This window comes from Pleurodeles waltl, chromosome 10 (genome assembly GCF_031143425.1).
Source record: "Pleurodeles waltl isolate 20211129_DDA chromosome 10, aPleWal1.hap1.20221129, whole genome shotgun sequence".
Taxonomy (NCBI): Eukaryota; Metazoa; Chordata; class Amphibia; order Caudata; family Salamandridae; genus Pleurodeles; species Pleurodeles waltl.
In genome coordinates, this window is record NC_090449.1 from 324689870 (window position 1) to 324761958 (window position 72089).

General features: G+C 44.1%; 1 protein-coding gene across 1 annotated transcript; it reads left to right on the forward strand.

The window, feature by feature from the left end:
- The first annotated feature begins 24056 nt into the window (after positions 1–24056).
- ATP6V0C (ATPase H+ transporting V0 subunit c) lies at positions 24057–57398 on the forward strand. Its single transcript, XM_069210514.1, has 3 exons — positions 24057–24740; positions 47415–47598; positions 56472–57398. Exons 1-3 carry the CDS (start codon positions 24674–24676, stop codon positions 56674–56676), a joined length of 456 nt encoding a protein of 151 aa, XP_069066615.1. The 5' UTR covers positions 24057–24673; the 3' UTR covers positions 56677–57398.
- Positions 57399–72089: the final 14691 nt, after the last annotated feature.

Sequence of the window (72089 nt, forward strand, 5' to 3'; positions counted from 1 at the left end):
CAGAAACAGGTACGTACACAGTAGGAAAATAGTGCCAATAGTGAAAAACACCATAGGTTGCAATGGGCCGATGGGGAAACACAAACCATCTACTAAAATAGTGGAATGCGAAAGTCGGTTTCCCTCCTAGGCAAGTGTAGTGTGTAAAGGGGCACTGGGAGTGTGAGAAAACACCAAAGGTAAGTAAAATACCCCACTCCAGACCCAGGAAAGCAGGAGTGAAACAGCAAGTTTCCTAAAACACACTAGTAGTTGTGATAGAAGATAATGCAAGAACCAGAAGAGAGTGCAAGACACCAATGATTGATTCCTGGACCTGAAGACCTGTGGAAGAAGGGGACTAAGTCCAAGAAGCACTGAAGAGTCTAGGGAGAACAGGAGCCCCTGCTAATCCGGATGAAGGTTCAAAAGTGGAACCACCGGTGAGACAGAATTGTACCCAAGAAGACAGATGCAGGTTCCTGGTTGGTGCAGAAGATGTCCCACGCTGGATGGATGAATGCAGTCTGGTTTGCGTCGCTGGATTCCACCAACAAGCCTTAGCACCTGCAAAGCTCGCGGTTAGCAGTAAATGGCACTGCCCGGGACCAGGATGGACCTGGTGACTTCTACCTATTTTAGGGAGGCAGAGGGGGCTCTCAGCAACTCAGAGAGCCCTCAGAAGACCAGGCAGCATGCACAAGAGTCCCACAGCATGGGGACAAAGGAGGTGCAAATGGAGGCCCACGGAGCCGACACAAAGGATTCCCACGCCGCCGGAGAACCACTCAGGAAGCTATGCGTCGCAGGAGAGGGTGATGGGGGCCTAAGCTGTGCTGTGCACGAAGAATTTAGTGGAGGTCTCACACAAGCCTTAACACCTGCAAGTCACGCGGTGCATGGGGGTACTGTCTTGCATGGGGAGGCAAGCTCTTACCTCCACCAAAGTTGGACAGCTGGACAGTGGGACTGCCGGAGTCACTTTAGTCCACCACCAGTGTTGTTGGATCCACACTTGTCATCTGGAGAGGGGGTCCAAGCCACCGGTCGTCACTGCATTGAGGTGCCTGCTGAAGTAGGAAAGTGACTCCGTCACCCCACAGGAGATTTCTTCAGTTCCCCTGGTGCAGGCAGTCCTCCGAGGATACACAACCTGGAAACTGTTGCAGTTGTTGGCAGGAGCTGAAGTTACAAGATTGCAGAAGTCGTCTTTGCTTCTTTGTTGCAGTTTTGTAGAGTTCCTGAAGCAGACAGCGGTTGATCCATGGTAGAAGATGAAGTGAAGGATGAAGAGGATTCCTGCTGGAGTCTTGCAATCCCAATCTGAAGAAACACCCAGAGCAAAGACCCTAAATAACCCTGAGAGAGGGATTGGTCATGTAACCAGGTAAGCACCTATCAGGAGGTGTCTCTGATGTCACATGCTGGCACTGGCCACTCAGATGCCCCCAAAGTTCCCTGCCCATCCTGAAAACAAGATGACAGAACCAAGGGACACTCTGAAGGAGCTCTGGGCACCATCCCTGGGGTGGTGATGGACCGGGGACTGGTCACTCCCCTTTCCTTTGTCCAGTTTCGAGCCAGAGCAGTGTCCGGGGGTCCCTGAACCCCTGTAGACTGGACTATGCAAGGAGGGCACCATCTTTGCCCTTCAAAGCATTTACAGACGCGTTGGAAGGATACCCCTCCTATGCTTGTAACACCTCTTTCCAAATTGAGAGGGTGTAACACCCCCCTCCTAATGGAAATGCATTGTTCTGCCTTCCTGGGACTGAGCTGCTCAAGCCCCAGGAGGGCAGAAGCCTATCTGTGAGGTGGCAGCAGCTGGGGCTGCAGTGAAAACCTCAGTAGGCTAGTTTGGCAGTACTGGGGGTCCATGGTGGAGCCCCCAGAGTGCATGGGATTGTTAAACCAATACTGGAATAAGTATTGGGGTACAATTTCCAGTTGTTAGACACCTTACATCGCCATATTTGGAGTTACCATTGTGAAGGTACATATACGTTTTGACCTGTATGTAGTGCACGCATAAAATGGCGTCACAGCACTCACAAAGTTCGGGGAAATGGGCCTGGACAACGTGGGGGCACCTCTGCTAGTGCCGGGGTGCCCTCACACAAAGGTACTATGCACCTAGCCTTCAGGGTCTGAAGGTTAGACATATAGGTGACTTATAAGTGACCTGGTGCAGTGAAAATGGTTGCGAAATAGTGCTTACACTACTTCACGCAGGCTGTAATGACTGTCCTGAAGAAGTGTTTGTATGAGTGGTAAAAGAAATGCTGCAGCCCATAAGGGAACCCTAATGCCCTGGGTACCTAGGTACCATATACTAGGGATTTATAAGGGGGGGTCCAGTATACCAATTTGGAGTGGAATACTGGGTCACCAGTATGTAAGTACAAATTTGGAATCAGAGAGAGCATAAACACTGGAGTTCTGGGACTCCAGTGACACAGTTAAGCGTACTTAAAAAATCAGTAAAACAGACTGACAAGTAGGCTAGAAACTATGAGCACTGGGGTCCTGACTAGCAGGATCCGAGTGACACAGTAAAAACACACTGACAAACAGGCCAGAAATGGGGGTAACCATGCTAGAAAGAGGCTACTTTCTCACACACCTCTCCTGTCTCCCTATGAAATGCTGAGTCTCCTCTCTTCCTACATTCGAGAGATGAAGGCATGAACCAAAAGTGCCTTCAATGAAAAGCATGCCATGTATTTTTTATTGCAAATAAGAGAAATCCGTCTACCATATTTTCAGCTAAAATGACGGTATATATTAACTTTCTTGAGACATGGCTTGCGGAATATTATTACAATACAATACCATTCTCAAAATGAAACATGGTGGCAGACCGTAAAGGCGAAGATCAGCATGCCAGCTTCTAACTGAAGATGGCACAATTAATATTTTGCCTGCAGATTTTTGCAAAGTGTACCCACTTTGAACTTCTTGGAGGGGGTAAAGTTGTCGAAGGGAAAAAAAACTTTGCCACCATTACGTCCAAAAAAAGTTTTTGTGTGAGAAGGTTCTTTACATTAAAAAATAAACGTTTGTAGGCTATTTCATATATGTTTTTTTTACAGGATTTAAAAATATAACCTTTGTAAATGTTGAGAATATTGCAGAGTATGTGAAAAAAGTTCACTTATGTTGTAAAATAAATGCTTTTCAGCTCCGCAAACTACTAATCTCCACTGACAACCTTGCTCTAAATCTACAGTTCTGGGCCTGAGTAAGAATGGAAAAATTTGTGAAAGCAACATTCTGTCCTTTATTTGTCTTGAACCGGTAATCATGAATGGAGAGACACAAATGGACACACCGGCTTTCAGCTCAATATAAGGTCCTGAATAGGCGCTGCGGCAGGTGGGCCACCAGGCTGATTTCACGTTACCTTCAGAAAGATGTTGCCAGGTATCTATCAAATGAAAACATACCAAATGCTGCACTCCAATCATGTGAAAATTTGCAAATGAAAGATGATTTTTTAAACCTGGTTAATTCATGTTCAGAAACTTGTAGAACTATTTCGGAACATGTGAACTCTTAGCAGAAAGATGTCCCAAAATCTGCCAAATCTGTTCACAAGGTCTCCCAAACTGTATTCCTCGCCTAGTCTGCCTTGTCAATCCCTGGCGAATGACAGGCAAAGGCCAAGTCAAGTGACCTGAAAGGCGAAAAAGCCTTGCACCTATCCATGCTTGTGTGCTCCTCCCTGCCCAAACAATTGGCCACATGTGTGTGTGTAGAAGGTAATAAGATGTGACAAAGTCCTTAATCGTAATCGCCAGGCCATTGACCACTAATGCCCACGACCACCCTATTCACCAAGGAGAGGGTACCAACACATCATTGTTCTGCTTGCCACTTGCCACTACTGAATGTGTTCGACAAATATTTACTACCAGTACTTTCCAAAAGTACTCAAGTGCTTTATTTTGAGCAAGGCACGGAGGCCAGTATTATGTAGGTCTCCTTTATCGCCCTCATACACAGTAGTAACAGAAGTAGCACTCTGATATGTAAAACATCCTAACATTCTAGAATATGCATAAACATTTTGTTGTGCTCCTGCACAGATAAATTCTATGCTAGATGGTTCTGTGGTTGTATGGATGTTTACTGATGGTGGGAAGCAAAACTCATCTTTTGGGATAGGAAATTTATTTTCTTCTTAAGACTTTGACCCAGAGCCACAAACAGAAAGGCAAAAAACGGAGAAAAAAGAAGGAAAAGAAAGATAAATAACAGTGACAGGGTAAATAGAGATTTAAAATAACCTGGAAGAGTCAGATAACGAGAATGGATGTTGGGGTGCTGGAAAAAAGACAGATGAGATGGACTCAAGACTAGACAGTCTTAGTATTCTGCAAACCTGCTATTCGAAAGCACAGGCACCAAGCTAGTAAGAAAGAACTTTGGATGTTTGCACTAAAGGTTGGCTTTTTCATTTTTTAAATGTATTTATATACATATTTTTTTTTAAATAATTGAACAATGCAATACGTTGATTCTGGAAAACAGAAGGGATACTACTTGTGAATTATGAAGAGCAAAATTGTAATCTTCAAAATGGTTGTCTTATAAATTTAAGGGCCCGATGTACTAAGAACATTAGCAGTTACAGACAACATTTCATTAAATCATAGGATCTGCGACTGCAAAAATGGCAAGCCACAATGTACATAGGATGTACCAAATACAAAATGAGCTACCAATTCACAAAAATGCCCTCTGCGACAGATTTCAATTCGATTAAAGAAGGGGCTTGACACTGGATCCCCCAGCTCCAACCCAATCACAATAGAATGTATCCGTGGTTTGCGACGTCAACTCCAGTAGCACACCACTGATTTGACACAGATTTACTGAAAGGCTTGTAAGTGTAAGCACTCATTCGCAACTATTTGAGTGGTGTTTTGAATGCCTACTGCCTCATTAATACTCAGGCAGTATATTTTGTCATCCACCGGTGATTATATATTTTGCAACAAAACATTTCGCACTTTCTGAATTGTGAACAGGACTTTGTACATCAGACCCACCAAGCTGTCAAAAAGTGTTAGATTGGGAGTTTAGATATACTGATGAAAAATGAACAGGGAGGTAAGACGCATATATAGCATCAATGCTTGAACTAAAAGGAAATTGCAGAATAACAATGGAGCTGGATTGCTGACCAAGTACCAATATGAAAGTGGGCAATTAATTAACGTATTAATAGAAAAACATGTTGATAGGTAATGGGACCGAAGATTATGGAGAAGGGATCAGAAACATGACGTGGGTGTTTGTAATGTCATCTGCATTTATGGACAAGCCTGAAGAAGGTAATAGGAATGTTGAAGTTTTCAAGGCAGATTGGCTGGTACTGGTATCGGTATCGATAAGGGACAAAGTGGGTTTCCCATAAATAATGCATTCCACGTAGGGTCCATTTTGGTTTGGTGGGATTAGGGCGTTTAAGGAGCAGTCAGCTCGTCCTGGGCAGTCTAGAAGGTGGGGTAACAGCTCTGGGAGAGTTGTGTAATATCAGGTTGTATGGGCTGGAGGGGTGCATTAGAGGTTCGATTGGGACAATCCATTTTCCAGTGACCGCAGCTGCCAACAAAATTAGGAAAACATTAGTAACCTTCTGGAGTGTCTGAATTGCTCCATCCTGGGTTTGTTTCTCCCTCTTCCTCCTCTCTGTCTGCCCCATTCATTTGATCGTCACATACTCCCCCCCTACATTTCCCTTTTATGAGTTAACATTTTTGCATTTCTGAGGGCACCAGTTTTGACTCGTAATCCGCTTTCCTTTCTTGCACTGCCAGATGGCGACTTGCAATTGATTCCAACTGGTACCACATACCCCTAGCTCCTTGGTTTGCCACCCAAATTAGATGTTCCTGATCTCTTTCTGGGCATTGTCTAACAAGCCTTGAACAAAAGTAATGCCCACAGCTTCTTATATATTCTCAGCAGGTTGAGCAATAGCAAAATATTGTTCAAAACACACCTTTTAAATGATCTAGAAAGCTGCAAGAGATACACCGTGATTCCGTTTACAGTGGGATATCTTAGTCCATTTGTTCTTAACTGGACACACCTCCATTATAGTGTTTAGAATTGTTTCCTTTGTGGCGTAAAGCTGGCCACATTCCTAGCAGTCTGACATTGCCAATTACACTTTTCTTCCTATCACTTACCTCACTTGGCATGACAAGAACACAATTGATTAAGATCCGCTCAGTTTGACTTATAAAACACAAAACGCCTGAAGCTCTTCAAGGAATTTCATGGAATTTCCACAGATATTAGGAAACTGTTTCTCAACGTTGAGTACATTAGCAGGGAACAAAGGTACATTAATGGTACCTTGGCCTCCTGCTCCTGTGCATTCCCATAAATAAACATTACATCAAAGGCTTAAATGGGACATTTTACGGAGTATCACTACCTATGTCACTGGATGAGAAAGTGTGTTAGTCATTCCATGGATTTCTTTAAAGTTCTCACACTCTCCTTCCAGCAGTGTGCCATAGACTATCCCAGTTTATAGTCTTCCTGCACACCCTAACGACCCCATGTATCGCATCAGTTTGGTGAAGTGCAGATGGAGAACAGGCCATGGAAAAATGGTATGATGTTGTGGAGTCAGATACAGATTTTGTGTGTGTTGTACCATCCTCTTGCACGTTGCTGTCACTCCCTGAAGTTGCAACGCTTGCTGTGTTCACTTTGCTGTCATGCAAATTGTTTGCAGATACACCTCTAGAAAGCTGGTCTGCTAGCACTGCTCTGTTTCTAGGCATTGCAGCTGATGCACCTCCAGTGTCTCCTACTGGCATAAGGATACAGAAGACATATGGAAAGCCCCCCTCCCACGTCACCGACTGGGTCTGACGTTTTGGATGTAATTTATGGAAACAAATAAGGAGGAGGCCAAGCAGAGAGGGTACTTGACCAACCATGACCCTCAAATGGGCTCTTCATAGACTTCATACCTCATAATTACTACTTGGCCTTGTGTTTAGCTTTATTGTATCGATTTAAGAAGACTGGCCACTGATCAGGTTGTTCTTTATTCTTATGTTCTTTTAATCTTTTTCCAAGCTTATTCAGGCATTCTAGATCAAATATTTCTTCCCCTGGAAACAGCTTCTATCTGTATTAATGAACCCAACCCATTATTTATCTGCATGTGGTTTTGCCATACTGGTGATGCATGCGCAGGAGTCCTATTTGGTTGGGCTTGCTCTTGCTTCAACTTCTTTACCTACATTTCCCCTACTTAATTTTTTATTTACAACCAGGAAAATGCGGAGGTATCTGCTCGCCTTCTGCCAGAGCTCACCCAGAGCAGGGGTGTGGTAAAATGGGGAGGAGGGTCCATTTGGAACTAACAGCTGTTTTTCTGTCTGATCTTGTGAAGGGAAGTAAGGAAGGTACTTTCACTCTTGCCCGCTGACCACCATTACTTTCAAAATTCTATGGTCACAGCCTACCAAGTTCAGGGGTAATGAATCACGGTCCCTCCTTCATTCATAAGTGCACCTGCTCGGGACTGTGCTGTGGTCTTGGCTTTCCTACATTTCATGCCCACTCTTCACTCTTTCTAGAGCTTTCTGCGCTGTAATGTGGATTGCTTTCTTACTTACTCCTCATACTCTGTGACGCCTCTGTAAATACCCAAACCAGTTTGCCCTGTCGTCACCTACCTAGATGCCAAACTCTGAGTTTAAAGGAATTTCAATTGTTAAATATAGTTAGACTTCAGATTTCTTAAAGTTTTAAATGCACTAATAGTATGTGACGTCAGCAATGGGTAAAACACCGGGCCGTGCTCCACCTAAGTCCCCCTGTAGACTCTCCTTACCTCTGTCACCTGGGGTCATCATATGGAACCTGATCCAGACTCTGTCTTCGACTTCAGCAGAATGAAGGTGCCCTGGCTGAAGAAAACTATTGAGGAAATCTGTTCACACACCTCTGTGAAGTATGAAGATCTTTATTATCAAAAAACACTCTGTGAATCACAGGAAGCAGTGACAAGGGGATCCTGAAGCACAGTGAGTATAAATATTAAAATATACGCAATGAGTTAAAGTTTTCATTCACAGAGGTTGTATGACGCTCACATGGCTAAACTGAAACAAACACGGCGTTAGCAAGTGTCGGGACAGAATGTGGTATAGTATTATTTGGAAAGATAAAAGAGTCTAAACTTTCAGAGCTGAGCAAGTGACTTTACAATTTCTTTCTTATCATGCCAGACATGAGATTGAGGGTGTACATATCAGAAGGAGTGCAGTCGAATATCATCAATCAATAAATCAATAATCCAATCAGGATTTTTAAAGCACAACTAATCACCCAATAGGGTATCCAGGCGCTTGCAGGTCCCAGAGGCTTGGTCGAACAGCCAGGTTTTGAGGGCCATTCGGAATTCCAGCTGTGAGGTGATGGCCTCGAGGTGCTGGGTAGGCTGTTCCATTGAGAGTAGAAGCATCCTCCACTTCTAGCTAATCATGGTCTATCCTGGTTAACTTTAGCAAGTAAATGGTAGCAGGTACTACAGCTAGAACGAGCGAAATCATACAAACATCACCTAGGCACATATGTAGGATATGAATCATGGATCTGTGTCAAAGCATTGCATAAAATGATTCATAAGTTACTGGCTCTTTCACACGAAGAGAGGACAGCTGAGACAAGACCTCAGCTCTGCCAATGGCATATAATGACAATTTCCACCTGTAGCTGTGCAAGACCCCTGCGCCGTTCACACCTTTAGATGAAGCAATGCCATTCCAACTGCCCATGAATTCACACACTGTAACAGGGGGTGTATGGTACTCTGGTGTTACCAGGTACCTGTGGTAGAAGGTAGGAGCTGTGAATCTGCAAGTGGGTAAATGAGCATGAGTGGTCTGGGTCATGTGACTCCTCCTTAGTCAGTCCCAAGCTAGACTCTTGAAGAACCTGCCCTTCCCTGCTGTAGCAGTGCCCATGTGCTGACATGCTAAGAGAGAGGGTTGGGAGGGATCAAATAATAAATGGAGTGCGCCACACTAAGATGTCATAGATTTCTGGTATCCCTCTAATAGCAGAAGAGTGTCAGTGTTAGAAGAGGACATGCGAGCTATATCTATGACAATGCAGAGATAAAACCTTTCATCTCCTGTGTCATCAAGAACCCTGAAGTAAGTTGCTTTTGGAGGATGAACTCACTCAAGTCAATCAATCTGAAAAAAATGTTGAGCGATTCAAGAAAGCTTTTGGTCCAGACAACTCCATAGTATGCTGGAAGTATGTGATCATTTGGGAGAGTGAACATGGTTCCATGGATCGTAGCTGCCATAAATGAGGCTGAGAGGAAGACCCGAGATAGCAGAGCTAGGTTTCAGATGACACAAATGCACAATCCCACTTCTTGATCAAGTCAAGCAACATGTCCCTGCCTTGTTCAGCTGGATACCAATATTTCTAATCAGCGCCAAAACTCCTGTAACACAGCAAGAAAGGCCCACCGGAGCTGTCACGGTGCAGCATGGAAAAAGCGTCATCAAGGAGGAGGATGGAGAAGGGCAGCCTATCAGACACCAATTGGATGGCCCTGGTTTATTAGAGCCCTTTGTATCAACAGAACTCCAAGGCAGGAGGGGCTGAAATGCACCACAGAACTGCAGCAGGAGATCAAGCACATTTTGGGGGAAATTCGCCCAGGTGTGTCAGACTGCAAAGCTCTTGCGGCACACTAGGTCATGTGGAGTGGCAGGTAGAGCAAGAAGATGAAGGGTAGTATTCACAAAATGAGTCTGCCTGCAGTCACCTTAGTCTATCAAAAAGTCAAGCTTGTAGGTTGAAATGGAAAAATCTCTATCCTCTGTGTCAGCTGCAGAAAGTGCAAGCTTCCAAAAGGTAGATTCTGAAGAAGAGCATGAGTTCTTTGGGGTAACCATGAGGATGATTTCTTCAGATTTCTCTTAGAATTGCAGGAACACTCAAATGGCACAACTGTTGTAACTATGTACATTGCAGCAGACCTCTCTCCTGCATACCACGCCACACTCAAATATTAGTGGTGTGTCAATAGAAATATGTTGTTTATTTACTAAATTAATCAAAATTATTACATATTTTCTTTCACTTAAAAAGTAATTTCCCATGTTCATCTCTGGTCATAACCTCCACATTTGTGCAACACTCAGAACACACTTTTTGGATGTTCATGTGTATTCTTGTAATTGTAACAAGTAGACCCAACCTCCTGTAACACAAGCACTTTGGCAGCCAGTTTACAGTACCACATTATGAAGCATCAAATGGAATTTTCTACAATTGAGGTAACATTTGTGCCTGCATGTTACTGCTGTTCAAACTTGTATATATGGTTCATTAATGCAAAGCCTTTATTATTAGTGTGAGTGCTGTAAATAGATGTTGTAAGCGCAGACTGCACTACTGACAGTGGTTCCAATAAAAAAAAATGTGTACACACTTTTGAAAACTTTATCAATATGAGGATGCGTAAAATGCACCTAGAACGCACTCTGATTGGATGCAGATATTTGCGGAAGCTTGAAAGCAAGATTGATGATTTTTTTGCATTCAAAGTAAAATGTTTGCAAAAAATGCAACTAGGAAAAAAATGCTTTACTCAATTACTGTGAAGATTTTAGGTACCATTTCCTTAAAGCATCATTTAGTAAAATGTATTGTTGCATGCTAGTATTTACACTCATTTTCCATTATTAATATTTTTTTAATCAGTTTCAACAAGATTATAGGAAACATGAAAATAAACAAGCATTGACGAAGCCAATAGGTCCAACATTGGTTGTCAGTCTTTTGGTTTTGTCAATTGGTGTCTTGTTTTGACATGGCTTTTGTAAAACCTTATTGATATAGGAGTTGCTTGGCTCTTACCACTGTAACAAACATTGGCAAAAAGCAAAAACAGTTCCTGGTCTCTAAAAGCACACACTGCCACTGTAGTTCCCGGCACTGAACAAAACTACTTTGTCTGCTGATATGCTCCTTGTGAAAGCGCAGATTGCTATCACTCACAGTGAAGCCAGCTGGCAGATGTATAGAGAGAACTTTAATAAAAACAAAAGGTCTTGGTTAACCCAGACCTAATTATGGGCCCAGTTCTTAAAGGAAGTCACAAAAGTGCACCCACTGTCTTTGCATTCAATCTATCAATCAATCAGTGGATTTGTTGGGCATGCTTATCACCTTTGAGGGTATCCAGGCATTTCAGCTGCATGGGATTCAGCCGAGAGACTCAGTTAAAAAAAAAAGTTGAGCTGTCTCCTGAACTACCGGATGGATGGGGAAGACCTCAGGTAAATGGGGAGATCGATGCAAGCTTTTGCTGACAGGGAAGGCTCGTCCACCATAATTGCTCCTGCTGAGGAGTGGTGTGTGGGCGAGATAGAGGGTGGCGGATCGAAGGTGTGTGGTGGGGTGGTGAAAGTTCTTGTGGTGATTTAGGCAAGCGGGTTCTGGGTTGTGTATGGCTTTACACATGATGATCAGCAGCTTGAATTGCCATTGTTTGTATACGGGAAGCCAGTGGAGGTTCCTGAGGTGTGGGGATGTGTGTATATGTCTATATGTCTGGGAAAGTCGAGTGAGCCTTGTGCTTTGTTCTGAATGTCTTGGAATTTCTTTGTGAGGTGTGTTGTGAGTCTGGCGTAAAGAGCATTACCATAGTCCAGACCGCAGTAGTGCAGATTTACGTATTTCATGATTTACAAAAAATATACACAAGTAGACCAGGAAATTGTACTCCTAGAAAATATGTGTGAACTGTATTTTAGCACAAGCAAATATGCATGTGTAGATTTGCTCATGAGAAAATCTGTTGAGCGTTTACAAGTTCACTTCCCTCCAACTACTTTTTTTCCCAACCCTGGGAGAAGTTTTACTTCTTCTCTTGTCAGAAGTAAATTTTCAACCTTTCACGGTATGGGAAAATATTGGCGAAGGGCTGGTCAAAAAACCCTTAAAATATGCAAGTTAGTAGGTCTGCACAGACTCAAAAGGGCATTTCAACCTTTGAACTATTGCTTACTGCTACCCACAGCCCTAGAATGTGGATCTGTGGAGAGGTGGCAAAATAAGGAAATTGCTAGAATTCAAGCCCTTCTATAGTACTAGCTCTGGCATAACGAGAGAGGCTATTATCAGAGCTTTTATATACTGAGATTGCTGCCAAAATTTTTCGCAACACTACATGGCATCAAAGGGACAAGTAGATTTTCTTTACAGGAAAGTAGATTTATGAAGCAACATGCCACATAGACAAATAGATATTTTATTACAATCTACACCCCTATGAATAGATTTGCAAATTGAACACAGCCTGTTCTAAATGTTTAAATGAGAGATTGATTTTAGTGTCCTTTATGGATATTGAAGTGAATTTTAATTTATCAAGGTTTATGCAGAGATTCAAATATAAAGATAGAAAACAAACTTGGGAGGATAATCGTAATCCGCAGAGGGCAGACGAGTGTGACTTAGATCATCTTGAATGCTCTGAATCCAGTGCCATCTGTTACTGTTTTTGGTTTCTAAGAATGTGAACAAATTACTTTGCCTGAGTAAGCATTGTGGTGGTTTCTTTATATATAATTAAGTTGCACTTTGATCTGGAATAACTGGTTGTATCTTCTGTTACAGCATATTTAGCACTTGATAAAGAGTGGTTAACTTGAAATGCAGTGATGGAAGAAGTCATGTTTACTGGACAGATTTTTGGGTTCTGATCGAAGATGTACATGTTGAATTTTCGGATGAAGAAAGATTTATGGAAATAATCAGAAGAAATTTGAAAATAAACAACATACTTTTTTTGATTTAACTGAAATGTCACTAATATTGAGTGTGTCACGTCGGCGTCAGGAAGACGCTTATTTTCCAGCTGCAACTGTTGGTCATTTTACAAACAGAGCATGTGATATTACAATTTTGTTGGGAATGCTTTGTGAAGGTGATACACTTCACAGATTCCTGTGGTGTTTAATGCCCTTGCTGTCACTCTCCATGCAGGTCATGCTCACGCAAGTTATAATTAAATTTATCTGATTTGTTCCTTCTTTCATTAATACATTATTTCATTCCCCACTTTCATATTGGTACTTGGTCAGCAATCCAGCTCCATTGTTATTCTGCAATTTCAGCACGTCTCCTGTAATCCTGCTGGGGAGAGTTTTTTTTGGTAAAGATTAAAGTTTTAGCTGCTTTATGTGAAGTTACTGACTGCAGTGATGATAAAGAATGAAATGTTGATGTACTCAAACCTATTTATGATATAATTTGATCAACAGTTTCTCCATTTCACAGTCTGAACATGCAGATCCCAGGATGCTTGTTTTTCGGTCCAGGGAGAACCTGGCCTGGCAGTTCGGGCTGGACTGTTCCCATGAGGAACAGGGTCAAGACTGATTTGCATATGGCTGGGTTCAAACTGGGGTGGCATGGTGAGCAAAATAATGGATGGATTAAACCCAGATCTGTGACTGGGGGTGAATGTTTGATTGGTTCCGCATTCCGTCCATCCAGTTACGCTCTCCCACAGCGTTTATATTTTGCTTTGCTTTTGCCGCCCTAAGTGCGCCGGGTATGCCCAGACGTGGGTCCCGGGCTCACTGTGCCACTGGATTCAAGCTAGCCTGGCTGATGAGGGGTGAAACCCCGAAACCGGTCCCAGGATGCTTGTTTTTCGGTCCAGGGAGAACCTGGCCTGGCAGTTCGGGCTGGACTGTTCCCATGAGGAACAGGGTCAAGACTGATTTGCATATGGCTGGGTTCAAACTGGGGTGGCATGGTGAGCAAAATAATGGATGGATTAAACCCAGATCTGTGACTGGGGGTGAATGTTTGATTGGTTCCGCATTCTAAGTGCGCCGGGTATGCCCAGACGTGGGTCCCGGGCTCACTGTGCCACTGGATTCAAGCTAGCCTGGCTGATGAGGGGTGAAACCCCGAAACCGGTCCCAGGATGCTTGTTTTTCGGTCCAGGGAGAACCTGGCCTGGCAGTTCGGGCTGGACTGTTCCCATGAGGAACAGGGTCAAGACTGATTTGCATATGGCTGGGTTCAAACTGGGGTGGCATGGTGAGAAAAATAATGGATGGATTAAACCCAGATCTGTGACTGGGGGTGAATGTTTAATTGGTTCTGCATTCCGTCCATCCAGTTACGCTCTCCCACAGCGTTTATATTTTGCTTTGCTTTTGCCGCCCTAAGTGCGCCGGGTATGCCCAGACGTGGGTCCCGGGCTCACTGTGCCACTGGATTCAAGCTAGCCTGGCTGATGAGGGGTGAAACCCCGAAACCGGTCCCAGGATGCTTGTTTTTCGGTCCAGGGAGAACCTGGCCTGGCAGTTCGGGCTGGACTGTTCCCATGAGGAACAGGGTCAAGACTGATTTGCACATGGCTGGGTTCAAACTGGGGTGGCATGGTGAGCAAAATAATGGATGGATTAAACCCAGATCTGTGACTGGGGGTGAATGTTTGATTGGTTCCGCATTCCGTCCATCCAGTTACGCTCTCCCACAGCGTTTATATTTTGCTTTGCTTTTGCCGCCCTAAGTGCGCCGGGTATGCCCAGACGTGGGTCCCGGGCTCACTGTGCCACTGGATTCAAGCTAGCCTGGCTGATGAGGGGTGAAACCCCGAAACCGGTCCCAGGATGCTTGTTTTTCGGTCCAGGGAGAACCTGGCCTGGCAGTTCGGGCTGGACTGTTCCCATGAGGAACAGGGTCAAGACTGATTTGCATATGGCTGGGTTCAAACTGGGGTGGCATGGTGAGCAAAATAATGGATGGATTAAACCCAGATCTGTGACTGGGGGTGAATGTTTGATTGGTTCCGCATTCCGTCCATCCAGTTACGCTCTCCCACAGCGTTTATATTTTGCTTTGCTTTTGCCACCGTAAGTGCGCCGGGTATGCCCAGACGTGGGTCCCGGTCTCACTGTGCCACTGGATTCAAGCTAGCCTGGCTGATGAGGGGTGAAACCCCGAAACCGGTCCCAGGATGCTTGTTTTTCGGTCCAGGGAGAACCTGGCCTGGCAGTTCGGGCTGGACTGTTCCCATGAGGAACAGGGTCAAGACTGATTTGCATATGGCTGGGTTCAAACTGGGGTGGCATGGTGAGCAAAATAATGGATGGATTAAACCCAGATCTGTGACTGGGGGTGAATGTTTGATTGGTTCCGCATTCCGTCCATCCAGTTAAGCTCTCCCACAGCGTTTATATTTTGCTTTGCTCATGCAGATGATGTAGGCTGTGTTTTGTTGGTGGAACTTGTAAAGCTTGTGGTAAATCCCACAAGGAAACTACTGCTAAGCTGTAATGTGGACGCAGGAATTTGACAGGCTATATCTGCTCTCATAAAACAAGGGGGTCTTAGTGTGGGGGGTGCATGTGTGTAATACTCCTACTTTGCCAATAAAAAATAGCCTCTCTAAAAAAAGACGTACGGATTTATGCAAGACCTATCAGTTGTATAGGAAAGTGCCCTGTTTCTAGGCATGGTTAACCCCATTTTATGCCCATTGTCAGTATGTTTGACTGTGTCTACTGGGTTCTTGTTAACCAGGACCCCAGTAGTTTTGCTCTCTCCTCTAAATTGTACCTTTTTCTTCCCACAACTGGCATATTGGTCCCCCCATGTAAGTCCCTAGTATATGGTACCTAGGTACCCAGGGCATTGGGGTTCCAGGGGATCCCTATGGGCTGCAGCAGTTATTCTGCCACCCATAGGGAGCCCATGCAAAGGGTTCTGCAGGCCTGCCATTGCAGACCTAGTGAACCAGGTGCACGCACCCAGTTTTACTAAAGGTCACTACACCAGGTCACTGTAAGTCACCCCTATGGTAGGCCTTCTCAGCCCAGAGAGCAGGGTGCAGGTACCTGTGTGTGAAGTCATCCCTGCACTAGCAGAGGTACGCCCACAAACTCCAACCCCATTTTACTGGACTTCATGAGTGCGGGATGTCATTTTATATGTCTACTAGACATAGGTCACAACCTATGCCCAGCTAAATAAGGGTAACTCCGAACCTGGACATGTTTGGTATCAAACATGTTGGATTCATACCCCAATACTAATGCAAGTATTGGAAGAATGATTCCATGCACTCTGGGGGCTCCTTGGAGGACCCCCAGCATTGCTACCACCAGTCTTACAGGGTTTTCCGGGCAGCCCAGCTGCTGCCACCCCTCAGACAGGTTTCTGCTCTCCTGCTTCTTGATCGGATCAAGCCTAGGAAGGCAGAACACAGGATTTCCTTTGGGAGAGGGAGTTAACACCCTCTCCCTATGGAAATAAGTGTGACTGGCTTGGGAGGGATAGCCTCCCCAAGCCACTGGTTTGCTTTGAAGGGCACATTTGGTGCCCTCCGTGCATAAACCAGTCCACACCGGTTCAGGGACCCCCAGTCCTTGCTCTGGCGAGAATCTTGACAATGGAAAGGGGAGTGACCACTCCTCTGTCCATCACCACCCCCGGGGTGGTGCCCAGAGCTTCTCCAGAGGATCCCTAGGTTCTGCCATCTTGATTCTAAGGTTGGCAGGGAACTCTGGGAGCATCTGAGTGGCCATGCCAGCCAGGTGACGTCAGAGTCCCCTCCTGATAGATGCTTACCTGGTTTGGTGACCAATCCCCCTTTCAGGGCTATTTAGGGTCTCTCTCTCTTGGCTGGGTCCTCTGATTCGGCTTGCAAGATTCCAGCAGGACTCGTCTGCAACCTTTACTTTGACTTCTGGCCTCCGGAACTGCGACTGGACCCTCCAGGAACCCGCAAGCTGCAGATCCACGAGGAAAACTCTTCTGCAACATTGTATCCAGAGTTCCTGCCAGCTTTGCAACATTTTTCTCACCATGCATCCTCAGAAGACTGCAACTCTTCATCCTGCACAAGAAGAAGGAGGAATCTCCCTTGGAGTGAAGGAGTCACTTCCCAGCAACCGCAGGCACCTACAACAAGCGACGACCGGCTGCGCGTATCCTCTCTCCTGCTGAGCTGCGTGGATCCTGCATCACGGGTGATGGTCCGGAGAAGTCCTCTTGGTCCTCTCAGCCAGCTGTCCAACTTTGGTGGAGGAAAGCCTTTGCCTTTCCACGCAGGACAGTACCCCTGTTCACCGTGTTTCTTGCAGCTGCCAAGGCTTGTTTGCATGTCCTCCAAGGGATCTTCAGGCGACGTGCACTCCATCCCAGAAAGCACAGCCTCCGGCGTGGTTCTCCTGCGGCATGGGATCCACTTTTGTAAAGCTGCAAGGGTTCCTTCTGTGTCCCCAACTAGTGGGACTCCTGTGAGTGCTGCCTCTGCTCCTGTGGACTCTCGGCGACACTGAGGGTCCCCTGTGACTCCCCCTCCTGGGTTGAGTCCTCCTGGACCTTGCTGGTCCCCAGCAGCACTTTTTTTCCACTAACCGTGAGTCTGCCTTTGCCAAGACTTGTTGGTGGAAATCCTGCTCCGACACCCATCTACAATCTTCCTTCGGCGTGGGACATCTCCTGCATCCATCTGGAACTCTACTCCGGCTCCTGGGCTGCAGTGCTGACCCGTTCTTCAGAACGGTCAACCAACTCCTGCATCCACAGCTGGGTGGGTATTACCTCCTACTCCTCCTTGACTCCACTGTGACTCTTGGACTTGGTCCCCTCTATCCACAGGTCTTCTTTCTTCAGGAATCCAACGCTGGTTTTCTTGCAGTCTTCTCTGGGTGTCTTCTTTTTCTTTGTTTCCTCTTTTTGGGAGGTTTGGGGAAAATCCGCTGTTTTACTTCTGCATTCCGGGTCGCTGGGGGGTACTGTGTTACTTACCTTTGTGGTTCTCTAGTACTCCCAGCTCACCTCTACACATTTTACTTACCTGAGTGGGGATACCTTCTTCGCTTTCCATTTCTTTAGTATATGATTTGCGATCCCCCTGGGGTTACTATTGGTTATTACTGTTTGAACTGTTTGCTAACCTTTTCTATGCCTATTTCTGATTGCTAGTGTATATATTTAGTATATTACTTACCGTCTAACTGTGGGTCACCTGTCTAGTAATTTGTGGTGATTTGTTCCAAAAATAAAGTACCTTTATTTTTGTACAACTGAGTGTTTTCATTCATGTGTGTAAGTGCTGTGTGACTACAGTGGTATTGCATGAGTTTTGCATGGTTCCTAGATAAGCCTTGGCTGCTTATCCAGAGCTGCCTCTAGAGAGCCTGGCTTCTAGACACTGCCTGCACTTCACTAAGAGGGGATACCTGGACCTGGTATAAGGTGTAAGTACCTTGGGTGCCCACCACACATCAGGCCAGCTTCCTATACGCTATTACTGCTATTGTAAGGATCTTGGAGATCAACAGAAGCCTGTAGATGACAATTCATGCATATGCCATGCAGGGCCGGAAGGATACCACCCTGCTTCTCAGCTGAGAAACCAAGATACCACTCTGGTCCCCAAGCAATCAAGGCCACAGAGGGAGGTGGCAAAATAGTCTCTTTCCAAGCCCTTTTGTGATGGAGAAATCATTCTTCTGGCAATCTTTCTTGCCCATCACTTCCCTTCAGCAAACACCTAAACATCCACCTCTTTTTTAAACACCCATACAATTACCTCACCCACACCTGTAGGCTCCTGCAGTGAATTCATTTAACATTCCATCCCTTACATCATCCTAACTCGCCCAAACAGAAAGAAGAAAAATAGATTATAATAGGAAGTTCTGCTTCAGTAACTAATGCAGTGTCTTTCACTACCTCAGCACTGAAGTAAGATTTGAGGCCATTTCTAGGCAGCACCCAGTAATGATTCACAATTTTCTTACTATATTTACCTATGGCAGGTAGGTTAGTGATAGAAGCCCTGCTATAGTCTTAGGTAGAAAAAGATGACATTGTGATGGCATTGATTTAATAAACAGGAATAAGGTCAGAATCAAAACTAACCTACCTGTTAATCAGGGATGTGGTAAGCCTCAAGGACCTCTGATTTGGCTACATTTTGTTTAGGGTTTTTCGGACTGATGCTGTTTTAATTTGCACTGGAATTCTGCTAATCACGCCCAAGTGCATGTGCTCTGACCTCTAAAAACATATTGAAATGTACTAAACTCCTAATTGGCATATTTAACTTACCTATAAGACACTAGTATACGGTACCAAGTGTACCCAGGGCCTGTTAGTTTAATTGTCACTAGAGAACCGCAGCATCCATTGTGTCACCCAATACAATGACAGTCAAACATCACTGCAGACTTACCACTGTAGCTTGTCTGTGCAGTTTTAAGACTGAGAATTCAACTTGTGAAAATAACCACTTTTGACAGGCCTAACCCATCATTTTAAATATTAATAAGTCACCCGTAGATAAATCTTAATGTGCATAAGGTGGGAGGTGCATTACATTTAAAAGTAGGTCAAGTAAAGGTTGAATGTTAAACATGTCCTTGCAGTGCACTGCCCCAAAAGCTATTTTCCCTGTAGCAGAGATATTGGTACCAGGGGAAAGAATGACTATCGAGATTAACTTTTAAAGAATAAATTAAACTGTAGCATATAGAATCATAAGGCACCAATAGGATCTATCTGGTCGCGCTGGACTTGGCAAAGTCATGAGTTCAGTTCAACCGTGTTGGAGCGTGGGTCGGATACAGGGACCAACCTTGTCCTGCTGTAAAAAGTACCTTGTGGATGAAGGATACGTCGACGTTGAAGATCTGATGAGAGGAGCAGAGAAGGCAATGCATCAGTTCCGACACACGCAGTCAAGGATGCGTCATCAGCAAACCCTTGGCGAGGAAAGTGATGTGTCATCACTGAGCCACACAACCGGTGATGCAAAGGCAATGCGTCAGGCTGAGGGCGATGTGGCAACCTTGAGGCATGCAGTTGGTGCTGAGGGTGATGCGGTGATCCTGAGGCTCACAGTCAGTGCTGCAATGTCCTCATTCTCAGCTGCATCAACGATGCATCAGCATCTGGGAGAGATGCGGCAGTTCCGATCGGCGCAGTGATGCATGAGTTTTTGTAGAAACAGCTTCAGAACCCACTTCCAAGAGTCCATGACTGGACTGGCACCACTTTACAGGGCAGGACGCATAGCTGGTAGAGTCCAGAGGCTGTAGCAAGGGTGAGTAAAGTTGTTGATGTCCCTGAGACTTCAGAACAGGAGGCAAGCTAGCAAGGCCTTGGAGTCACTCTTGGTTCAAGTGAGATGGGCCCAGTCCTTCCTCAGTCTGGCAGGAGGGCAGAACAGCAGAAAAGCAGCTCTTCCAGAGCAGCAGTCCAGAGTGGCAGTCCTTGAAGCAGCACAGTAATTTTTCTTCCTAACAGACGTCTTTACAGGTTCAGAAGTGTAGATATGGTAGAGTCAGAAGTCTAGTACTTACACCCAGTTGTGCCCTTGAAGCGGGGGTGACTTCAAAAAAGGGTCTTTAGAGTGCATAGAGGTATTTTCTTCCTGTTCTGGCTTCAGAATCACTACACGGGTTACACATTTCTCTGTATAGGAGCAGGACACCGGCTATTCAGGTGCACGTCTCGTCTCCTCCCTATCATCCTGCCCAGGATGGCCCATCAACATGCAGATGACCACTCAGTCATACCTACACTTCCTTTGTGTGAGGCTGTCTAGAGGGAATGAAGGAAACCAGCTAACCTCACCCTAGATGTGTACTTAAGACAGGCTCCAGGCACATAGTGCTAAGAGCAGGTAAATGCCAACTTTCTAAAAGTGGCATTTTCAAAAACGAATAATAACCCTTTTATTATCATTAAAGAGGGTTTCCCATTACAATTCCATAGGTACTAAACATGACATAACTACTACTTCTCAATTAGGATGTACAGCCTATTAAATGTTTTAAGGAATCCCCAATATTAACCTATGAGAGGGGCAGGTCTTACAGTGCTGAAAAACGAATCCTGTCGTTTTTCACTACCACGGCATTTACAACTTAAATGTACATGTCCTGGGTGTGTTCTAGGAGGCGTTGGAGAAGAAGCTTTCTTCTGGAGCTCTGCTGTGCTCCTTCACCCATGAGTGGCCCGGGAGACTTTGCTGCTGAAATATGCAGTTTGGCGAGCAAGGGAGTTGCTGGTGATCACGGTTGGCCCGCCAGACCCACATCCCAGCAGGGAACGACTCCCTTTTGGTTGTAGCGAGTCGCCGCCCAACAGCTACACCATCTTAAATGGCGACAGATGTCTATGGGATCGTCAGCGTCCCCCAGTGACAGAGAAGGCCAGAGAAGCCTGATGACCAGTAGCAGATGCGCAACAGCTCCTGGGGACCCTGCTAACTTCCTGCGCCAGTACGTGACTGGGCCAGACCACCCACCTCCACCCCTGGGAGACTGCTGTCAGTCTAGCAGTGCTGGGGGCAGAGCAGGTCAGGCCAAGAGGTCCAATCTCTGCAACTCTGTACGGGAGCTGGAACGAGCGTGTCCACTGAGGGTGCACAGTGGCACTTCCCCAACCCAGAGGGAGGCTGAACTTTCACCAGGCAGAGTAAGCAGGAGCCAAAACAGACACACTTTAGAGACATGGGGGGGGGGGCAGCGCTGGCACTTTCCCCTCTGCGTGCTGAGTTGCACCCCCTTTCCCCATTGTGCACCATATGCTCCACCAGTTCTGAAGTAAGTGGCAAAATGGCAGTCCCAGGGCAGCACCCCCACTGAACCAGGGAAGCAAGGCCTGACAGTCAGCAACTTGAAGTGGGCCCTAACTCTATCCACTCCAGGTGTGATCTTTTCCAGCCAGAGCACAACAGATGTGTGAACAGTGGGACTGACACTTTGCATAAGCTGTACAAGAGGTACAAGCCATGCCACCCAGGATGCCCACAGCAGTTTTCCCTGCCATGAGTGAGGTCTGGTATGATTGCACAAGGCAGAGTGATGTCAGGACTTCCTGCAGAGTGATTGCTATGACTGCACCAATCAGCACCGGAGTGGCATTTCCAGTGGACTGTGAAAGAGATATGGTTGCAGTGATCTCTACTAAGTCCTGGCACAACACTGACCAGCTGACCCTGACCCAATTAAGGAGCCTCGCTGCTGGTGTAACCCTTGTGACGTGGGTGTGGTGCTCTCTACAGCCATGTGTGTACATCTGCCCTTTTGCTGGGTGAGTTCGAGAACTGACTCCCAAAGTTCCTATCCCCTCTGGACTCGGACACCCAGAGTTGCATGGGGGGGCTGTACCATTCTGTATCTTTCTTGGCGAATGCCCCAGCATTGCGTATGGTTTGCCATACTGCCAAGGCGACCCATCAGGGCAAGAGAGATATCACCATTAAAGACATGTTAAGTCTGCCACGAGACATATGGAGCAGACCTAAGACCCTACGTCTCCTATGTGATCCATTTCTACAGCCTTGCAGGATGGCCATACGGATGATGACGCCCCAGTTAAACTTGGATGTATGGAAACCCTTTTCCTCACTGTGCGGCGACATAGCGGCCCTTAAACAGGAAGTAGCCTGAGATATCAAGGAGCTCTAATGTGAGATGGGTGATATGGGTCAACAAGTTGATGCTATGGAACAGAGCAATGATGCCATGGAGGAGGAAGCAGATAAGCTGGAAGATTATGTCCTCCACCTGGAACTCACTGACAAGGAAATAATTTTCGACCGTACTCAGAGCAGGCCACCCCTCCAATGCCCCTGGGGCCCAGCAGGACACACCAACCTGTTTACTACTGTCAGAAGGAACATATCACGTAAGCTATTAGAGACCAAGGGACGGTCATCTATGAGGGATCAAAAGTTTGGATCTACCAAGACCTCTGTCACATCACTCCCCAACAGCGTAGAGCATTGATCCCGGCCACCACCTTCCTCAAACAGAAAGAAGTCAAATATAAATGGAGGCATCTGTTCCGCCTTAATTTTGTTTGGAATCAAGAGATGCATGTTGGGGTGCAACCTGGAAGGAGCTCCACCGATCTTGGGGTTGGAACGGTAGGGGTGGCTCTCCAACCTCCCAACAGCAACGATCCCAGTCCTCCACTCCCAAGCCGTTGGGGGGACCCAGCAGCCCCAGTGCAGAAGAAGGCCAGCATGCCTTCAGCTGCCGAGAGTTGTACAGAACGGTCGGCCTTGTTGCAACAACTTCATCAACAAGACCTCTCTGTGGATCATGCTTCTGACTGATGATGTCCAATAACAAGGCGTCTGTCTTGGCTCCTGGAGAGCTGGCGAGTGTCTGCCCTGCCTGTAGGGGACCATCTCTCTGCTCGATAATCCAGATGAAACAATAAGTACTCCATACATGCTCAACACGAAGAAAGAAGGGTGAAGCTGGTACACACTGGCCAATTAGGAGGCTGCAAATAAGAGTGACAATGAAACCAACGGATCGTAAGCAATCAGTGGACTCCGAGCCCCTTGTGGTATACAATATCTCTTGCACAGCACTGTGCATGTGGACTGGGCCTCATAAAGGAACGGCTCATTAGGAAGTTCGTATTTGATTGACCCTGTAGAAGGCTTGTTACCATGGCAGCTAAAAAGCGTCCTCAGGGGACAATTCATGTATACACATATAATAAGCCTATGTGACAAAACATGCAGTTTTTCACAAAGGCTCTGTGAAATACGCAGGTTGGGAAACATTTTGTAAAAGAAGTGTGAATGTAGAAACAGAATAAACCCCATATAGTGTGAAAAAGAACTTGGGTATGTCATGCCAACATTTAGGAACAGACAATAGGAAGATTTTGAATTTAAAAAACCTGAAGGAATTCACCTTTTACAGTTGACTTGCAAGAAGCAGAAACAATCTTAATCCTTTAAGAAGCCTTTATAGTTTCAAAAGTGGGGACCCCCCCTAAAAAGGGGGCACTGGCATGTATAATCACTGCGAAACATCTCAGTGACAGAAAAAAACGAGTCAGTAAACCTGAGCTTCGTTTAACGCCACTAAAAGTCGATGCAAACGGTGTTTCCAGGTATGGCACAGTAATGGGAGGTGTCTTCTGTCTGAACACCACATGCCCCACGGCGCTGCCCCAAATGGGAGGAGCACGGCTCTAGGCTCTGCTCTGAGGAAGTAAAACCAATGCGCTCCCGTATTTACCGAGAACGATACTAATATTTAACCTGTGTTATATGCCAAAGAAACCGACACTCAACCCTTTAACCCCTAAGATGTTAAGAAACAGGTCAGTGGTGTATCTATAGAGGGCATCGACTGAGATGCTAATTAACTCGTTGTTGCCTCGCCTACTATGCTAATACCGCTACACGTCACTCCATGCTGTCACGGCACTTAGTGCAATGACAGGTGGTATGATCCGAAGGAGGGTACAATAAAGGGGGTCTAACTGCTCATTGAACGTTCGGTGTTACCTCGCCCTCCAGTGTTGTCTCTCCCCAGAGTACAGTAAGCCTCACATCCAAGAGTCATTGCTGGCACTCAAAATTCATCTCCCTTTCCTTAACCCAGTGGTAAGGTCCAGGAAGAAGCAGTGAGACGAAGGGAGGAGGTGACGTCGCTGCGTCAGGGGGAGCCGGCGCGTGACGCTGCCGTGGTCGCCATTTTACGGACGGACGCCCTATTAAGAGCGACTGTGCGGGGCGGAGGCTGCAGTCTGACAGGCAGAGAGAAGCTGTAAGAGCGGCAGAGACGTTGTATCAGGGCCGCAGCACATCCAGTTCGAGCCTGCCGCCATGGCCGAGCCAGAATATGCCTCTTTCTTCGCTGTCATGGGTGCTTCTTCTGCCATGGTGTTTAGCGGTAAGCTGATTGTCCCTGCTTGGTGACTGTATAACACATCCTTTTGTACTGTTCCTCTGCCAATCAAATTTTTTCCTATTCCCCAGGGTTAAGAAATGTTTGGTCGCCACTGGGGTCCTTATTGACTCCACATCTCTCGTAATTGCGATTTCGGATTAATCCGGATAGATTCGACTCTGCGGTTCCCGAGTGCGGAGCTCCGCCTCTTTGTCAACAACCGTCCAATTCCGTCTTTTTTTCTGCGGGTGTTCCTTGTTCTCCGAGCGCCTCCGGGCGTGCTGACGTCAGTGGTTCTCCGAACTCGGTCATATGACTGCGGGTGGCCCGTCACGAAGGCTGACGGGCAAGGTGTGGTTGTTGTCCCGCAGTATAGGTTAAGGGACCTCTTCTATGGAGGCTGATTTGTGATAAGTAATACATAAGGGCTTTTGTCGTGCCATCCCTTTCCTTGTTCCCGTTCGCGTTTACTTCACTGACCATCACAGCGCTTCTGGAACTTCGTCTGTCCTTAGTCTAGGCTCTAATACTGTCCAGCGCTTAGATCACTAATTGGGTTGCCTACGGGAGTAGTGGGCAGGGGAGGCTAGAAGTGCCTCTCTATAATCCTGTATGTCGGAGATTGAACTACGGTTGTGGATGATAAATGGTAAAAGCGGGATATGTGCCATTGCCTTTCCAAGTGAATGAATAATGGTCCGCGATTCTGTAGATCGTCAAGTGAGCAGCCCGGACTGGCAATTGGGTTCCATCCCTTTCTTTTAGAATATTGACTAATTGATCTCTTAAGTGAGAACTGTTCACGCCGTTCATGACTCACTTCTATAAGTAGACTAAGTTAACGGTTTGTATAGCGAATATATTACAATGGTTGTTTTATTGTACGTGGCATGGTTGTGGCCCTTCAACAAATTAATACGCCGTAGAGTGTATTTGATGATGGGCTGTGGATATAATGAACGTTACCTCATTTGGACCCCGTCTGTTGTGCTCCCATTGAATGACGCCCCCGCGATATGAACATTAACTAGTGTTTAGTGTGGACTGTGACTGTTAATGTGGATGGCCAGCTTAGTGTTTTGTTGGGGGATGGTTTACGTTCTATGTGTAAGTAGTAACCTTCTTTTTCACCATTTTGTTCTGAGCAATTACGGTAGTGTAGTGGTTGCAGTATGTCTCGTACTCATTTTAGTCTCGATGTGAAAAGCTAGCTGCACTGGTAAAAAAAAGTGTAATGGAATGATCCTCTTCCTACACGCAATGCCCTGTCATGGTGCCAGTACACCATCTCCACCGCTTCACCTTAACCCGAAGAACCTTCCACTTATGAAGATTACGCCCTTGATCTAGTTACTCTGGTAATGGCTTTGGAAGTTCTAGGTTTTGTTGGTTGCATTTGAATATGCCACCTCAAATGAAGGCAAGCTCATCTTGAGTACTGGGTGACAACGCTCTTGCCTAGTATTTTCAGTACGCGTTCAGGAGTTTTCTTGGTCTTCGTGGGGAAAATCTTGGGCCTAACTTATATTTAGGATTGGTATGGGAGCTGAAGTGAGGCTTGTCTGTTCTAGCCAGCATCTGCCGCAGTTAACCTCGTTAGGATGACGCATTGTGTCTAAGTAATACAGTAGCTTTAGACTGCCTTGTTTTATTTACTTCTTATCTGATCTTGAGAATCTGTTAATAACGATTTCGGGTCTTGAGCGGGAATCAGTATCGAGAAGCATCCTCCATAGCTGTCAAAGTTGCCGTATCTTCCGACTGTAAGCATGGTCTTTGAACTGTTGCTCTTCTCCGTGTTTGGGTTATTTAATGTTACCATTGCTTATCGTGACTAGCCTTGCGGGTCTTGACCGTTTCACTGGGGCGTATATTTTGACAGTGCTTTATTTGGAATAAAGAGTTCTGGTGCCCATATCGCTGCACATAAGCCAGTGTCGGCGCTTTTAAATGTCGGCTTGTAAATAGCCAATGCTGCGTAGTCCGGAATCCACCACCACACTCCCTGTCCCTTAACCTAACTCTCATAGGTTACTGCTTTCTCCCCTTTATGCTCGTTTTCCCCGACTTACATTAGGGAAATGTCTGATCAAGACAAATTGCCCAACCCCATAAGAGTGCTGGTGGTCCCCACCGGATCAAATTACAAACGGAGTTTTGACATTGAGACGTCCTTCTTTGTATTTTTATACAGCATCATCGTTCTTGGTTTTGACTGTGGCAAGTCACCTTTAGCATATATGTTTGCAAAATGTTTGAAAATTGCCATTGTTTGTTCGAACATTTTGCAAACTTTATTTCAAAAGAAGTAAAAGACCCAGTTCTCTTGAGCTGCCTGCATCCGTTGATTGTTGCACTAACTGCTTTTTAGTCGTTTCCTACGCAATGTATCCGCTATTACTAAAATTGGAACCAGTTTAACTTTCGTAGTAAGGTTTCTTTTAACGTGTTACACCTAAATAGTGTTGTAAACTTCAAAGAAACACTTTATTTTAGTGTGCTGTAATATTCTCCTTAGAACATTGCTAGCATAATTCTTCGAGGCAGATATCCTGCCCCACACTTCTGCATAGAAGAGTGATTCAGAAGCAGACAAATGGAAAGCAACGGGCGGACTCAAGCTTTTTTGGATACAAGAGTGGCATACATGGAAGACTCATGCACTCGCAGGCTCGACCATAAAAATTACTTCCACTGTGCCAGTTACAGTATATTGTCGTGAGTGTCCACGTGTGCCATGTGACCCTGAAGTACAAAAAATGTGAAATATGCCACTGACATATTTTTTCCCCAATAGTTGCATCCATAATTGTTGGATGATCTGAACATAAAACAATTATCTCCAGTATGTCTGCACCAGCACTTTGTCATAATTGCCCTCCTCCCGTATACCATTCCCCATCTATGTGCCATGGTTATCCGCCTTTATGCTAAAAAAAAAAATTCCTCAGTGTGCCAGCATCTTGACACACTTGGTCAACAAACATGCCAAGTAATTCTTTGGTGTGCCAGAAATTTTCCAAAGTTGGCACTATGCCTCCTCTCATTACATCCAGTATGCAGATTCCAGCACTTTGGCATTGGTCACCTAAACAAGGAGGTTTGGCTGTCAGCATGGAGGGATCAAACCTCAGGTGAGTTCTGCAAGGCCTCTTCTGCTGAGTTAGGTGGCCAAATGTTATGTTTCAGTGGGCTTGGCCCTCCTGCTAGAAACTGCGCTTGTTAAAAGCTTAGATCCTCAGTTACTTACTAGCTAGATTAGGTGGGTGGTCGTTTTTTCAGACACCGCTGACAAATGCTTTTTTTTCTTTCTGAACAATCTACAACCCCACCCCCACCCCACAACGTCACTCTAATAAACCTTATGGCTAAGAAGTAGTTTCTTGATGGAACAAGAATATACGAGTACAAAGGTACTAAAAGCTTGCATGATTTTAGTATTTTAACCCACCAGATAGCTTTTGTGTTTTTTTTTTCTTTTTTTCTCCAAAGTCGGTAATTGAAACACTAGCAGGCTAGTGTGTGTGTGTGTGTGTGTGTGTGTTTTTTTGTTTTTTGTTTTTTTTTGTTAAGGACTAGCGTTTAACCTTGTCACTACTGCCCTGCAATTTTGTATTACAAAGGACTGACTCCACAGGAAGTGGAACCATTTTATGGTTGGATTTTGGTTGAGCAGAAAAATGTTAATTTAAGAAACGGTGTTTCCCTTGAAACTATACAGCCTCACTATGCTTCAGGAAGTTACTGGTGACACTACTATTCATTGCTTTCTGGTAGTGGTTGCAATGTGGAATGTGCCATTATGAAGTAGGTCGTTTACTTGTTTGCTGGGATCTGGAACTCTATCAGTTGACCGGTCCAACTAGAAAGTTTAATGTGCTTCTACAGTGTAATGTTCTGTTAGAAACCTTGTTTCTTGCATGCCAACTACTATAAATTAGTTTCCTTTACGCTTGGCTCTAAGGTTCAGAACTGAAATTGTTAAAGTAGGCTTTTTTTTGATTGTGTGTTCCTTTTTGGGTTGTACTGTACATATTTTACCAGTGTCTTAAACAATGACTTGATATAGTTTTTTACATCTATCTTGCCTGATGCCCAGTGGCAGTATTAGGTGCGGCCTCTTCAGTAGGGTGTTGCTGCTTGTATGCTGTAGAGAGATAAGCATAACTGCCTTATGTGCATTCATGTACACTGTACAGTGTCAGAGTGGACTCTCTGCACAGCCACAATTCATTCTTTACGCCTGGAATTTGAAAGTGTGCTACCAAACAATCTATTGCTAATGGACTACAAAGTGGGCTTTGGGTCTACCACTAAAGCTTTCTTTGAACATAGACTGAATTGACTCAATCATATCTCGGCCCAGGACTGTAGTCTTCGTATCTCACCCAATTCTACATGCTGCATCAGTGTAGCTTCCTCGTGTTTGATTTGACCTACTTTACAACTAGATCCTTCTCTGTCCACTCTCCTTCCTGCCTCAGTTTCCATCCAGTGTACCTATGCTACATTTGTTAATACATTGAGCTCATACCAGTTGGCTTTGCAAGTGCTTGTTGATGCATTCGTAGCCTTTTAATAAAAGTGAAATAAATGCTGTGTGCAACTACTCTAAAGTGATTTGTACTCTGTGGTGGTGGGGGAGCTTGTTGTAGTTTTAGGGCAGTGCGGGTAGGTTTTAGAATCGGGGTGGGGGGGGAAGTCGGGTAGTTTTTAGGACAGGGTGGTGTAGGATTTGGGATTGGGGTAGTTTTTAGGACCTGGCCCGGGGGGGAGGAGGGGTGTAATTTTTGAGGTCAGTACAGGGTTACTTGTTTGGTACAGGGTAGGGTGGTGGAAGGAGCAGTTTTTAAGGGCTTGTGTGGGGTGAAATATGGTATCTGGTGTAAGGGGGGGCAGGGAGGGGGAGAATTTACCATGCATGTTCTTCTACCAAACATGCTTTTACAACGAAATTAGTTGTAAAGGAAAGCTCGGTAAAGACGCAGTCATTGAGACCACGTTAAAGGATGCATGAAACGCACGTGTTTCATCATACATCTGGGTTCGCTTGTATAATGCTAAAGTATCTCTTACGGAGGTGGTAATTTCGTGAAAGAATATTTTGCTTGGTGGTTTTCCTTTCAAGTACTCTTTCACAACCTCTTGTGTTTTCAGTAAACAAGTTGAATACTTGGATCGTTTGGTATGGCAGTACTTGTGTATGGTTTAGGATGTTGTCACAACAAACATGTTGGTGGTAAATAACTTCCAGAAGTATTAGTGAATGGTATGGTAAATGCAGACGAGGTTCCTGTTCTGTAATTTCTTTGTATTTAAAAAAAAAAAAAAAAAAAAAGAGAAACTGGTAGTCTCGCATGAAGCAACATGTACGTCATGACAGCTACTATATGCTCAATCATAGCATTGTTTTTTTCAGGTGTTCAGAATTCTCGAGTGTATGTGCATGGTTCTGTGCAGAGTTGTATAATGGAGAAAAGTGGTAATCAAAATAAAACTCGACCCTGAAATAATTACAACAAACGTAACAGTAATTTGGTAATAGAATATAGTTGGAAAGAGGTGCATGGGATACTAAGATGTGGAGTGCTTATGGGGGCTATTTATCTGTTTTCTGTGTTCAGATGGGCTGAAACCCTCCCAGTGTGTAATGACCTTTTTAATGTGCATCATCTTTGAACATTTGAATGGCAGTTTAATTGTAAAAAAAATTCTGAGGTGTTTTTTTTTTTTTCTTTCTCCCCCTGTTGTATGTTTCGGAATTGTCAGTGGATTCACTTGGCTTGTTTATGAAACTGGCCAATATAGTATTGGCTACGAAGGGATAGTGTCGGAATATGCTCATACCTTTGCCCACTAATTTAAGTTTAGAAGACTGAATACACAAGCATGTCGGAGATACATTTATAGTACTCATTTTAGCTACAAAAGGAAAATTGCTAAAGAACATGTGGGCGTCTTGGCAGTGACTGTAAATGCCTTTTGTTTTGCAGTTTGGGGTTTTAGTTAGCAACTTTACAATCTGGGAATTAAGCTTTTATAAAATTGATTAAATCCACTATGACTGATCCTTCTCTAATTTTTAACTTTTCACTTCAAATTTGGTTAACTTAATTGAAAGGAAGTGAATTAGTTTAGTCCCAATTGTTTGGGGATGTGGTAGTCCATTCAATTTGAGTTGATGTACATCCCACTAACTATATTCTGTAGCTATGAGGGAGAATGACATCGACATTATTGAAAGAATGTCATCAACATACTGGGTGTAATTGAAATCAGACAAGTATTGATTAGTTGTGTTTAAAAAGCTTATTCTGGAAATAAGGCTCTTTAAAGTTGTCAATGTATTGATATTGACAGCAACTGCCGAAGAGGGCAATACTTTAAACTGTCACTTCACTTTGCTTTAGTACTTGATTTTTGTTTTGTGGCACTCGAATGATGTACCTGGAACCTCGCTGTCTAAGAAGTATCCTGGTGACTGGGCAGAAACATTTGTAAAGTAATGGCAAGCAATTTTCCAATCTGGAGCTGGTCTGATCTTTCAATTCACATTTAGAGGAGGAAATGAATGTTCATGTGAGAAGGGATGAAAAATGCCTGCATGTTGCTAAGCAGTAGTTGATTCAACTTCCATTCTCTATTTTGCGTTTACAGAAACCTGGATCTGTGAAATCGCAACTGTAGCACTTTCAACTTCTCCCCTGCCCCCACAATTATATTGAATAATTTCTGTTATTATTGAATTGTTTTCTTTAACTGCTTTAATGTGAAGCACCAGCATTTGCAGGCTCCATGTTTCCTCCCTATTGCAGAGGATAGGAGCATCTATCTCCTTCACCCGGAAATCCTTCCTCTGCAAGTACCAGCAGGGGTTTCAAGTTTAAAAATTCTCAGAGCTTCCTTTAGTCGAGGTTTTTTTTTTTTTTTTTTAAACCTTCAAACATTGCTTATGTGTTCATTTATCTGGGCAGAAAGCGCTTTAATTGTTAGATATTTATTTACCTTAAGGCGAGTAAGAAAACAGTTTTACTGGCCTAGAATACCCCTTCACCTTGGAAACTTGTAAAGACTGCATGTTCACCCAAAAGTGAGCATCTTGCAGCTAAAACCCAATCAGCCCATCTTGAAACCGCATTTAAAACGTGAATTTTGATTACTAAATAGTTTTTTTTTTTCCATTTCATGCTTTCCTATATGATCAATAAGGACTAAGTGATTATATTTATTTCCTAACCGAGGTCCAAACTAGGGCAAAGGTCTACCCCTGAACCCAGACTACCTAATGGTTGGCACTGATAACAAAAGGTGACAGTTGGAGAGAAGGTACCCTGATGATGCCAACTGAAACTATTAACTAGCAACTTTTTCTGGCAGTTATCCCTTAAGCAAAGGGGTTTGAAGGCCACCCTTTCTTTACAGGCAACCACTTCAAAGCAGTCCTGTTATGTGAAAGTCACATTTCCACAACCCACTCGCAACAGTACTAGATTTTGAATTCTATGTAAAAGGTTATGTTGAGGATTGAGATACACCTAATATAGTAAATTAAGTTCTGTGTAACATAATTGTAGCAACTACATCAGCATGAACATATTTAGTGAGAAATGGGGGAGGGGGGTGGGTTTCTTAATAGCTTGAAGTTGAAATAAAGTGGTTGATTAAGGCAGTTTAATCTGGTGTTTGATGGAAAGTTGATTAGAGTAGTAACCTAATAACTTGAGAGTATAAGGAGTGGGAGCAGTGGAAATGGGGTTACAAGATTGTTTAACAGAAGTAACTTGCACATCTACATTAAATTCAAGACAATTAAGACTTCCACAACTATAAAACTGCAAGACAAAATATTTTGACCTTGGGGAATGTTCTAAAGTATTAGCATGTGATATTATGGTATACTTAAATGATCTAAACCTTTCAGACTTAGTGTTTGCTATGAGCCATATAGTACACCTCACTGGCTCTCCTGTGAAGCTGAACAAAATGATACAAGCATTACTAGCCCGACTGTTAGTACTGCAGCGCCAGGCTTAAGTTGACAAGATGCCTGGCATGTATGTGGTGATCAGACTTTTATAATGTTGCTAAATTCATGCAAAGAATCTGAACTCCTCAATAAACCTTCAATATTTCATTTCCTTCAATCGCACTCTAGGGCTGTTGCCAGGGTACCAGGACAACTTTTTTCAATCTGTACTATCTAGATCAACAGGAGACTTAATTTGACCCATGTGAGTAGGAGAAAATGTTTTGCTGTAGGCTATCCAAATTCATAACTTAAACAGATGTTTTTGGGGCTGTTCACATCATTCATAGGAGCATTAATCTGAGGATTAAAAGGTTTTCCATAACAAGGATAACTGACTGGCCCTTTGGTAAAATTCATTCACCAATTCCCCTTCTAGTTTAGGAGGGAGATATGCTAATAAAACGTACAGGGAACTTGGTGGCTACTTGAAAAAAAAAACCTCCAGCTTTGTTGGAGCCAAGTAAAATCTAGTCCTTCCCTAAATATCGAAGGACACTTCTTCCCCTATGTGAAGGCTGGTCACTGGCAATCTTATAACCCTCAGGAATAGCTAAATTCGGTGTCGGTCGATAGCTGAAACACCCAGGTTATAGTTAAATAGAGGAACCCGATGGCTCTCACAAATTATATCTAGCAGTGAAACTGAGTACACAGGTAAATAGTGAACCTTGGGTATTCCTGCCTTAATACAACTAACATTTACCCATTGGATTGATGATTACGGAAATACCTTCTTATATGCTTGTTAATCGGGTAAACAAGTGTCTAGCTGCTTTAAGGTAATTACTTCATTCTTGTTCAATTAAGTGAATCACACCATTAATACAGATAATTACCTTCAAGGGTCTATGAAACGGCAGACAAGCATGCATTAAGCACACCTCGACTGACTGACTTAGGGCCACATGTACGAACACTTTTTCCCATAGACAGAGTGGGTAAAAACCTTGGCTACATCTGGCCCTTAGTCCCTTAACTGAGTGAGGCTCCCACGTGCAAAAATAAAGTAAAATAAAGCATTAACATGACCGTTTTAAATCTTAATGCAGCCCTCTCCACTTATTTGCACTTTTAGGTGCAGTTTTGACATGGGCAAAGTGAAAGGGGTAGGGGTGGGAAAACACTGATTTGCCTGCTACAGATGGTAGCAAGACTGGTGCTGGGGAAGCAATGCCTGGATGGGTAAACTCTATGCTGTTTCTCCCTCGATTTTGTCTGGTAGGATATCTACGCCGCACCCCTAATATTGGGACAGAGTAACTCGCACTTCAGGCTAATTGCCAAAGTCTCACCACTTATGTTCCCACATTTTTCCTAATTGAAATGCTGTGGGTGGACCAGTTGCACTTCATTGGAAGAGATCTAAACTGTAACCATTTAAGGCCTCATTGATACTACTTTGATTTCACATGGTCTAAGAATAGTTTCTGTCATGGGCAACAGGTTGGTGCCATAGAAGTAGGGCACAGTCTACGGCACTGAAATTATGTAGCAAGGGGAGAAACAAATTATGAAGCAGAGCTGTCTAAATTCTGCAGCAAGAAAAGGCAAGTCATGCAGCACTTTTTGATAGTATTGCTTACATATTTTGTTTTCTTTACACATGGTAGTAGTGGGCAAAGATTTCTTGTTACTAGTTTAACAAAATACAGAAATAAGCAACTGAAAGATGTAACCTTTGCCAATGTGCTTCCACATGAGCATGCTGTAACATTTGTAGTAACTTGTCTGTGAACAAGAAACTTTTTTTTTTTTGGGTGGTTAATTTGCAGTTTTCGCAGCAGTTGGATTGTGATGCATGCCACAAATCTATAGTTATGCAGAAACACCTGTGGCTGCAGAAGTGTATAATTCCAGTGGCCCTGGATACAGTATTAGAACTTGCATGGTATACTGGGTGAATGGGAGTTTGTGCATCTCCCCCCCCCCCCCCCTCGTATCACTGGTGGCATTTTTTTTTTATCATCTTGGCTAGTTTGTTCTTGTGGTTTGTTGATTCTTCCACATTTTGGGATTGAAGTTGTGAAACTGTTTTTGAGGCAAGTCTGTTTGCATTGCTGTATTTACGGCCTGTGATCCATTTTTGGTCTAAACCTGGATTTTGGTGAAGGCTATTTAAGAGATTTAGGAAAGAATGTGACCAGTTGATAGGCTGCATGTGGTCAGTTAACGGACCATTTCTTAGCTTTCTGGTAGAGTTAACTTTCTGATTAGTAATTTCTAACATCTGTTAGATCATCCCAGTGTCGTGTGTGTATATTGAAGGTATTTGCTTGTCAATCCATTTCTAAATTTCTCAAAGATGGGCAAGTTGTTGACTCAAACATTTGAGGGATTGAGTTTTTGTGACTGCAACCCACCAGGATGGCCTGCTTTATCAAGGTATCCGATCATGACTTAGCAATACTTGTTTTTTTTTATTTTTTATTGCCACATATGTCTGCATTACATTGCTTGCCAAGGAGAAGCTTATTAGTTTTTTTTTTGTAGTAATAGTTACACATTTTGGGCCTAGTTAAATAATCTGGTCCAGTTCAGCTGTAGCCAGAATTGCATGAAGAAAATCTACTGACTTAGGAGAGGACTAGCCTAGGTAAGAGACAGGCTTTGATCCCAGATCTAGGTTCTGATCCTAGACCAGCCGTCATATACACCAGCCAATCATCGAGAATGGATTGGCTAATTTGCAGTCTGTGTCAAAGACTTGGACTTACAGGATAACTAAATGCAACACAATATTTTTTGAGCTAAGATTTGCTGTAGCAGCAAAAAAAACATCAGATTAAAAGGCTTTTGTATATTTGTAGTTTTATGATGCTGTGCCAGCCTACATACTTGTATTTGTCCCATCAGAAGTAGGACATGGACTAGCATTTTAAAGCTTGCTTTGCTTCAATGACAAGTCCCACTGGACACACTTGTACAGATGTCAGTTTGGAGGGTTGTGCCACTGGTTTGTGGAAGGCGCTTGTAGAAAACAAAATAGCTCTGTTTAACTCCCTTGTGCCATCTGATTTGAACTTTATTCAAAAAGTGCTATATTGTCATACCATAAGCTCATCTAATTGGCTAGCTCAATTTTCTTGTGAAGCAGAAGCTGTTTGAACACTGGCAACGTTTGAGGTAGAACTCACTCCTCCTGAAACTCTTCAAAATCCTTACTGGCATGGTGCATTTGTCCCCTGAATTGAACTTCTTGGTTGCAACACACCTTCTGTGCCACACTGTACTTTAATATCATGAATTGTTCCAGCTATTTTCCCTGCTTAAAGCAGCACTCTGGTCATAAAAGCTATGACGATTGACAGTGCAAGTCATGGTGTTCATATTGTGTGTGTGTGTGTGTGTGTGTGTGTGTGTGTTTTTTTTTTGTTTTTGTTTTGTTTTTTTTTTTATTTTTTTTTATTGCTCCATGAAGTATTGGACATGGGGTGGTTATGGTACTACACTGGATGTCCAAGGGACATTCTTAACAAATGTTGATATAGTGCTAGGACAACTTGGCTGTCATTTGGCACTTAGTGTCTCTGGGATCACCTGTCAGAGCTATCTATTGCCCGTGTCCTATTCTACTTTAACAAGGGGTTTAAATAAGATTGGCAAATTACTAAAGAACTGGAAATTGAGAATTGTGTGCGTCCTGCCCCATCAACTACCAGAATACAAGCAAGTGCAAGAAACAATAAAACCTTTCGTAACATGTACAACAGGAATTTGATTCTATTAAGGACACGGAGACTAGGAATATGCCTTCTATGTTTACTACTCCAAAAACAGCAGCCAAACAGTGAACATAAACCACATATCCCAAGAGGCTTTGAGCCATGCATCATAGTCGTCCACCAATAGAGGTGCAACCTACAAAACTGTAAAGAAACCATGCTGATAGCCTTGTTTCTTTGCTGTGAAACAGTTCAAATATCAACTTGAACCAACAATTACAAACCATAGGATCAAATAATCCATGAGGTAGTGATTTCCAACCACCAGTAGAAACACTACTATCCAAAGACTTAGGCACTCTGGAAGGTTTCAACCTGGCTTCTCATCTGCTCCTGGGAAAGAACGAACACATGAAATCAGAACCAACATTCTTTACCTTCAAAAAGGGCCAGTAATTTGCAGTAATCAAGATGTGCATATCAATAGCAACCCATTTTTATCATAGCAGTGCTTTGTCTTAATGGGTGGGATAATCCTCCTTGTCATTTTTAGAATCTACAATTTCTTGTTGCACGTGCTAGAAAATCTTTTGTCAGGACCAGGGGCTCTGAGTATGCTGCGTCCTTCTCCTACAATAGGAGAAGCATGCACAACAGGTTTATAATAAAGTTTTAAACATGGAATCAGATGACCAATCAGTTGCTCGTAAAATGTCTTTGAATCTGTAACAAAGTACAACTGCCTTGGAAACAATCACTCCACTAGCAGAAGGCGTGCCATAGGCTGATAAATCAGTGCCATCTTCTACCATGATCCAGTGAACCCACCTGGCTAATGTTGTGGCAGACATTGCCAATAAGAGGACAAAGAGAATCAGTCCTGCAGAACAAAGTCTGTTCCCCATGCACTTTCAAACATCTTGCCACACAATTTAGCATTATGAGGAAAAGCTGGGTAATCAATAGATTAAGACAATCTTAGTCCTGTTAGAAATAATAAAGGAAACTCCATCAGGAGAAAATAACCTACATGCTAGATCAGGGGCTTTGACATCAGACACCCTTCTACAGGAAACCAAACAAAGAAGCATTGCCAATTTGGCAGAAATCTGTTTAATTGACTAATCAGGATTGTCGGCCAAGATTCAAATACTGGCAGCCCATTATTGACATCCCATATTTGAGTATCTAAGTTTCGGAGGGTTAACTACCTGAATGCCTTCAAGTAACTTACACGCCAGAGGATGCTTACTAGCCTGTTCATGATACTTCCACACAGGACTACGTCCTAAGTCCACCTTCTGTCCCCCAGCAGGGCAAATGCCCCCTGAGGTGCTGGCTTTCGAGAAATCAGTATCCCTTAAGATCAATGGGCTTACTGAAGCACCTAACAAAATATTCCACAATATGAGCAGAATCGAGAGAGTCACTGAAGGGCCTTACAGCCGATCCTAATCATTATCAAACCAGCAGATAAGGGTGGGGCTACAGTGATTCTTCCACACAAAATATATAGACGAGTGTGAGCGACTACTAGGGAATACCAGACACTATAAACATTTGGCACGTGATCCTACAACTGATGTCCAAGAAGAAATTGCTTTCCTAGTATCAAAAGGGAAAGAAAACCACTGGATCACAGACCATGAGGCATCGTTCCTGATGCAGACCAACCCAAAAAGTACTTTTATATTTTACCAAAAGTACATAAAGAGAAGATTCCTCCCCCCGGAAGACCCATAGTCTCCGGTTTAGGCTCAGCACTAGAGCCCTTGTCAAAATTCGTGGATTTCTTCCTACAACCGTTAGTCAAAAGAATCCCGACCTATCTTAAGGACACCACTCATGTCCTCCTTTTACTGGAAACTATAGCCTTTGACAAATCCAAGGAGCTCCTGATCACCCTCTACGTGGAATCACTATACACAAACATCCCGCAAAAGGCCACCCTGGAAGTGATAAGCAACCTGCTGGAAATACATATGGGTGAATCCCAAACCCCCCCCCCCCCCCCCTGGTTATATACTAGACTTAGCACACCTCGCTCTCACCAGAAACTACTTTAAATTTGAAGATAGCTTCTTTTTGCAGACACAGGGTACATCGATGGGTAGCACATTCGCCCCAAGTCTAGCATGTCTATACGTTGACCACTTCGAAAGACAAACGGTCCTGAATGAGGATAACCCCTACCGTGACCAGATCAAACTCTGGAAGCGATACATCGACGATGTACTGCTAATATGGACTGGGAGTAAGGAAGAGGCCCAGGCGTTCGCTGTTTAGCTTAACAGAGCCAACCCTTTTCTAACCTTCACAATGAACATAGGTGACAATAAGTTACCTTTCCTCGACCTACTCATCTATGAACGTGACGGCGGGTTAGCCACGGAAGTGTACTATAAACCAACGGACTGCAACAATTTGTTACAATATCAGAGCTTCCACCCTCTAGCTCTAAGAGATAACCTTCCGGTCGGGCAGTTCCTACGGCTAAGACGAAACTGCTCATCCGTGATCGATTACCACAGACTAACTACTAAGCTACACACAAAGGATTATCCCCCTCATTTGGTCAGCAGGGCACTAAAAAGAGCACACAACAATAATAGGGACCAGCTGCTACAGCCCCATGCACCTAAACCAAGTTTGGACAAGATCGTTTGTGTGACCACATTCAATCCCTTATCCAGTGAAATCCAAAAGATCATAAGAGATAATTGGAAAATCCTGACATCAGGTGGCTTACCCTTTGAACCACCACTACACGCGTATAAGAGCAAATAATATACGCGACATGGTGGTCCACACTAGACCAAAGGAGAAACGACGTCCCACACAGGCTACACTTTGGCAAATGGCCCCCCCTGCAGGTCACCATCCATGCGGCAACTGCAGAGTTTGCCCCTTTACCCAAAAATCCACCACCATCAACCTTGACCTTAAAACCCCATGGGTGCTAAAATCACTTACGAATTGTAACAGCAAAAACGTAGTCTATTTAATCAAATGCCCTTGCCTACTCAAATATGTGGGGATGACCACGAGAAAAGTTAGCATCAGAATCTGAGCACAGGAGCACGATTAGGTGCAAGCGAGATGCAACAAAACTCACTAGCCACTTCCTACAAAAAAAATCACTCCCCAGATGACGTTATGGACGGTCCTGGAACATTTTTCTCCTTCGACCCCTAACATGTCTGAGAAATTATTTAGGGCTGAGCAACGCTGGATTTGGAGGTTGCACACTGACACGGTTGGATTAAATGATGAGATACCTTGGTTCTCTCTTCAACCCTAGAACCCCCCCATTTTCCCCTCCTTCCTCTTCCGTTCTTCCCTTCTTTCTTTTTCCATATGTTCTTGCTACCTCCGACTCCCTTTCCTACTGTCTGTCCAACATTGTCTTCTTCTCCTTGTTCTGTCACGGTTGAGCCTTCCCAGCCCCTTCTCTTCCCCCCCCTCTCCAGCCTCCTAACTCTATCTCCTTGTGTGCAACTCTTGTCCCCCCCCCCCCCTTGCTTTCCCTGTTTTCTCCTCACCTCCTTTCAATACCTTTTCTCTCCCATCCTCTTCCCCCCCCATTACCCACCCCTCTCACTTGCCCCCTTCCCCCTCCCCCTTTTTATCCCCCTGCCTTGGTTTTCCTCTTTTTATCTCCTGTATGCCTCCTTTTCTGTGCTTTTTCCCCTTCCCCTTTTTTTCTCCTGTTTCCCCTTTTTTTTCCTTCTTCCTTTTCTCCCCCCCCCCCCCCCTTTTTCCCCTTTTCACCACTCCCCCCTCCCGGTTCATTCACCCACAGGCAGCCGAAAGTGCTGCCGGGAAACTACGTTTCCCGGCAACACACGCGGGACAAGCGTCACCGCCAGGCTCAAGGGGTCCCCTTGAGGCTTGGCCACCCAGCGCGGCGGCTAGCCGAGACCCGCTGGACCATAACGTTGGGGCAGTGTCTCTTCACAGCGCTCCCCTAACGCTCATTGCTACGTCCGGCCCCCGGTACTTCCGGGCCTTGGCCGATCCACTTCGGGCCGGTAACCTCAACGAAGGGAGCACGTAGCACTTCCGGTTCCGCCCACCCCGGGCCGCAACGGTGATTTTCAGCAGCTGCATCCCATCCTAATTAAGTCCACTATATCTACCACTCGCTACCAGGCCACTTCATTCAAGCGGTCCTGAAGGAGAGGTCGGTATAGGCGCACAGAGAGCGCCCACCTTTGATGCAGTGAGTCAGCCAACGTTGGATTCACAGATAAGAGACCTCTGTTCTTCTATTTACCTCCCCCATTTTTCTTTTTCTTTCTTTCTTTTTCTTCTCTTTCTTTTATCTTCCGTTTCTTCCTTCTCTCCCTTTTCTCCGCCCCCCTTTTTCCCCTCTTTTCCTATTTTTCCTATTTCCCCCCTTTTTTCCCCTCTTTCCTATTTTTCCCACTACTACCCCCACTATCTTGACTTATCTTCACCTCCTTCTGATTTGTGTTATTTTACCCCCCTTTTTTTCTTCCTGCTGTCTACTTTTTTCTCCCTCAAGCATGTTTTCTCCCTCTTATTTCACTCCCGTTCCATTCCACACACTTTAGTACCCCCTTTTCTTCTCCTCTGTATTTCTCCAACTACTTTCATTATTGTTCTTCCCTTCTGCCTTTTCCTTCGAACCCTAGAGTCTGACTATAAGGGGACTCTCCCTCTCCAGGATACCAGAGGCCACTAGCCTCAAGTGTCAGGGTAAGAAATTGTCTTCCCTTACCTATTGTGCGCCTTTCATAACCAACATTGATGCAACTGCGATTGATAATTTGCAACCAGTACTCCTGCGGTCTGCATGAATTATGTCACGTGTGTAGTGGTTTGCTGTGTTATCTTTTCACTATTTTTGGTCTGTTTTTATTCCATTTACTATAGGTCCTCCCCAGGTAATCCCTTGGTTAAGGTATGCCCTTCCCCTCTTCTGATGTGATTATTTCTGCAGCGCTTAAGAAGCAACCAACAGGGATCCAACGCCCTGATGAATGCCCAGAGACCCTCCACAGCTCAATTATAAGGGCAGAAACATGTCGGCTACTCCTTTTAGATAGGTGACTTTGTGAGTCATTGCTCTCACACCGGTTCCCCATTCCTTTTTAATTACACCACACAGAACCCTCCATTAAATTTACCCGGGTATCTGAGTAGGTGTTTTTATTTCCCTAGCATAGCTGGATCCCATTTTTTCCAGAAATTAAATTAATTTACGCACTCCCTCCTGTTCCTTTAACAGTGAGGTTGAGTCTGCCCAGGTGGCACTGTCCTACCTGGGTGGGGCTAGGTGGTCATATGATGAAGCATGACACTATATAGCGTGTGAGACCACCTAGTCCGTAAAGGAAAATCCCCCCCCCCCCCCCCCCCCCCCAGACCATACACCACTTCACAGCTCACCCACTTTTCACCTCTAATCGAGGTATACGAGTGGTCTAGTGTTAAAATAGATACACTATTGACCTACTTACGTTACAAGAACCCCCGTACTCTCATTTGTGATTTAGTATTGGGTCTGTGGGAGTTGAGTACGGCGTGTGGTCCTCTTGCTCCCATTTACTCTCCCTTTGTGTAATGTGTTCATGATCATGACCAGCAGACGGCATAGACCTGAAATTATTTACTGCCCTGTAACATAACCTAGAGATGCTACATTCAGAAACTTAAGTACATCTTTTAGGTCTGAACCCAAAGAATCCACATCTCTTTGAAGGCACTAACCTACCAGTCTCTTCCCTGATAAAGAATATAGTATGTCAGTGGAAGGAGCCCAAGTTTGAATAAATGTGGAGACTGCCTCTGAAATGCCATTGACCTGACCATGTTTCCTGGTTCTCAAGTCATGAAAACCAGATGGCCCTGCAGTAGATGAGGGTGTGGAGAGCCCTCGGGTTCCAGGAGCAACTGTGGGTACACTGGAAGAAGTATGGTAAGAGCAAGCAACCTATCCAGAAGGACTGGGATCCAAGCTTGTCTTCTATAATGAGGTAACCAAAATTATGGATGCTAACTGTCGCCTGACTTGAGCAGGAATCCTAGGAGTCGGAGCAAAGGGAGGGGATCAGTGCCAAGAGCCATCAGATCTGGTCTCTAGCTGAAAAACTGAGTTGACTGTTAAGATGAGATTCAGATCTCAGTCAGGGAGCATATTATCTTCTGGAATAGACACAGATTACATTGCCAGTCACTGTACTTGACCAGGAACCTGGACTTCCAGTCTATAACTTTGTTCTTGCTGGGAAGATATTCTGCTATTATCGTAATCTTCTGAGGCAGAAGTGCCAAATTCTGTAATGTTAGATAAGATCCGTAAACTGGTGCACCATAAGGGATTGGTGTATCTGACTGTGGACACATTGTCCACCCGAAGCAAGAGGCAACAATTGCTCTTCATGGAGGAAAGATTTTATGGAGAAAGACACCCCCACTCCTCGGACAAAAGTTCCAGACCACTTATGTGCAGCCCTAATTCTTCTGAGGACCATCAACCTCCTTTAGAAAGGCCCTGCACCGTGCTCCCCAACCCTAGTAGTTGGTGCCCGATTCTATAGTGAAGGCTGGGGCTGCCCCGAAAACGGCCTTGCCATTCCAAGCATCCATATGGAGGAGCCACCTCTGGATCTCTTCCTGCGCACCAAGAACCTGACTTGTAAGAGAAACCTTTCTGGAGATAAGTGTTATTATTTTTTTTATTTTTTATTTTTTAAACCTTTTGAAGAGCCCCTTAGTGTTACGGACTAGGAAAGATTGTTGTAATAGAAGCTAACAGACCCATGAGTGTGCTAGGGATATCACACTATCTGTTTGGACAGTCTACTTAAATGTTCTCAGTGGATTACACTTTTGAGTGGAGAAGAAACCCTAGGCAGGGACACACTACCCATGACAGATGCATCAACAGAAGGCATGTCTTGTTCCATCAATCATGTCATCTAGGATGAAAGTCATGCAAGCTCCTATCTCTAGGTGCTCGATTACTGGTCTCGTGAGCTTTGTGAATGCCCAAGGCACTGACAAAAGCCCGAAAGGCAGGGTTAGATATTTGTGCAAATGATTCCGCCACTGAAACTGTAGATAACCTGTGCCGGGAGGAAAAATAGGAACCAATGAGCTTTTTTCAAATCTAGGTGTAACATCCAATCTTGCTCTTGAAGTAAGTTATGAAGCAAATTGATACCTTCCATCTTGAAATTACAGTAGATAACCCACAGGTTGAAATCCTGGAAGTTGAACTAGTCTCTGACCTCTGCCTTCTTTCTGAACCAGAAAGACATTGCTGCAGAAGCCCTCTGGATAATGGGAAGTTGAGGTATTTGCTTGCTTTGTCAAGAGAGTCTATGAAAGCCCAAACTGTTGTGGGGGATTTGATTGTGGGTTTCGGAGAGTTCTGTATGATAACCTTGAACCATCTCCAGTACCCAGTTTGAAATGAATGCCCAGTTGTTAACAGAATGACAGTCTGCCCCAGTGGGAGATCTGCAAGAGGAATAATCACTACCTGTCTATTGAAGAGTGGTGTGTGGTTACGCTTGACACCTCTGGGGAATCTCACTCAAACCTCTGGATCGTGAGGTGGAAAGAGCCTGCTTGGGTTGGATCCTGACAGCCTCTATGCCTGTACATGAAACCATGTTTAAGCTTGCTGGTGAAGCATCTGGTCAGACATCATCTGCCGCAACTGACCCTAGCAAAAAGGGGGTTTAGTGCCTTTTTTCTTATTTTTATTTTTTTAATTTATTTATTGAAGATTGTGCTTTGTCAAGAGATGGCAAGGTGTTCACATACTTGCCATGATCCTTGCCAAAGCAATAGCCAACCACTGCTTCAGGACCAGTTTCAGCGGTAGCCAATTCCACCAGCTGCAGTTCGATTTGTGACAACTTATTTCCTCCCTTCAGAGGTAAGGGCACAATTAGCGTTGCAGAAGAGACAGATAGCTCATTGGGTCCATCTTGCTAGTATTCCTGGGTTAATTTGGGTGGGAATGGGGGTGGGGTGTGCAGAGCCAATTCAAGTATTTTAGCTAGGGGGGCCAGAAACTTCAACCTTATCCTGGCATGCTCAAAGGGCTCTGTCAATCCCCTTTGGGTCATGGCAAACTTTGAAAGATGAGCATGTTAGTCTGTCGTTAGACACTGCTGAGTCTGACTCTGACCTCCTTTCTCAAAACTCTTGTGCAAATGCTTCTTGATGACTTTCCCACATCTCCTGAGCTGATCAGAAAAGGGCTACGTATCAGCTTCTGCTTACAACCCAGTCCTGGTTGTGTTCTGAACTCTATAGAACAATTAATGAAGTTAACTGAATTCCACAGTAGGGATTTTCTTTGACCTTATTAAATTTGTAAATACACTTAAAAAAAAAAAAGCCCTATAGACTGACTGTAGAAAAGCTTTTCACCAGTGTAACTTCAAATGGGCCCACTGCCTCTTAACAATTTCCAGTTATGCTTCTATTCCTTTTTTATCTGAATATTGTTTCAAAGCTGCCTGAGCAACCGTCCAAAGACCGAACAAAGTATAATTTTAGGGGTGTTATTTTTTTTTTAAATAAAAATCCGGTTCTGGGTTTTGATGCAGTCCTATGGAATTTACATCTCTAGTGCATCTATAGCTACTTGTCTTCTAGGTAGTATCCAAGCAGTATAGAGCTCATTGCCTGCAGGGACATCCGAACTCTTCAGTTAAAATGAGATGGTGTTACAGAATAAGCCTTGCATAACCCCCGCGCTCCTACCAACCACCCCAAACAGCACCCTACTCCTCCTGTTGAGGAAAGTAAGGTGCTTTTCGTCACACCCTCAAGTCCTATGCATGGTGTGGAACTTGAACTGTGTTGGTCTTAAGACTCGTGCAGAGGCTTGAGAATAGACTTAATTTCCCTATCTTGTTTAAGGTGCGTCTGGAAACATAAACGCTCAACATAAAATTAACAAAGGAATATGTCAAGTATTGCTTTCTACACTGCTGGAGAGATTGCATTTTTCTGGAAGAGAAACACTAAAGGCAGGAGACCTAATCAGGGCTCGATAATAAATGTTACGACACCTGTAGGTTGAGTAGCTTAAACGATCAACTCGACCTAACTAATGCACTTGCCCTGGAAACAGGTCTCAAATTGTGTGATCCTATGGAAAATATATTGTATTCCAGTCTCCTTTTTTTTTTTTTTTCTTCATTCTCACATGAGTGCACCTTCAACTATGCAAATTTAGCATTTCTGCTGTAAAAAGGAAAAGTCCTTGTTTGAATACACTAAATGCTTGCTCCACGAATAATAGATCTAGCCCACATATAGGATACACATGATCCGTGCCTGACTTGCCCCTTAGTTTACTAATAGCTGTGCCATCAGGGCAGGGGTGTTTCGCAGTCTGTTTACACGCTCACTTTTAATAAGTATATTACTAAAGCATGATGTGGTAGCACACTGTCATTAGTAAATTTCCAAGAAATGTCCCAAAACCTTCCCACTAACTTGCAGCTTTACTGATAAAACTGTATAGTGTATTAACAATCTGTGAATTAGGTTGCAGAAAAAATATTTCATTTGCAGATCACCAAGTAATGTTCTGACTTTTTCTTCCTTTTAAAATATTTTTTCATCACACAAGTACTAAACAATGGTCTTTCACAGCTACTGAAATATATTTTGAAATGTTTGTTGACTTGGTTTTATAAATGTGTTGGCAAAGACCACACACACCCTTTCATTTCAAACAGTTTACCTTACAAAATCCTGGAACTCTGAAGTCACAAGGAAAAGTATTTGCATTGGAAGATTACAAACTGAGTTAACCTGTCTCTAAGCACAGAGCAAATGTGACAAGAGTAGGATTTAAAGGCATCCTAATTGCAAAGCCTGTTTCTCTCTGAACAGAGCACCTGTTTGTCCACTGCCAGAAGGGTGAATTAGTTTCTAAAAATGGATCAACCTAATAAAAAATGACTGGCCATAGCGAGTGGTCAAGCAGATTTTTCGAGCCTTGCTAGTAGTGAACATTATTGAGCACTCACTAAGCACTACTTATGAAGTCATTGTGCCTGGCAGCACCAATAAATACTGCATATTCCTAATGAGTAGCTATGGCCTAGAATATAATTGTAACATGCTTAATGGCTGGAAGTTTCAGTTCAGATTTCATTAATTGGATGAACTCTAGCTTTCACACCTGAGCAGGGTTAAGTGGCCTTACTTCCACCACCACATGCATATACCACCAGTATTGAAGCAGATTCAGCATGTTCCTCAAATGCCTCCCATGTCGAGAATGGCAACCCAAGACCAGGCAAACATGGCTTGTCAAATAACACATGCCCTCATGCTGTCCCCACTTCAGAATCAATGGCACTCCTAGCATGACTCTGAGGTTGTTCAACATCGGTCCCACAGCCAGGAACTTTATCTTCCTCCCATGTTGATTTGTCTGTGGGTAGAATGTTAAAACAAGGTAGTACCTCAACTGTTTGTGGGCAGGGGAGCACTGACTCTCCTCACACCAATTGCCAAGTGACTATCTCAAGAATGTTTGTATGTTAAGTACACGCTGATTCTGTTACCTTGTCAATTCACGATTAGGCTGTAGGTTCCACGCCTGGAACATTTGTGTTGAATGTTTCATCTGCTTGTTTACTATGGTTAACTATTAGCCCACCTGATCTGCTATTGAGGGAGCAGTAGTCTTGTGGCTTCTTCAAAATGGTGTGATAGTGGTTATAACTATTCCAGCAGCAAACCTAGCTGTTGCAAAAATGCCTTCTTGTATTTGCAGATCGTCTCCCAACCCCCACCCCATTTACCCCTCTGCCACCAAGTTTTAATGTATTGTTTCATTTGTTTTAAATAAAATGTACTGCAATTTGTGCAGTCAATTGATTACACTGGCAGGGTGTACTAACATTTTCAATTTATTGCTGATCAATCTAATGGATGTTTTTTTTCATTCCCCCCCCCCCCCCCCCCCCCCCACAGCCCTGGGAGCTGCTTATGGCACAGCAAAGAGTGGCACAGGGATTGCAGCCATGTCTGTCATGAGGCCGGAATTGATCATGAAATCTATTATCCCTGTTGTCATGGCTGGTATCATTGCCATTTATGGTCTAGTAGTTGCAGTCCTCATTGCAAACTCCCTCACGTCCACCATCTCGTTATTCAAGTAAGTATTGTGTACGTCGGATTACCTTGCAAATATAATTTGTAATTGCATTTGTGAGGGTGGACGTAAACTGGGAAAAATCTGTCATTTGAAATTAATGAGCTCACTGCTGGTTTCATGTCTGACAGACCCTGCGTAAATGTGATGTGTAGAGAGCAATTGCAACTCTTAGAGGGCCGGGTGGGTTGATACTTTGGTGTTTATAGAAACCTGTCTAAATGAGGCGTTACTTGTACTTCGTGACTTACTTGGAGAACATGTTAAAGCTTCTCTAGGGCTAAACAATAGTTAAACCATGTGACCTCTTTGGTGGCCTTAATCTTCAAAGCATGCTTCTTTGCCATCACTCAGACATTTTTTTTATTTTATTTTTTCTTCTCAACTGACAAGGCAGTGTAGATCCTGTGATGGTATGCAAGCAGTGAGATATATAACCTCTGGTAGGATCGAATATGGTCTGATAGGATGTCATCAGACATCACTGGCACATTTCTCATACCAGTCGCTATCTGTACTAGGGCTACCTCAAAAGCTGAGATTCCCTGTTTGAAGGGTGCATGATTTTCAGTTTTCTCTTGGTAGCCATTTAAGCTTAGCTTGAAACGGTCAATCACAGTTGTAATGTCCAGTTTGGGGTTTTCCTTTGTGCAGAGGGGGAGGAGAGGAGACACTCCTTTGGATGCAATCGTTGCAAACTCCTTGGCAGGTTTTTCATCTGGACTATTACCCTTTTAAGTGGGTACAGCTTCGTTCTTGGCCAGCATGTTGGGTTTCCTTGTCAAGTTAGTCTTTTATCCTTAGGGTTGGTGCTGGTTAATTTTGATTCCATTGATCTACCCCTCAGGATTTTACTTGCCTAGAAGTCCTCCAAGCAAATCTCTGTTTAGATCTTACTTGTATGCATCTAGGTCTACGCCTGTGAACTGGGAGGGATTGAGTTTTCTGCTACTTTAATGCTATACCTTTTTTCAGTTTGAGTTCTTAACACATCCGTTTCTGAGGGGGTCATAAAATTACCTGGTTTAACACTTGTATTGGAGCAGAATTTAATATTTCTGTGAGTGTAGTAGATGTATGTTACAAGCTCTGTGCTGATATCCCTGTGAACGAATTCATGACCATTCTACTTTATACACAGATGCTTCATAAGTTTTTGAGGCATTGGAGTAGCTCTGGGAAAAGGACTGAGCTCCTGGTGCTTAATAAGCTGTCTTCATTGCTGTGAGATTAAGTCGAGTTTTTAACTGATGCTTAATTTCCTTCTCTTTCTCCTTCTGAAGGCAGATCAATCATTTTTTGAATGTGTGAGGTTGACCTGCTTGACACACCACTCTGGCCCAGCAAACATTTTGTACTGTGGAATTTAAACTGCAACTGAACATACACCTGCTCGGTTTAATGTAATTGCTCTGCTCTTCCTCTTAGTCATGTAATAAAGTAACTCGTCTAAAACCTTGACAGTACCTATAGGGCCTTGTGGTGGGGAGGGGGGGGGGGGGTGGTGTCCTTTATATTTTTTTTATATATATATTTTTTTTTTTTAAAGGTTTTAGGTAAGCTTCTTTTAACAAATGCTTGCTGCTGAAGTTGAACAGAAATCTGAGAAATCATGCATGTGTTGCCATACATGCATATGTGTTGTTTCATGGTGGCCATGTTGGCTTTAAGTTTACCCTTTCAGTATAGCCTATATTTCGGCCAGAACATTCAACTGGGCAAAATAAGTATATAAATATATAATTTCTTGAATTGAGCGTCTGGGGAATCTGTCTTCTAGGATTGGAGTTGCAATAGTATAGTACCCTTCCAGGCGTCTGGAAAACCTCTGCTGTCATGAGGGTGCAATTGATGCACTGCTACAGAGAACTGAAAGTAAAATAAATATTGTAAGCTGTTAAGTGAACAAACCATGCTTAAGAAGCTGTTATCCAGGGAAGGGGAACAAACACAAAGTAAAGCTATTGAATTAGAAGCCGGCAAATGAGATTGGCAAAGCCCACCAATGATCTACAAAATTCATCTAATGCCAATTGTATTACTTGTGCACAGACCGCAAAAGCTTGGCTGTAGGTGAGATCTGAAGAGTGGAAGGGGGTAGTGGGTGAAGTGATGTATTAGCAAGTGGGGTAGTAATACCATAGAGAATTCGTTAAAGCTGCTGTCTCAACTTCACCTGCACCCATTGCCTTTGGACAGTGAGTTTAATTTGCTGTTCTTCCAGCAAGGAAGAGCTGCTGTTTGGCTGCGGCAAGAGCAGAAGGATTTGTCTGTTGTATTTACTTTCACTCCCTCTGCTTGGGTTGCATTGCTGCCATTGCATTGAGGAGAGTGGAAGAAAAGACACTCCGAAGTTGTCACAAGATTTTACCTTATTGCAGGCCATGTATCTACAATCCATTACAGATCACTTGAATTTGCTGGGAACAGCTTAAATGAGACCAGCATTTGCAATGCAGTGGGTCTCATTTGCTCAAGTTACAGCTATTAGCATTGTAAACTCCTAACCAGACTTTTCTTTCCACATACTGAAAAGGAAAAGTAATACACTTTCACATTAGTGAGCGGACTCAAGTGCCATAGCATCAGCTTTAAGCGGTGCACAAGAGGAAAAAGGTTTGCTCGCAGTCAAACGTATTGGCAAAAGTGCAATTACCTGTAACGGGGCGATATCCATGGCAGTAACTAAACCACCCCGAGGAGGGACAAACTTAAAGCATTCACCAATGAAAATAAATGATTTTTGCAGGGAAAGCCCATTAACGACAGGTAGTGGTGAGTGTGCGGTAGGCGTGGTTAAAAGCCCAGATACATACCAACACGTTGGTAAAGCAGCGCTTGTGCGCTGCTAAGCTGAACCTAAAACAACTCCGTATGGGTTTGCCATTAATGAGCTTGATGTTACCTAGTACATGACTAACCCTTGTAGCACATTAATTGAAGATCAGTGTTCATACAATTAAGAACACGTCGGTGTCAGCTCTTTGAAGTTGTATGGCGGCCCTAGAACATGATTCCTATTTAACTAATTGTTTAGTTATTGCATGATAAGACCCGTTTCTGCAGATGAAACACTATCTGGACAGTTGCTGAGCACTGACTGACTGAGTTATTGTATGTTACTACATTTGAATGGCTAACCCAGTGCCCCTCCTAGACTAGCCCGGATTGTGTTTCTTCTCCGTACCCCTAGGAGGAGAAGAGTCAAGTGAGAATAAATTGCTAAACGTTTGACTGATTAAACTGACCAGTGACTGTCCCTCGCAGGATACTGCTCCGTAACCAGTGAAATGGAGACTGGGAATAACATGGATATGAAAATGAAGCCCAAGTGTGTCCAGGACACTTAACTTTTTAGTTAATCTGTGACTGGATACAAGATTGTGCACATTTACAGCTTTAGTTTTGCCATAAAATTAAATTGTTTAGGAATTGACACAGCAGAGTGATATGGTGTAGATCGGATCTAAAACGGGCCACTAATACAGAAGTACCAAAAGGAGCAAGGTACCAATGCGTTTGTAGTGGAACAGTGGGACTAAGAGTATGTCTAGAAGGTATATACAATTAACAAACTGGGCTTGCAGTGAGTTGGACAGCTTTAAGGGTTTGTGCTGCCAGGGAACAATTTGCCTTTTACCATGCAGCCCCCCCCCCCCCCTTGCAGAGGTTGTGAATGATTGCATGTGATGGGTCGGTTAAATGTACAGGTCACAGAAAATGTAAAATTGAGGGACTATATGGTGGGTATGATGGGCGTGTGGAGGGGCAGGCAGTCAAATGAATGAACCTCTGAGACCCTTGAAGAAAGGGGACTGTCTGGGCAAACGAGATGTCCCTAGACCTTCTCTAGGTGACTTGGGCTGGAGCTGGGGTGATGCTGGGTGAAAATTCTGTGGGGGGGGGAGGGGTGTTTGCACTTATTGCCACTAGATGTACAGTTTGCTGTGTAGCAGCAACTGCAGAATTTTTTTTTTTTTTTTGATGCAGTACAACTTAGAAGGGCATTCCACACAGACTTGTAATCTGTCTTGATCAGGGAAGAGTAACTGTGTAGCCAATCCTAAGCTAAACAAATCCTTTCTGTTGCTTGACTGGCCTGTGACTGGAGCACGGCATTTCGCTAACTGGCAAACAGTGGCCCCCCCACAGACTCCTGGCAGCACATGCATCCATTAATACAGGATTATTGCTATTTCTTGGGCCCCACCCTATCTCTTCTCTTAACACCCTCCACCCCCAACTCCTCCTTTTAGAGGCAAAGGAACAAGTGGCGACTCTGAACGGCTCTGATGCTTCAACTATAAACAGTATATGTCCTGAGCCTATGCAGAATGGTATAAATGGGCTCTCCTCTGGCCTGGCTGCCTAACCCAACCAGGAGAAGCTGGACTATAGTAGAAATCCCTCCGGATGATGAATACTTAGACTGTAAGAGGTCCATGACCACTTCATGCACTATTACACGGAGCTCTATAAGGGTCACTCCATGTGATGCAGCAGCAATGCATCCCTTTTCTGATACCCCCCTGAACCTTCAGTCACTAAAAAGGAAAAAGGTGGAGATCCTGGGTGGTGGAAAAAGTTCAAAGAGCTAAGGGGCAATCTAAATTTTGGCCCATGGCAAGACCCTGGGAAGGACACTATCCCAATGGAGTTCTACGCCCCATTCGGCTGAACTGGCTCGCCACTCTTTATTTGGCAACTAAGGAGGCAGGAGTCCTCCCAACATCCATATTGGAGGAACTTGTGGTGCCCTAACTGAAGTCAGCACATGACCTTAGGTCTTATAGACCCCTATCAATTGTGAAATTTGATAAGATCCTCCGCAGGATCTTAACCCTGGCACTACTCCCACACATGACTAACCTGTTTCACCCTGACCAAGTGGGGTTTATCCCAGGCGGAAATGCAGCATTCAATATTTGTCGGATTTTGGCAATAATGGATGACCCCACCTATGACGAGACTGAGGCAGTAGACAGAAGGCATTTGACAGCCTGAAATGAGAATACCTCTGTAGTGTAATGGTTCATTGGACTGGGTGATGGTTACCTGGCATGGGTGTGACTTTTTACACCAACCCATCAGCCAGAGTCCACACTTGACAGGTTATATCAAATGGATTCAGGGTGGACAGGAGAACAAGGGAGGACTGCCTGCTATCATCCCTGCTGTTTGTCATAGCCATGGATCCACTGGCCAGCCTGGCTAGAACTGATGGCGGGGTTCCAGGAGCTTTGGATAGGAATGACACACCCTCTTATTATAAGCAGATGACCGTCCACTTTTCCTCAAGAATCACCACATACTTGGTGAGAGCCAAGAAGATGATGGAAGATTTTGGTGCATTTTCAGGCTTATGGGTTAACTGGTAAAAAGCAAGGCGATTCCCATTAAGCACTGATGGTACCCCTGTGGATTCACAGGGACCCCCACAGATGGAACCCTGATGCCTCCAGTACCTGGGGATGAAAATTTATCATGAGCAACAGGACAAGCTGGCTGGTAATATTGGACAGGTGCTTTTTATCACTTAAGTCCTGCACAGACTTTGGCAAACGCTCCCACTCTTGATGGGTTGAGCAGCCCTACTCAAGATGGTGGCCCTCCCAAGATTATTTCTTCTGTTACCGCTCTGGGTTCCTTCAGCAGTCTTTAGACCTGAACACATTGACTAACTTTCCGGTGGGGATCAGTTTGAAGGAGAGTGGCCCTTTCCAAATTACAATGCCACTGCAGCGTTCAGGGATTCCTTCTGGGAATAGGCTGTAAAGGGAGAAACAGGAATTTGGAGTCCAATATAGGTGTTGGAACTGTTGCCTACAGAAAAGAGGCAGGCCCCACAGTTACCTGATCTACCCTTGAAATTACTGACCGGTAGTTGGAAGTGGATGACAACATGGATGGAATCAAGGGTAACAAAGGTAGGGGGCTTATTTAGATACTTATTAGAACAGACAAACTCCTACCATTCAACACTTTTCTGGAGGTATGTAGATTGCCCCAAGGTCACTTCCTATTCCTTAGTGGTCATGATGGCAGTCTGAAAACACAGGAGGTCTGGCCTAATGAAACCAAAGGCTCAAGTTGCTGTCTGGAATCTGTCCATATCTGTGGGCACAAAGGCAGTTGCTTCCCTATATATAGTAGTTTGTGGCAGTATGTTCCTACCATTAGACACATGAAAAGCAAAACAGGAGGATTTGGTAGCACCTGTTCAAGAAAGTTTGGTTGAACACTTAAAATAGGATCCCAAAAATATCCTGCAATGCCTGCTTTAAATTAACTATTTCATTTTACACAGAGCATGCCTCACACTGAGCCATACATATACTTTTGCATGATCGAGGCAGCCTGTCCACAATGTGGAATGAGGGACCCGAAATCAAATATGTTCTGAGACTGCCCTCACTTGTCAACATATTGGGCAAATGTCACAATAGTATTGACATGTCATTGACAGAAGTCCCTTGCATGATGAAGCATTGCTTCTTTGTTTGAATCTCCCACACCTCCAAGACATAAGTAACAAGTAGATTCCAAGACCTCGCAATGTCCTGTTGAAGATAACTCCAATGACACTGGAAGGCCACTGACACTCGCTCCGCTGTGAGGCAAGAGTTTCAGAAGCAGGCAACATATGAAGTTGAAGTTTCCTCTTTTGGAGAAGAGGATTGTGGCCATTGGATGGAGCAAGTGCCTGGGAGATCTAGTGGAGAGTTTGAGGGTCATTGGTGGCCCCTTCTCCATCTTCAGACCCCCTCCTCACACCCCTTTAACTGCAGTAGACTGACGAATATGAGTCGTACAGAGGACCTAGATCTAGGACAACAGGCACGATTATCTCCACTCCCTGGTGCCCACTATCCCTTCACCTACACTCGGGTGGCTACTCTCCTTACCTATGGCAAGAAGATAGAAATGGAGTGACTTGTTAACTTGTAGTTCAAGCATGTACAAAGGAGTTGAGGGTCCTGTCACAGAGCTGGTCTTGTGATTGTGCTTCTTTGGTCATCTTTAAAGTCAGATAGGTCAAAGCATATTTCACCCCGTTCATGTCTGCCTCCTGCTACTCTGCCTCGCTCCACACCTTTGATTTTTCTGAAGCAACCCCACCCAACTTGTGTAGTTTTGTGGCCATGCAGTGGTTTTTGTTTTAATTTGCTACTGGATCCTTATGGTTCTTTCAGTCCCTAAAGACAGGATGAGTAACTCTGCAGGCCTGCTCCCAACAGTTTGGCCCCCTGGATCCAGTGCCAGAGCTGGACCAACTTTGGTGAGGAGGCAAAGGCAGGAGCATGTTGTCCTGACTCCACACCAGATGACCTGGAACCCATTGTGTCTGACTTGTCACTGTGGACATGGCGCTGGGTAGTGCACATCAAAAGTCTGGTTCTGACCTGCTGCCTCTGGCTTTAGATTTGGTGGGGGAGGGTGCAGAATGAAGGTTGACTACTTTAACCAGTTCTTTGACCCTTGGTTGGGTGGTAGGGATAGGCCATCTTATCGGAAGACAACTGGTACAAAGACCGTTCCCCCTTGTCACCTAGCCAAAATAGGCTGACTGAGTACCATCTCATTGCTCTGACGGGAAGTGCAAAAGGAGCCATCAAGAGTGAGCCTGTATCAGAAGTAGGCCATGGTTGCTAGTCCCACTACTTTATAGTGCTGAAAAGAGGACTGATACCTCCACCCTATCCTGAATCTTTCCCTTTCGATGTTTTCTTCCAAAAAGCGGTTCCATATACTCACTTACATCTTTGCCCTTTTAGGGGAAAAAAACCTTATCACATTAGAGTGGTAACCTTTGGGTGTAGGTAGGAAAGTCATGTTTGTTGGAATTGTAATTTAATATCCTCTTTAAAGATGAATTTGGATTTTAAGTTCCATTATGAAAATGGCTTTTAAACTTTTTTTTTTTTTTTTTTTTTTTTTTCTCTCCTTATCCTAACCATTTGATTTGGTGCCTGTCAGAAATACAAAGGCCAACTGCACCCAGTCATGTGACCCAGAACAGTCTGCAGCCAAACTGCTACACTAGAGGGACTGTTTGCCCATAGATGCAACATCTCGTTGGGGGCGAGGGGGAAGCTGTATACACACAACCAAGAAAGAGTAAGTCTGAAAGTAGGAATCTTCACTGCATCTTTGTCCTGCAGCATTTCAGTTCAGGCTGGTTTACATCCCGCCGCTGAGAAGATACTGCCTGTGTATTGCAAGGTGAAGAATCTGTGGTTGTTCTCTATCAGAACACTTGGTTAACGCTACCTTTTTCTGGTAGAGATTCTTTTGAAACCGATTTTTAAATCCCCCTGCCCCCCCCACCCCCCCCACCCAAAAAACCACAATATATCTTTTCACCCTTATTTAGTTGAATTGTTCACACATTCGGTTGTGGATCTGAATTTCTGTTATGCAGAAATGGTCACAAAGTCAGCTCGCTGTGGTGCCACTTGTATAGGCACATGCACAACTTCTGATACAGACTTGCTCACCACCTACAGCGCACAGAGATGCTGATAGTTTTCCCAGATCCAGTCTGACAATGGTGAAATATTCTAAGGTGAGGAATCTGCAGTTTTCTTACTAGAAATGACATTACCAAAGGCAAGTAACTGGTTTATTTATACACATTCAGTGGTAAGAAATGAATGTGTTTCAGTAAACTGCAACCTATGTTGAAATTGGATAGATTGTGGAGATGAAAATGGAAAACTGTACAAATGTTCAGTTAGCCACAGTTCGAATGGATGCAATTTCCTTCCGAGATCTGTACTCTATATGCAAGCTACTGATATTTTGTGAGGTAGTGAGATTCTTCTTGTATTTATACACTGAACTTTCATTTTTTTTTTTCTTTCTTTCTTCTACAGGAGCTTCCTTCAGCTAGGAGCTGGCTTAAGTGTAGGCCTGAGTGGTCTGGCAGCTGGGTTTGCCATTGGAATTGTAGGAGACGCAGGTGTGCGAGGAACGGCGCAGCAGCCCCGGTTATTTGTTGGCATGATTCTAATTCTCATCTTTGCAGAGGTCTTGGGTCTCTACGGTCTTATTGTGGCTTTGATCCTTTCAACAAAATAAGGGAGAAACCACGAGTTAAGGGGAAAAAAAAAAATCAGACCACAGAGTATGGCAACACCGTTCAGCAAAACAGAAGCTCATGGTTTTATCTCAAATGTGTACAGTCGTCCCAATTTGGTAGTTGATCTCTTGTAAATGCGCAATGTATGTTAGTGACCATGTTTGTGTGTAACTATTAAATTGAAGGCTCCCTGGCCTAGTGTCTGGCATGGGGCTTCTTATCCATGTGCAATTTTCCAACTCATTTTTCCATTGAAGTAATTTATGTATAGATATGAAATAGAACTGTAATTTTTCCCTCCACTTGATGTTTTTTATTTATAAAGATCACTTTGTCATACTTGAAAATGAGCTTGACCTGTGTTTCTCAATTTCTCCCAACTCCCCTCCTTTCTGGATCTCCAGGCTGCATATATGCTACTTTAAATCTTGTCTAGCTATAGCTACACTGTGGGGTTTCATTGTGAAAGTATTGAATTCCTTGGATGTAACAGTTTGATTCTGAAGATTGCTGTAGTGTCCTGATAATTGGCGTGAGTTCTGTTTTGTGTTAATACAAGGATCGAATGATTCTGATCTGCCCGTCCGTGTTAATAAAAAGGACATGGGGAAATAAGTTTTAAACATAATGAAAGCTGACATGTATGATGCAACATTTATGATGGTGCAACCAGTGTTGGGTTTCAGTTACATTTCCAAATAAAACTTCCTCCACCACACAATGTGAATCTGTGAATACTTCCACAAATTATTTTACTTTAATGAAGGTTTGCTGAATTGGACTGCCTTGTTACTTTACATAAGTGATGCAGAGGTTTTTGTCTCAACCCTGTTTTTCCTAAAGGATGGTTCTCATTACAATCCCCTTCACTCCTGGGTTCTTGGAGGTGCCGGCAAAAGTTGTGTGGAAACAACCGTAGTGTGTGATTGGATGGGGGTGGAGGGGGTTTATTTAGAAGATTGGCTTCAAAATAAGGGACTAGAGTATCTGTAGGATGTGGCTTTCAGAATACAATTTGGTTGCTAGAACAAACTGAACTGGGAAATGAGTCGAGGGCTATAATTGTCTCAGGTTTTCTTTACCACTCATGGTCATTGAAATGATTTTCATTGAGTTGACTGTATTGTCAACCTTTAGCATGCCTTAACGCTTCCAGAACTAGAAAGTTTGCCATGCTAGTTAGTCTATATCCTAATGTGTCTTGACGTGCCATTGGTGCAACTTCACGTAAGAATTATGCTGCAGTTTTGCTATACATATGTTCGGTGGCATGTATAGCTGCAGATACACAAGCTGTGTTTAAGGATTCCGACATCTATTGTTGGGCTTGGAGTGTTACAAGTTTCACTTTGAAGAAGTGTTTTCGAGTCACAAGATCGTGTGGTGACTCCTTTGGTTCCATTGAGCATGGGCATCAACTCCATTGTTTTTTTTCTGCCATCGGGTTCGGACGTGTTTCCTTCTCGCTCCAAGATTTTGATTAGGATAACTTTCATTTTATCGGTATCGTATCGATCGGGTTAATCTTCCATCACCACGGCAGTACTGTCTGGAAACACTGTTCGCCCTTCGGGGCACACGTGCCCAACTCAGGCTGACCACGTGGAGAGCCTCATGGATCGGACTACATTCCAATTCTGCCCTTGGTGCCACACGAAGTACCCGTATACATACCATCATCTGGTCTGCAACCTCTGCCTTTCCCCAGACCATCGGGAAGAAAACTGCGAGGCCTGTCTCAGACTCAGACAGAAGAGCAAGGAGGCTCGAAATGGCATCCAAGAGCAGGGAACATTTAAATGTAGAAGAGGGGAAGAATTAATGCAGACAGCAGTCTCAGTTTGAGAGTTGGAGCAGTAATCGGAGGAAGACGGACCAGTCACAGCCAGACAACATGTGAGTACGTCTGCTTCTGCACCCGAACAAAAGGCACGCCATGGCTGAGCCTGAAATAGCATTAGTTCCACAATCTCAGGAACAGGAGTTTATTCGCTATACCCTCTAATTCCCAAAAAAGATGGCACCCTCAGACCAATATTAGACCTCCGCCCCCTCAATCTCTACATCCTGTCAGAACATTGTCACAAGATAACTTTATGGGATGCCATCCCACTACTACAAAAACAAGATTTCATGACAGCCTTAGACCTCAAGAATATGTATATTCACATACCCATCCATCCTGCCCACAGGAAATACCTAAGGTTTGTCATTCAAGTAAAACACTAACATTTCAAGGTGTTACCGTTCGGAATAACAGTGCCAAGGGCATTCACAAAATGCTTGGCAGTAGTGGCAGCCTACCTAAGAAGACAACATATACATGTCTTTCCATATCTAGATGATTGGCTGATAAAATCAAGCAGTCGTACACAATGCCAAAAATCATACACATTATGTAATACAAACTTTAAACACACACTAGGTTTTTCAATAAACTACCAAAAATATCACCTCCAACGAGCACAAATACAACTGTATTTAGGTGCAATAATAAATACTCAACAGGCTCTAGCATATCCAAATACACAAAGGATACAAGCTTTCCAAAACCTAATTCCACAAATAAAACCAAATCAACAATACACTGAGATTTGTTGTGAAAATTCTAGGAATGATGGCATCTTGTATTGCAATTGTTCAACACGCAAGACTAAACATGCAGCCCTTACAACAGTGGTCACAGGAATACGGTCAACTACACGATCTAGTGTTGATAGACCGCCAAACATATGTCCCTTCAGTGGTGGAGTCCCACCAATCAAATCAAGGGTTGGTAATTTCAAGACCCTGTGCCTCAGACCATAATTACAACAGATACATCAATGATTGTTTGGCGCTCACCTAGACAATCACAACATTCAAGGACCATGGGATGTCAAACAGCTACACATAAACCACTTGGAATTATTAGCTGTCTTTCTAGCACTCTAAGCTTTCCAGCCTCTTCTCAAACATAAGATTGTTTTTATCCAAACAGACCACGTGACCAGCATGTATTCTCAACAAACTGGGAGGGACACATTCATCCCAACTGTCCCTTTTAGCCCAAAAAAGTTTGGAAATGGGCAGTACACTACTATATTCATATATTAGCACAGTACATCCCAGGGATAGACAATCAGCTGGCAGATATCACCAACAAACTCGAATGGGAGATTCATCCTCCAGTAATTCAACAGTACTTTCAAAAGTGGGGAAATAACAAACAGATGTTCGCAACAAGTGAAAAGGACAAACTGCTTTGTAGGCTATGCACAGCATGTGTATCTGCAGCTACACATGCTATTGAATGGAAAATGTCACTTACCATCGGTACTTCTGTTTGTGGCATGTTCTGCTGCAGATTCACATGCACCCTCCCTCCTCCCCGGAAGCCTCTAGTTGTTTACATTATTACACTTGAATTTACATTTGCATGGATGTCTCTTACTTTAAACGTATATAATCTCACTCCTTCACCCCTCTGCGGGAAAACAATCTAACTATGGAGTCGATGCCCATGTGCAATAGAACCGAAGAGGAGTCACTTGATCTTGTGACTCAAACACTTCTTTGAAGAAAAACAACTTGTGACACTCAAGAGTCCAACACTAGATGTCGGAATCCTTATGCACAGCATGTGAATTTGCAACAGAACATGCCCCGAACAGATGTACACTGGGTAAGTGACATTTTCCATAATTATATATATAATTTTTTTTGTTTAATGCATGTTCCGGTTTAAGAGGTACACTGTTTAACCAATAGTTTAAACACCAAGACCGTGGCGGAGGACAGCAGGTTCCTGTTATCAATCAGTAGAAAGGTCTTCCTAAACACCGTTTTTGTTGATGGTTGAGCTAGACTTAACAAATATCAATCTTGTTAATGGTGAACGTTTGTGGCTCAAATGACCCACAGTGCAATTAAAAAAAAAGTGTGTGTGTGTGTGTGTGTATATGTGTGTGTGTGTGTGTGTGTGTGTGTGTGTGTGTGTGTGTATATATATATATATATATGTGTGTGTATATATATATATTTGATGGCATGTGAAGCTGCAGATACACATGCTGTGCATTATCCTGCCATCTAGTGTTGGGCTCGGAGTTTTACAAGTTGTTTATCTTCGACGTCTTTTCGTGTCAAGAGACCGAGGGGCTCCTCCCTTTCTTCTCCATTGCGCATGGGTGTCGACTCCATCTTAGATTGTTTTCTTTCTGCCAGTGGGTTTGGACGTGTTCCTCTTCGCTCTGTGTTTCGGTTCCGAAAAGAGTTCTCCATCGGAAAATTCGACGTTATTGTATGCGCTCAGTACCGGGTTAGTGCTAGCACATCAACACCGAAGAAAGAAGAGCTCTGATAGCCCTTCGGAGCTTCCACTCCTCAGCGGGGCCTGGTCGGCCCGACTGCGTCCATCGTCAAACCTCATCGACCGGACCCCCTTCCGCCCCAACTGCCACGCTAAGTATCCTTATACAGACCAACACTTGGTCTGTATCTGTCACCTGAACACAAAGAGGATACTTGCAAGGCTTGAGGCATTTTGATCCAAGAAGACACTTCAGGATCGTAGAGCTCGAAGACTTCAGATGGCGTAGACGCCGGCCGGACACACCGAAGTGACCGAAGAGACATTCTCCATTTGAGATTCGGACTCAGACGAGTCTGAGAGTGAACAGCCGAAGACTGAGTAAACCAGCCCCGGCAAAAACTCATTCAAATCATGAAGGTCAAGGGGACGCCACTGCCAACAGGCCATGGCTTTACCCGAAAACACGGTGACCAAACATCGGCACCGAAAAAGGCCTCCCAGCAGCCGAAAACATCCGACTCCAGTTGAGATACCGGCTCCGAACAGGCTCGACACCAAGAGTTCGGTACACCGAAAGTCAAAAAGGTTTCCTTGGAGCTGAAAAAGACTGTCAAAGATTTCGGTGCCGAAACATGCATCCTGGAGGCGAAACAAAGCTCCTATACAGAGGAACAAGGCCTTTCCACACACTTACAAGGCCACAGATTTGAACAAGAGCTGGGCATGGGAGAGCCTGACCATACCCAAAGGAGGCTCCATATCCAAAAGGACATGGGGAAAATCAGAACTCTTCCTCCAATCAAAATGAAGCGGAAGCTCGCATTCCAAGAGGTGGAAATGCAGCCAAAGGCGAAAGTGGCAAAAGAGAACACCACCACAATTTTCGCCACAACAATCGTCAGTACAGTTGCCACATCTTTCCCCTGTAGCAACACCCCCAATGATGCAGTCACCAACGCACACAGGGATGAGCCAAGATGACCTGGATGCATGGGATTTGTATGATGCACCGGTCTCTGACAATAGTCCCGAATGCTACCCGGCAAGACCTTCACCACCTGAGGACAGTACTGCTTACATGCAGGTGGTTTCCAGGGCAGCTACATTTCATAATGTAGCATTGCAAGCAGAGCCCAAAGAAGATGACTTCTTGTTCAACACCCTGTCATCCACACACAGCCAATACCAAAGCTTGCCAATGCTGCCAGGCATGTTAAAACACGCTAAACAGGTGTTTCAAGACCCGGTCAAAGGCAGAGCCATCATGCCTAGGGTGGAGAAGAAATATAAACCTCCCCCTACTGACCCTGTGTACATCAAACAACAGTTAACTCCAGATTCTGTGGTAGTAGGAGCAGCCAGGAAGAGGGTGAACTCACAAACTTCTGGAGATACACCACCGCCTGACAAAGTTGGAAATTCGATGCAGCAGGCAAAAGGGTGGCAGCACAGGCAGCCAGTCAATGGCGAATTGCCAATTCGCAGGCTCTTCTGGTCAGATACGACCGGGCACATTGGGATGAAATGCAACATCTCATTCAACACCTTCCCAAAGAGTTCCCGAAATGTGCCCAACAGGTTGTCTAGGAGGGCCAAACTATCTCCAACAACCAAATAAGTTCTGCTATGGACTCGGCAGACACGGCGGCCAGAACAGTAAACAGGGCTGTAACCATTCGGAGACACGCATGGCTACAGACCTCCGGATTTAAGCCCGAAATTCAGCAGGCTGTGCTAAATATGCCATTAAATGAACAACTACTATTTGGGCCGGAGGTGGATACAGCGATAGAAAAACTTAGACATGGCTAAAGCCATGGGCGAGCTCTACTCCCCACATAGCAGAGGCACTTTTAGGAAGCTGCAGTTTAGAGGGGAGTTTCGGACCCAGACCACAGAGCCTTCCACCTCACAAGTCAGAACCACATATCAGGGACAATATCAAAGAGGAGGCTTTTGAGGACAATATAGGGGTGGACAGTTCCCTAAACCAAGAGGGAAATTCCAGAGCCCAAAACTCCCACAAACTAAACAGTGACTTCAATGTCACAACTGCCCCCCCCCCCCCCCCCCCCCCCCCCCCCAGTGGGAGGGAGACTTACAGATTTTTACCACAACTGGCAACACATAACTACGGAAGCTTGGGTCCTAGCCATTATCCAACATGGTTATTGCATAGAAATCCTACATTTGCCACCAGATGTGCCTCCAAGAGCACACAGTCTGTCCAAACACTTGGACCTGTTACAACTAGAAGTCCAAGCACTGTTACAAAAAGAAGCAATAGAACTAGTACCCAACCATCAAAAAGGAACAGGGGTTTACGTCCTGTATTTCCTAATTCCAAAAAAGGACAAAACACTGAGACCCATATTAGACCTCAGAACACTGAATCTTTACATCAAATCAGATCACTTTCACATGGTGACATTTCAAGATGTGATTCCCTTGCTGAAACACCAAGACTACATGGCAACATTAGATCTCAAGGATGTTTATTTCCACATACCCATACATCCTTCCCACAGGAAATACTTGAGGTTTGTAATCCAAGGCGTGCATTACCAATTCAAAGTGTTGCCATTCTGCATAACAGCCCCAAGGGTATTCACAAAATGCCTTGCAGTAGTAGCCGCTCACGTCAGGAGACAGCACATGCACATATTCCCTTACTTAGACGATTGGTTAATAAAAACCAGCACTCAGCAACAGTGTCTCCTACACACAAAATATGTCACAGAAACCCTTCACAAACTAGGGTTCTCTTTAAACTACCAAAAATCACATCTACAACTGTGTCAAATACAACAATACTTGGGAGCAACAATCAACACACAAAAGGGGATTGCCACTCCCAGTCCACAAAGGGTAAAAGCCTATCAAAATGCAATACTAAACATGTACCCAACACCAACACTATCAAGTGAGGTTTGTAATGAAACTCCTAGGCATGATGTCTTCATGCATAGCCATTGTCCCAAACGCAAGACTATACATGCAACCCTTACAACAGTGCCTAGCAACACAATGGACACAAACACAGGGTCAACTTCAAGATCTTGTGTTGATAGACTGCCAAACACACTTCTTGCTTCAATGGTGGAACACTATAAATTTAAACCAAGGGTGGCCATTCCAGGACCCAGTGCCTCAGTACGTGATCACAACAGATGCTTCCATGATAGGGTGGGGAGCACACCTCAATCAGCACAGTATACAGGGACAATGGGACGTTCAACAGAGGCAACTGCATATAAACCAGTTAGAGCTGTTAGCAGTGTTTCTAGCATTGAAAGCATTTCAACATCTAATAGTCCACAAACACATTCTTGTCAAAACTGACAACAATGTACTTGAACAAGGAGGGACACACTCATCACAACTGTGTCTCTTAGCACAAAAGATTTGGCAATGGGCGATTCACAATCACATTCGCTTAATAGCACAATACATCCCAGGGATTCAAAACCAGTTGGCCGACCATCTCAGTCGAGCTCACCAACAAACACACAAATGGGAAATTCATCCCCAGATACTACAAACTTACTTTCTACGCTGGGGAGTACCAGAAATAGACCTATTTGCAACAAAAGAAAATGCAAAATGCCAAAACTTTGCGTTCAGGTATCCACACCCTCAGTCCAAGGGCAATGCGTTGGTCAGGGATATTTGCGAAGGTCATTAAGCAAGCTAGAAAACCTACTACAAGACAATGCTACGCAAACAAATGGGAAAGATTTGTTTATTATTGCCATCATAATCAAATTCAACCACTACACGCTTCTGCAAAAAAACATTGTAAGCTATTTATTACACTTACAAAAAACAAACCTAGCCTTTTCTTCTATCAAAATACATCTCACAGCAATATCTGCAAATTACACATTCAACATCACTCTTTAGAATCCCAGTCATCAAAGCATTTATGGAGGGTCTAAAAAGAATCATACCCCCCAAGAACACCACCAGTTCCCTCGTGGAACCTCAATATTGTATTAACACAACTCATGGGTCCACCATTTGAACCCATGCACTCTTGTGAGATGCAATACTTAACCTGGAAAGTAGCCTTCCTAATAGCTATCACATCTCTTAGGAGAGTAAGTGAAATTCAAGCATTCAATATACAAGAACCCTTTATACAAATACATAAACATAAAGTGGTTCTCCATACAAATCCAAAGTTTTTACCAAACGTTATATCACCGTTCCACCTAAACCAAACAGTGGAACTCCCAGTCTTTTTTCCACAACCAGACACAGTAGCCGAAAGAGCCTTACATACATTAAACATCAAAAGAGCATTAATGTATTACATTGATAGAACAAAACAGTTTTGCAAAACAATTGTTTGTAGCCTTTCAAAAACCTCATGCAGGAAATCCAATATCCAAACAAGGCATTGCAAGATGGATAGTGAAATGTATTCAGACCTGCTATATTAAAGCAAAAAGATCTGCCTATTACGCCAAAGACGCCACAATGGCTTTTCTAGGAAATATACCTATGACAGAAATCTGTAAGGCAGCCACATGGTCTATGCCTCATACATTCACAAAACATTACTGTGTAGATGTGTTAACAACACAACAAGCCACAGTAGGACAGGCTGTATTACGAACATTATTTCAAACAACTTCAACTCCTACAGGCTAAGCCACCGCTTTTGGGGAGATAACTGCTTACTAGTCTATGCACAGCATGTGTATCTGCAGCTACACATGCCATCGAACGGAAAATGTCACTTACCCAGTGTACATCTGTTCGTGGCATGAGACGCTGCAGATTCACTTGCGCCCTCCCGCCTCCCCGGGAGCCTGTAGCTGTTATAAGTTGATGAAACTTGTACATTTTATAATATTTTTTATACACATTATGTACATACATACTCACTCCATTGTATGGGCACTTTTACTATATACACAACTCCTACCTCACCCTCTGCGGGGAAAACAATCTAAGATGGAGTCGATGCCCATGCGCAATGGAGCCGAAAGGGTGGAGTCCCTTGGTCTCGTGACTCGAAAAGACTTCTTTGAAGAAAAACAACTTGTAACACTCCGAGCACAACACTCGATGGCAGGATAATGCACAGCATGTGAATCTGCAGCCTCTCATGCCACAAACAGATGTACACTGGGTAAGTGACATTTTCCATACACACACACACACACCTTGGAATCTTCTCTCTCCTATTTGAAAGGTTTTCTTATTTGACTCGGTGAACAAGGCAATTTAATCCTAGGCAATATTGGTATGGTGCTGCCATCTTGCGTTTTTACCACAGACCAATAACTAAATACCACAAATATTTCCGCTTACTGGTCTTGTTCCAATTTTTCTGTTTATATACCTTGAAATTCGGTTAAGGTTCTTTTCCCAAGCTGAATGGAGAAGAGCAAACGAGTGTCACAAATTGACTGGATTCCAGGCTGGTTCAAGGGGGAAGCTCCCTTCCTCTCTGAGCTGTGCATTAAACTAGGTGTTGATTTGAGCGGTGTTATTGTGAATTAAGAAAATGTAGGTGCTAAGACCATACTTACTATGGATACACGATTTTAACTGAACAGCCTCTTTTTACATGAAGGGACTTCTTGAGGCGGTAGATATTTGCCATTGCTTTCTTGACACCAGACTTTTCCCTCAACACCATCTTTTGTTGTCCTGTATGGACCTTCGAAGAGTGACGTGGGTTGTGATAATGTACTTGGAGGAATTGTACTGAGCCATTATTTGGGGTAGAGGTAAACTGTTAGGGTTGTACTGCCACCTAGTGAGAGTCCCCAGGATACCGTCCCCTTGTTGAAAAGGTACATTACCTAGCGATTGACACTCTTGGCTTCACCAGGGGCGTCTGGCATCATTGGACTGGTGAACTACTACTCATGAATATTTGTTTTTTCACTGTGGTGAAATTGCGCTCCCTCCCTTTCTTTCAATGTAGAAAGAACCGTCGTAGCTTCTACAACTAAACATTTTGTTGGGGTTGCCAGAACAAAACGGCATACTAGTCCAGTATTCATGCCTTTTCAGTTTTCCTATAATAAACCTAAATCTCTCAAATGTTCCCTCTGTGCCTTTTAACCTTGAAGCTGGGTGATGCATGTGTTGACACTAGCTCCCACCGTAGTAACAGGGCACTAGAAGTCATCAACGAGCCTTTCTTTATAGATAGATTTTAAGAGACCCGGCATTAAGGATATTAACTGCCTGGCTAGCAGTTCGGCACTGCTTGTCCCACTGACTTAAATCCCCTTACCAGATCACTCCTGGGCAAAGAAGACCCCAAACTGTAACCACAGACAGCAGCCAGATCCGTTTTTGTTTTTAAAGTACCCAGATAAACCCCAGTGCTCTCACTACAGGACGCTAGTTCGGAACACCGCGAAATACCAATTATCAGTCGCCAAGATATACCGCTGTACAGGGACAGCAGTAATTCCCTGATATAATTTCACCTAAAACTGCAGCAGAGTGTAGAGACCCCGGGTTTCACCCTTCCAAGAACCTACAGCACTGTATTAAGGAAACACTACATAGGGAGTCTATTTGCATATTCTAGTGCAAATTTAACATGCTGTGCATGCACTTGCTATATCTAGAGTTGAGGCGGGGGTTAGAATGTTATTGATTCTTTGTTTGAAAGTGGCTATATTTGTCCTTGTGAAAGTCTGAGCGCATAAGGCCTCAGACGCCACTTTACTTAGGGTCGCATCTAGAGGCGGAAATGGTGCTTGTGATCAGTAAAAGCTGCACGCCAGTCATTCCAAGTGACAGGGAAGAGAAGTTTCCCTCTGCTGGCCTCACGGACTCTAATGTGCCTCTTGTTCGTTAATACCCCCACTGCTCCATTGTGCAGCAGTGATTAACTAAATGTGTGATCTTGGGCCTGTACACTTACAAATCACACTAAAAAAAATACAATAAAAAAACTGCTACTGAAGAGCGTGGTAGCCCGAGGGTAATCATTTGAGGGAGTTTGGAAGGGTGAAACTTGGGAGGAGGAGTCTTAAAACGTCGAACTTAGATCTCTGCAGCAAGTGTCCAGCCCACTGAGCCATATCCCTACCAAAAAGCAGACAATGAGAGCTCTCCGAGTCAAAAGAAGCAATTCAATTTCTCATCGGAAATGTGCTACTATGTATTAAAAATGAACGATTTGCGATAAAAACTAACTCGTATGTATAATTCGTGAGACTGGGTGCTGGATTAAAGAGTTTGCTGTTGAAAGTCGTGGATTTCAGTCTGACCCAAATTTAGAATGACCTCTTTAGAAGGATGATAAAATAAGTGTTTATTCTCTTGGTGAAAATACAGATTATCTTTGCCACTTAGCTCGGTCTTGCGCAAGAACTCCTCGGTGTCTGCATCGGCTGCAGTTGGGCTTCAGATCGTTTCTTCCCCCTCGCCTCCTGGGGGCGGGCTGACATCCCTGGTGTGTGACCTGCCCCCCTCCCCCCCCCCCCTTTTTTTTTTTTTTTTACATGAATATAAATACCTATGTATTTGGCGCACACTGAAGGTCGGTTGCCTATTTTTCCTTATTGCCAGCTGCAAAAACTGAGTCCCTGCCACCCTTCCCTCTGTCGCGCACCGCCCCCTCCCCTTTTCTGATATCTTTATACAATTATGTTTCCATCCCTAAAAGAATGAGTCTGTGCCTCTTATGGTCGAGGCTGAAGAGTTAAGATCAACGCCACTGGAATTGTGTGACGGAAGAGGTCATCACGTGGCAGGGTTGACCAAATTATGTGACGAAACATGCTGATTATGCCACATAATTTGAATATTTTGATAATATTACTTCATTTTGTTAACTGTACACTTTAACACTGTTTGGGAAAAGGTTTCACCTCATTATTGCCGGATTGACACCCAAACACAAGGAAAAAAAATTCTAGAGTGACCATTCAATAGTTGCGAAGAGTGTTCTATTGCGCCGCAAGAAGCGTTGCTGCCATTAGGGTAACGTGATCTGTTAGAGAAACTTTTTTTGTTTTGTTAATCTGTAGATTTTGAAGCAGGTGATGAATTATGTGGCAAATTTAGCTAATCCATAATGTGGAAAAAAGTTTGGAAGCAGAATTGCATAATTCCAGTGGCCTTTGCCATAATTCATTGTGTACCCACGACCTTTCCTACATTAGCTAAAAACACCCTCTAATTAGGGAAACGTCATATTTATTCTGTTCAATACATTAGCAATGTAGTCTCACAGAATGTTAGTGTTGACTTGCATTGAAGCACTTATCTTTCTGCATTAAAAGCCTTGGAATGTGTCTATTAATGTTTCCTGAGGCAAAAATGTATTCCTAAATCAAACTGCATGGCCCAGTGTGTAGTAATTGTATAGCTCTTTAAATCTAGGTGGCTCAACGCCCAGGATAATGTGCAACATCACTAAAAACTTGTAAGGTCCCAAAGGAGGGACCAATTGGCTGTGCCAATGCTTGTTTTGTTGACCAGTAGCTACAATATGCCTCTTAACAGCTTAATTCTGAGGTATTTAATCCACATTACACGATTATAAAAGAACAGCTACTCCTGAGTAAGATACTGTTCTGCTACTCTTACTGCAGTTTATATATTTTTTGGCTTAGAAGTAGCCAAATACACCATCTTTTGTTGCCTATAGAGCGTTCATTCTTGTGCATTGCTAGACGGATCCTCATGCATGCACATGCGGAAGACATTGGAAGTTGTGTTGTGGCCATGATGGTGACGGAGCTGAAGCAGCTTATAAAGCATATGTAATGATTACCAGTCCACAAGATTTGATTTTTGGATCAAAATGTGCGGGGGAGAGCAGGAAGATCAATGCACACCCATGAGTGTGGAAAAAAACAAGTATCTGCCCATTCACCTGCTGGTACACTCCTCCATCTGTAGCATAGGAAGATGAGAGAACTTGATGGCTGCACTTTGGTCAGAACACTGATTGGTTAGTGATACCCACCATTCTCTACGAAACTGAGTAGAAAGACCAATCTGCTACACCCAACTGACAGACCATTGCAACTCTGTGCTTCTATACCCTCATTTGATGAATAGCTTCTGATCAAGCACCCAAAGGTACACAGCACCAGCTAAGGAAATGTATGTGTAACCACACCAGTGTAATTTCAAGCTATTTTGTGCGAGGGGAAGGGGGGCAGAAACAGCACGTTTGGAAAAACTTAATTTTATGACCCCTTTTTTTCTGCTAATTCAAACCTGAATGGTGCCAAATATTGAATTTGTTAAATCTTTCCAAAACTTAGTAATGCGTGCCCCACCCTTTTTCCCCTGCACACAGATGCAGGTGAGACAAAAATCCTCAACATGACGCTGAGTGAGGCCCGAGGTAGAGGTGGACAGAAAGGTTGCAATGTGGGAAGGCGAGTGTTTATCTCCCCAGGAATGGTTCGTGCCTCTGACAATTGCCCCTTTTTCCATACCCTAAGGCCCATATTTATACTTTTTGACGCAAAACTGCACGGCGCAGTTTTGCGTCAAAAATATTACCGCCGGCTAACGCCATTTTGGTGCGCTGTGCGGGCGTCAGATTTATACTTTGACGCACGGCGGCGCAAACAACAGGTGGGAGTCATTATTTTTGACGCACACCGCGGCGTCAAGTCGTAAAGGAAAACGACGTTAACACGGCGGAAATGACTGTGGGTCGATTAACGACACCGCAAACCGGATATGCACAGTTTTTTTGACGCAATAGCGTCAAAAAACACAGCGAACACAGCCATTTCACCAGAGGAGAGCCAAAATGGATCCCAGATGCCACTACAGACCCCAGGAAGATGACAGCAGACCAGGAACCAGCCAGGAGGACCCACACAAGAACCAGGACACTTTTAAGAAGAAAATAAAGTGAACACCAGCACCAACTGTTTGTCACATCAAAGTTGCCAATCAGTAGGAGAGAGGCTATATGGCAACAAATTGTCGACAAGATTAACAGTGTGGCTGAAGTACGCAGAACAGTCATCGAGTGCAAGAAACGCTGGCATGACTGCAAACGCAGGACCAAGGAAAAGATGGCCAGGAACAGGAAGGCAGCACTGCTGACTGGAGGTGGGAGTCCAGCACACCAGGAGGCCCTGGACCACATGGAGGAGATGGTCGCAGCTGTCATCCCTGAAGAGATTGTCACAGGGATTCAAGGACAGGACAGCGCAGACTACCAGGAGACAACGCACATGCAGGGTAAGTCGCATGGGGAATTGAAATGCACTAATGTCAACTGCAACCGGGGGGGGAAATACCTACTACACATTGCATGGCCCGTTCTGAGAAGACCTGGGGCACACCATTACACAACACCAACAACAGTCCCATGGGGGCATGCTGTCATGCCAACGATGGAGCAAAGGGAAAGCCACGACGGGAGGGAAGGCCACTACGTCAAACTTACATCCTGGCACTCGTCAGCCAACATACCTCCTACATTAACTAGGGCCCTAATAGCAATCCTCTAGCCAAACCGACAACTGCAATGTAACTGCGACAACAGTTGCCACTACCACCTCTGATCTGTGTGCAGCTCATGTAGCCAATGGCAGTAACCTCCCCATGGAACATACATACCTAAATTAGGGGGTGAGGATGACATCTGCAACAATCTCCTGAAACAAGACAAAGGCCCCAGTACACTCAAATGTCAATGCCCATAGTTGTCAAAAACATCAGCCAAAGTAAACAACAATAGGAGCGACACAGCACTAAGGACACACCCATGCTGCATTTGTCAGGGTCCATCCTGTGCCTGGGTAACAAGGCAACATCCCAAATGTCATACTGCTCAGACAACAGCATTGAGGAGGGGACACATGTAACTGGTCACTGAAATACACCTGCACAGTCAGAGGACGAAATAGGACACTGATACGACTATCAGGGCAATCCAATGTGACACACTTTACCCAACATCAGCAGGACCCATTAACAATGTCAACATCCATATCAGATCATAACATTGCCATGCATAGGACATGCAACATGTCAATTACATTTAAGTCGATGTGAACGATCAGGGATTGGGGCAGGTCCTGATAGTTAAGTGTGCTGCCAGGGCCATCAGAACACCCACAGCCAGTGAAAGGTCTCACCATGAGAATGGATATA

Bases quoted from the DNA above. Each gene is read 5' to 3' on its own strand.
- ATP6V0C (XM_069210514.1), top strand. From the start codon at position 24,674: ATGGCCGAGCCAGAATATGCCTCTTTCTTCGCTGTCATGGGTGCTTCT. The intron at 24,741-47,414 runs GTAAGCTGATTG...CCCCCCCCACAG, and splicing joins TTCTGCCATGGTGTTTAGCG to CCCTGGGAGCTGCTTATGGC. The intron at 47,599-56,471 runs GTAAGTATTGTG...TTTCTTCTACAG, and splicing joins TCCACCATCTCGTTATTCAA to GAGCTTCCTTCAGCTAGGAG.